Below are 60948 nucleotides of genomic sequence, written 5' to 3' on the forward strand. Positions count from 1 at the left end.
AACAAGTTTAATGAGGAATGTTAGGAAAACCAGTTTTGGGTTGTTATTCGGTTAGCATGTGTTTTAAGAATTTTTTGTTTGGCTCATGAAAACTGAAAAGTGAGTTTAACGCAAAGTTAAACACAGATCATATTTTCACGACTAATTTAATATTCTAGCCTACGATCGCGCTTGCAGCCATTAGCTGTGAGACCATGTAATCAGCTAATCAGCTGCTAAGTTTTGCCTTATTCCTATGAGCTTCATTTGGAGAATTATGGATAGATTTTGTATATATTAAATTAATATGTGTAACTGCACAGCCATAGGATGCCAAGGACATCATGGCACACAATCTTGAAGATCTCTTTGAATTTAATCGATTAATGAATATACGACGATTAATCCAATTTCATGCCCTACTGGCTACTCTGCGCTGGCCGGCCAGGTTTTACTGAAAACTGATGCTAGCTGCTGCCTGCAGTGTACAGTAGCAACTTGCGCCACCACTGCCGTCGCCATCGCCTACTCTGACCTCTCTCCTCTCTCCCAAGTTTTTTTTTTTGAAAAATTCTCTCTCCCAAGTCCAAACCGCCCACCACTGCAGGAGTATTTATTTTCAGCCCACCCCGTTTGATCCGCGTCCGCTTCCTCCACTAGTTCAGAACGCCCGCCGCTTATTAATTGCAGTTGAATCAAATGCACAACTGGTACCGGTGCGCCGCCTACCACGAGAGAGAGGACACGAGAAAGTATGAGAGAGAAACGAGGAGCGAGATGGAAATGGTGGATCCCTGAATAAAGAAAGAGAAGGCAGCAGCAGCAGCAGAGAGAAATGGGGATAAACAAATCCGATCCGCACTGCTGAGCGCATCGGAGTCAAAACCAACCGTCCCTGTCTTTCCTCTGACTTTCCTCCCCCCTCTTGCTCCTGTGCTGTGATGTCCTCGTCCTCTCTCTGCGTCTCTCAAAATCTCGCGATTCAGCGCGGACGAGAGGGCCAAAAGAAATGAGGAAATCTTCCATGCAAAGTTGCCTGCTCTTGCTTCTCTGATTCTGAACCTCTGTCCGGATTTTGCTTAAACGGCAGGCCTTTCCTCTTCCTGTTGGGTTTCTGCAACAATCGCGTGTTCCTCATCGAAGCTGTGGGTGCCTGTTCTTGATGCTGGGATGCATGCGGCGTAGCAAGGTGGTGTGAGTTTCGGCAAGAATTCCTTCCGGTGTCCTTGCAGTCGTTCATGCCCTGCGGGGAAAGCTCCTCCTTTCCGGATCCCGCCGCCGTTTCTCGCCGGAGATGGGGGCCTTCCGCTGGCTGTTCCACTTCTTGCTCGCCGCCGTTCTGCTCCACGTCCATGGGGGGCAGTCCCTGAACCAGACGTGCCACCCCACCGACCGGCAGGCGCTCCTCAACTTCTCCAATGGCTTGGACAGCAAGGCCGCCGGGCTCGTCGGGTGGGGTCCCGACGACGACGCCTGCTGTTCCTGGACCGGCGTCGCCTGCGATCTTGGGCGGGTGGTCGGTCTGGATCTCTCCAACAAGAGCCTCCACGGCGGCATCTCCTCCTCGGTCGCCTCCCTCGACGGCCTCGTCACGCTCAACCTCTCCCGGAACTCGCTCCGCGGCGCGGCGCCGGTGGCGCTCGGCCAGCTGGCGAGGCTGCGGGTGCTCGACCTCAGCGCGAACGGGCTTTCCGGCACGTTCCCGGCCAGCGACGGCGGCTTCCCGGCGATCGAAGTGGTCAACATCTCCTCCAACACCTTCGACGGGCCGCACCCCGCGTTCCCCGCCGCGGCGAACCTGACGGTTCTTGATATCTCCGGCAACAACTTCTCCGGCGGCATCAACTCGTCCGCGCTCTGTATTGCGCCTGTCGAGGTCCTGCGGTTCTCGGGGAATGGCTTCTCCGGCGAGGTCCCCAGCGGCCTGAGCCGATGCAAGGCGCTGGCGGAGCTCTCTCTCGACGGCAATTGCTTAACTGGGAACATCCCCGGCGACCTGTACACGTTGCCCAAGTTGACGAGGCTGAGCTTACAGGAAAACAAGCTCACCGGCAACCTCGGCAATGATCTTGGTAACCTCTCTCAGCTTGTGCAGCTCGACTTGTCCTATAACAGGTTCTCTGGCTCCATTCCTGATGTGTTTGGAGGTATGAGGAGGCTGGAGTGCTTAAACTTGGCCTCCAATATGTTCCATGGTGAATTGCCTGCTTCCCTATCGAGATGTCCAACGCTGAGGGTAATCAGCCTAAGGAATAACTCGCTGTCTGGTGAGATTGCTATTGACTTCAAATTTCTGCCGAAGCTGAACACTTTTGATGTTGGAAGCAACAATCTGATTGGTGCTATACCTTCTGGCATCTCGTCGTGCCCTGAGTTGAGGACTCTGAACCTTGCAAGGAACAAACTTGTGGGGGAGATACCAGAGACTTTTAAGGATTTGAGATCCGTATCCTATCTCTCACTGACAGGAAATGGCTTCACAAACCTGTCATCAGCGTTGCAAGTCTTGCAACACCTGCCCAACCTGACAAGTTTGGTGCTCACCAGGAACTTCCGTGGTGGTGAGACAATGCCAGTGGATGGCATCAATGGGTTCAAGAGCATGGAGGTGCTTGTCCTGGCAAATTGCTTACTCACAGGCACAATCCCGCCTTGGCTTCAGACCTTGGAAAGTCTCAATGTGCTGGACATTTCATGGAACAAGTTAAACGGGAACATCCCACCATGGCTAGGGAAGCTGAACAATCTCTTCTACATCGACCTGTCAAACAATTCTTTCAGTGGGGAGCTTCCTGTGAGCTTCACACAGATGAGGAGTTTGATTTCAAGTAATGGCTCGAGTGAGCAGTCACCAACAGAGGACCTACCATTATTCATCAAGAAGAACTCAACTGGCAAAGGTTTGCAGTACAACCAAGTCAGCAGCTTTCCACCGTCCCTTATACTCTCAAACAACTTGCTTATTGGGCCGATCTGGTCAAGCTTTGGTCATCTTGTGAAGCTTCAGCACATGGACTTGAGCTGGAATAAGTTCTCAGGGCCAATTCCTGATGAGTTGTCAAATATGTCGAGTTTGGAAGTGCTGAATTTGGCCCACAACAATCTCAATGGGACAATACCCTCATCTCTAACGAAGCTGAATTTTCTCTCCAAGTTTGATGTGTCATACAACAATCTGACTGGAGATGTCCCTACTGGTGGGCAATTCTCCACATTCACAAATGAGGATTTTGAAGGTAACTCTGCACTCTGCCTTCTTCGGAATTCTTCGTGCTCAGAGAAGGCTTCACTCGTAGAAGCTGCACGCGGTAAGAAGAGCAAAGGCGCGCTTGTCGGCCTTGGACTGGGAACTGCAGTTGGGGTTGCCGCTTTCTTGTTCTGTGCTTATGTGATTGTGGCAAGGATTGTTCATTCAAGAATGCAGGAGTGTAATCCAAAGGCTGTAGCAAATGCTGAAGACTCAGAGTCTTCTAACTCATGCCTTGTGCTGCTTTTCCAAAACAACAAAGAATTCAGCATTGAGGACATCTTGAAATCCACCAACAACTTTGATCAAGCCTATATAGTTGGATGTGGCGGTTTTGGGCTTGTCTACAAGTCGACACTACCAGATGGGAGGAGAGTTGCAATCAAAAGGCTTTCAGGCGACTACTCTCAGATCGAGCGGGAATTCCAAGCTGAGGTGGAGACACTGTCACGGGCCCAACATGAGAACCTTGTCTTGCTGCAAGGTTATTGCAAGGTCGGTAATGACAGGCTATTGATCTACTCATATATGGAGAACGGCAGCTTGGACTACTGGCTTCATGAGAGGGCTGATAGTGGGATGCTGTTGGATTGGCGGAAGAGACTAAGGATAGCACAGGGTGCAGCAAGGGGGCTGGCATACTTGCATATGTCTTGTGATCCCCACATATTGCACCGAGATATCAAATCAAGCAATATCCTTCTGGATGAGAACTTTGAGGCCCATCTGGCCGATTTTGGTTTAGCAAGACTTATCTGTGCATATGAGACACATGTCACCACAGATGTAGTGGGAACCTTGGGCTACATTCCTCCTGAATATGGACAATCACCTGTAGCAACTTACAAGGGTGATATATACAGCTTTGGTATTGTTCTGCTTGAGCTACTCACTGGTCGAAGGCCAGTGGACATGTGCAGGCCAAAAGGGACCAGGGATGTCGTGTCATGGGTGCTTCAGATGAAAGAGGAGGGCAGGGAAACTGAAGTTTTCCATCCAAGCATACATCACAAGGAGAATGAAAGCCAGTTGATGAGAGTCCTCGAGATAGCATGCCTTTGTGTGACTGCTGCTCCCAAGTCAAGACCAACATCTCAGCAGCTAGTTGCATGGCTCGACAACATCGCAGAAGACGGAGGTTTAATGCAACCTGAAGTTTCCAGTGGTTTCGATTTGCTTGCTTGAGCAGGATCAGCCTTATAGTTTCTTAAGAATGATTAGCTGTGTACATAATATTTACATAGAGTGATATGCCGAGAGTTGCTCTCCTCTCAAGTAATAATATGAGCATCTTTTTTCTTCATAAGGTGGTTGCAAGATCACCAGAGTGTAAAAATGCTTTGCAGGTTTAAACCATCGGTACAATAATCTAGCGGTTATATGAGCAACTTTTTCTACAGAATTGTGGTGTGTCTTGTATTACTCCGTATGGTACAGGTTTCGTAGGTCTTTGTTTCTGCAATTTTCTTCTATTTATCATTTCTTTGTTGATTTCCTTTGCAATCTTGTTCGAAGCTAAGCATGGTCCATGAACATTGCAACAGCAAGTAGTAGCTGCAGACCTGCAATAGGTTCATATAGCAAAGAGCCTGCACTGACAAAGCCAGTATGGTCTGGGTCTTTGGTTGATGCAGGGGAACATTGATCGAATCCAAATATGTTTCTGTCACTCTGCAGCACTGTATTTTTCTTGTAGTCTGATGGTATGATGCTCCCTGACTGTGTTGCTTGACCTCTGGTAGACTAACATTAATTCGTAAATGCTGGCTGAAGGCATCAACAGACATCTTGATTATCCTCTTTCCAAAAGAGATAGAGATAGAGGGGAGAAAAAGTAGCTCGATCATCATGGCATTGACTGGTAGGAGTATCATTCCTCGAATTCATAGGGCAAAAGTCAGGCCTTGTTTCTTTCCCAACGACTCCAGATTTTGAACTTTTGTGTACATGAAGAAAACACAAGAGGTGAAACAAGCTTGTGAGATTCTGGCCTCCGCTGCCGGACGGCCATCCTTCGCCTGCACAATGCGTTGCATTTGCATCGCTTCCCTTCTGCACAATGAGTAAGTTGCCGTATGTGCCGCAGCTGACGGTTCTTCACCCGTTCACCGCTCACCAGGGAAATCGCCCCTCACACGGCCGCCGTTGCTGAACGCGTGTTTCGGCCGCGTGGTTGCGGGGTGTGATGCACCGCAACCGCAAGGAGACGAGGCTGCCAGAGTGCCGGACTGGAGCGAGCACGGAGCAGGAGCACCCTACGCCGGCACGGCCGCACGGCAAAGTCGTGTCGTGTCGTGTCGCGTGAGGCGCGCCGGGGTCCCGGCCTCCCGGGTAAAGGAGTAGTCTCGTCTGGGCCGGCCTCGTGCCCTTGCCTTGGCGTGCGGCCGCGCCAGAGAACGGCGTGTTTCTCTCGGCGGGGGCGTCCTCTGTGCGCGAACGAGAAGACAGGCCGAAACCTGCGGTAAGCCGTGCCCACCAAAAAGGATTGTACGTAGTACTTAAAGCAACATTCGGCCCGAAAGACCGAAAGGTGGAAGGCGCCAGGTACATAAGGCCCACATGCTAAACAGGAAGAGCACGCACGAGGAAGCTATGATATTAAGGTAGAAGGCGCCGGGTACGTAAGGCCGAGCAGATAGTTTGTAGCCCGTACCCCGTACGTATCTTTTGTTTTGCATGGATGCAGGCCTACGTATCTGACGAATGACGATACAGTGGGTAACGCGTTCTGTTTCGTTTTCCCAGTTTTCAGACGCAGAGCTCTGTTGCTCTGGCATGATGGCATCCTCCAGTGAGAGTACCATCTCTTTGTTCGCGCCCGGTGTAGTTTTGCGGCAGCTTTGCTGAACTTTCACTCTCGTCCGTCCGTCCGTCCAATCCTCCAAGGTTTAAACAAGTGAAACCGTAGACAGTTCTCCTCCTCCTCTTCTAAACCCATGCTTTCGGCGCCAATGAAAGTACTCCAGTTACAGATCTCGATCCAGTACGGTGGACCCTGTTGCCAAGACACGCCCATCTCCTGTTCCAGTAAGTACTGGCAGGGTCTTACAGGACTCATTTCGCCGTCTCATCTCCCCTGCCACGCCCAGTCGTATTGCGCACGGATCGAATCTGTCTATATCGCTCAATAATCCATCACAAAAATCAGACGATGCAGTAAAAAAAAAAAGACATTTTCTTTCGTTTTCTCCTTCCCGGGCTTGGAAATATTTCCGTCTCCCATCCAGAAGGCAACGCAGAATGCACAGAAGGCAGAAGCACACGCACTGCAGCGGCGGCAGAGGCGGTGGGGGCGGCAGTACTTGCCGAGTGGGGGCATCGCGTTGTCATCTCATCTCTCATCACCTCACACTCACACATGTCTCACCTCCTCTCACTTCGCTCTTCGGCCACCATTATTACCACCAAGGACTTTGCGAGAGAGGGCCGAAAGATCGCCACACCCGCTGTCAATGTGTGCGCGCTTGTGGGTCGTCCCCACCCACTGCTACTCCGCGCACGAGCAGCGCAATCGCAAAGCCCTTTGCTGCAACCAATCACGCGCATCCAAACCCTCGCCTGCGAGGTGTTTCCGTTGCAACTTTGGCCCTCTTTGGCAGGGGCTCCAGCAACAGCTCCACCAACGGCTTCAGCTGTAGCCGTGCCAAAGAGTCATTTGCAAACCGGCTTCTCATGTGAAGCCCCCACGGAGCCGTTTTGCAAAATGAACTGGGATGGTGAAGCCGAAAATAGCAGCTCCTCCGGCTCCTCCCCGTTCAAGCATCTGCTGTTACTAAATTGCCCCTGAAATTGATGGAAATCACGCCCGCAATCGCCATCCCGACGTCGTCTCTTCTCGTACGTGGAGCCTGCAGGCTTGCCGGCGACTAGGATTGGTACGCCGCCCCCTTAGCTTGCACGGACGCACCGCCCGCCGTCGTCGGTTTGGCCGGAGTCGATGCGAGTGCAGCGCCAGCCGTCCATGCCTCGGTCGTAGGGGCGGCTAGACCAGCTGAGGAGCGATACAGGGGCGGAGCAACGCAGCAGGGAGGAAGCAGGCAGCGGGGGAGCGGCGCGACGCGGCGGACAACCGGACAGGAGCGAAGCTACGGGATGGTGCCTTGCGGGGCTGAGCGGATAAGGATGTCGGGGAAGAAAGAGCTTTGACGGGGAAAGGATGAGACGGGTAAAAATAAAGATACGGTGAAAAAAAAAGTGCGGTGAAAAAACAGAGAGAGAGAAAGATGCGGAGGAAAAAAGGTATCCGAGGTAAATAAAAAGAAATTAAAGAAAAAGATTAATTTATAATATATTCAATCTATCTATTAATATTTTTCATTACATTTGAAATCACATTATAAATTATGGAAAAATTCAAAACTCATTTAACCAAGTCAATAGGTAAGGACAAATTGGACATTTAACCTCCTCCTATCCATTCATAAATTCAGGAGAAGCCGTTCTACCAAACATTTTCTAAAACAGTTTCACCTTCACCGCACAAGCTGGTTCACCAAAGGAGTTAGAACTGGAGCTATTTTTCAAGGAGCCGAAATCCTGCCAAACTAGCCCTTGTAACCTCAAGATCGGTAAGGACATGGTTAGATCGAGGGCTATTTTCAATATAAATGCTCATAACGCGTTCGAGTACGAGGCAAGAAAAGCCATGTTTAATGTTAAGTACATATAACAAACCATCAATTTCATATGTTTAGAATAGTCGCGACTCTTTCTAGATAAACTATTTCTAATGGTTGGTGGTCTTGCTCGCTATATTAATGGTCTGTGAAAAAATTGGGTACCCGGAGCAATTCTGACGATGTGTCAACTTGTGCAATTTAGGAATCCGAGACCACGACTGTCTATCCTACACCACACAATTTTTCTCTATACTAATACATATATAACCCATTCACTCTTTTGTTCTAGACTTATGTTGCACCAGCTATTTGTATTTTTTATGGCTAGTCGACGATCTTTGTACTGCCTGTGTTTAACATGTGTATGTCTAAAATGAATTAAGTTTTGAATTTTGAGGAAGCAACCAAGAACTGCATGTTCTTGTTCATGATTAAACCATGTGGCAATTAGGTTAGGCAAATTGTCGCACACCATAGGAAAAAGTAGCACTGCTGGCAATATTTGGCGAAACACCAAGTCGACGTGGTGGGTATATATACGGGTAACAAAATTTGAAAAACCAAAAATTTGTCATAAAATAAAAACATGCAAAGTCATAGTATGGCAAATATGACAAGGGGCTGAAAATATTTTAGTTTAAGATAAAGCCATGAAGGATGTTTGTAGTCTCCCTTTATTATATCAATATAACAAGCTTCATCAACCATAGCATACGGTTTAATAAATATCTATTAGTGAAAAACCATATGGATATAACCTTCATTGCATAGTATTATGTTATGGTAACTCTCATTCTAACTCGTATAACAACCTACATTAATCTCATTAAGAACGTGTCCCTAAAAAGAGCTGGTAAAAAGAAAGAAGGTTACATAAACCGAGCATATGCGTAAATCTGAGATTTGTAAACAAAATGAAATAAAAATAAAAATAAATGAGATAACCCTGCCAGAGCCGGACAGGTGAGCCAAAGCACCGGAGGGCTCGCACAGAAAGGTGGCGAAGCAGAAGCCGACTGGGTAGATCTTGCGGCAGGGTAGAGTGGGGCGGGGAGAGGAGATAATGGTGGTAGGGGTGAGGGGTGGCTTTTGCTTTTACTGATCCCGAGTCCCCCGACCCCCCACTGGCAGGGGCAGCCGTGCCGTGCGGCGCAGAGCTGAGATAGCTGAGGTGCGTGGGGTGGGGGAGGGGAAGGAGCCCCGTGGCCCATGCGGCTGGCTGCCTGCCCCTGGCAGTGGCCTCGCTTCACACAGTTCACAGTTGCCGCGCGCGCGCGTCCGGCCCGCCCTGCCAGGCGACGCGAACAAAGGCTGCGCACATCCCACTGCCGTGCGCACCTGGCCAAAGCGCATGGCCCCCGTCGCCGCTGTGCCAGTCGTGCATGCATGCACGCTTAGCTCGCGCGTCACGGGGAGCGCCAGTTCCTGTTCCACTTCACGATCTCCTCTTTTCCTTTCCCCTTCCTGCAGCAGTGTTCATCCAGCATCTGCATGCATGCGCACAATTTGAATTGGCAGGGGTATTGTTTAGTCCGTATCACATCAAATCTTCAGAGACTAATTAGGAGGACTAAATATGAGTTAATTATAAAACTAATTACATAGATGGAGGCTAATTCGCGAGACGAATCTATTAAGCCTAATTAATCCATCATTAGCAAATGGTTACTGTAGTAGCACATTGTCAAATCATAGATTAATTAGGCTTAATAGATTCGTCTCGCGAATTAGCCTCCATCTGTGCAATGAGTTTTATAATTAGTCAATATTTAATATTTCTAATTAGTATCTAAATATTAAATATTCGATGTGATAGGACAGAAAATAAGCCAGGAACCAAAGGGCGCCTAAATTTTGTGACGAACCGATAGGAGCGTACTACGTGTGGTTGCATGCATTGCACACGTACGCAGCGGCATTGTTTATGCTACCAGGCAGTAGCTAGGGAGACAGGAAGGGGACAGAAAGAGGGAAGGGAGGAGAGATGGAACGGAGGACAGAGGAGGGAGATGGTAATAGCTAATAAGCCGCCTATATAAAGCATCGCGTCAAAAAAAGAAGAAGATGCTGATCAGGTCGAACGCATAAAAATAGCAGGGCGTGTGGGAAAGCTAGCTTAGCGAGGTTTATGAAATAGTTGCGGCTTTGGATGGATTATGGGACAGCTCCAGTGATTCTCTCTCTCGCCCCCTCTTCTTAGGGGATGCTGACTGGCTTTGGTGATGAGTGAAGAGGACTTTCTGAGATCGCACGTCGTGTTGGGCTCTCCTAAATACACGCCCCGCAATAATTCAGCACGATCGGGATAGCGCCACAGGCCTGCTCGATCGATCTTCTACAGCTAAGCTGTGGATCGATCCACGAATTGGGGCCAGATCAGATCGTGTGTGCTCCCTTAACAATGAGCTCCTAAAAACATCAAGGGCCAAAGTAACACGGAAAAGCTGACAGCAGTAACCATACATGGTTGTTGAGTCCATTTCACGGGACTATTCGGGCAGAAACTTTTAGATGTTTCTCTCTTTTTCCCTGTAGTAGTAGTGGTGGTGGTGGTAGTAGACAAGTGGCAAAAAATGAAAGCATGAATCGGCTAGCTATAGGCTACCATCAGTAGGTGTTTACGCGAGGAAGAGGCCAGACCACTATAGAATGACGGTACATGACCACGGGGGCCAAAGTAGCCTCACTGCTGTGACGTAGTACGCGCGCAAGACACTGTTGGGCAACGTCCTGGCACTAGCATTCCCCCAACACTAGCCTAGTAGCTATACTAGTTACCACCACGGCCACTCTAATGCCAGCACTGCCGGCACAAACAAAACTCAAATCTGCCAAACCAAACGATGCCCATCGTGACGTCGGTCCTGGACTACGATTCACAGAGCTGGGATTCCTGGGAAATCTCGAACCAGGATTAAAGAAAAAGAGACGAGACCGCGGGCGGGTACGCGTGGGAATAGGAAGATTTTGACTGGGCGGCCGGCCGGGGAGGTAACCCTCCCGCTGCCGGCACTTGCCACTACCGGTACACACCTTCCAGAGAAGGCTAGGCAAGGGAGGCAGCTAGCGATGGCGAAAGCAAAGGAAGGAGAGTGAGAGAGAGACCTGGAGACCTGAATTATGGAGGAATGATTTAGCGGAGGATGACGCGGACGCGGGGCGCCTCGCCATGCCTCGATCGGGGGCCGGGGGGCCGTGGATCTCAAGGCTTTGCTCGAGGCTGTTGCGTTCGTGGGTGTTGGCGACTGGACTGCACCGGTAGGGTAGGGCACCCCCGCGATGCGAGCGAGTGCTCGGTGGGGGCCTCGTGGCGCGAGAGACTGCGAGTGGTGGTGCCGATATTTTTCAAGCCAACTTGCTGGTGATCCTCTGTGCCGCCTGCATGCAACCAGCTAGTAGCGTTGCGGTTTCGCTGCATGCGCGCGTGGTCGTGGTCCTGGTCGTGGTGTCCACGTTTGCGCTGCTTCCCCGAATAAGGTCATATAGGTAGCCACTGGTTGGTGTTTTTACGGTCTCACTGCGCCGTAGATAGTGAGCTGGTGACGCGGCGCGCACGAACGCGCAAGAGCCTCGTGGCTGCCATTGGCAGGTCAAAAACATCTCCGGCCAGGCCGCAGATCTGCCAACCAGCCGGCCGTCTACAGTAGATCCCCCCTGCTGCATGCCGGCCGCGCCCGACTGCTGACCGCAACAACAGTGCCGTGGTGCCGGCAGACGCCGCCGCTGCACACGGCACGCATGCACGCGCGCGGTATCAGGCTAGCACTCAGCGCGGCGCGCGTGTCGTCGTCCCTCGTCCGTCCGTCCTCACCCAAGACTGGAAAGGGCGGAGGAGACCCTGAACAATACACGCTCTCGCAGTCGCACATAGGGTCGCAGTCGCGGGCGTGTCACTGCACGGCACGCACCTCGCGGGCGCGCGGGGCCGGAGGGCCCCTCGGCCGCGGCGCAGGCGGGGCCGGCCCCGGCCGCACGGTGGTCGTCGGCAGAGAGGGACGGACACGGGCAGGGCCAGGCCGGGCCAGCCGGCCATGGCAGGGAGCCCCTGCCCCTCCATCTTTTGGGCAGCCGGGCGGGCCCGGTCGCTGTTCCCCCTCCCCGCCGCGCTAGACGCTACCCGTCTGTTCCGCTCGAAAAGCCAAAGGGGGCGGTGTGCTCGCCGTGCCGCGCTGGCGGTGGCGCCCGCCCGCCTGGGCACCCCGGCGCGACGCGCCGTGGACACGCCGCCCACGGCCTCCACCTGATATGATGCGCTAGATCGCAGCACCGCATGAACCCATCCGGACCGGAGCACCAGCTTTCACGTACGGCCACCAGCAACCACACGTACATGCACGTACGACGACGGCGGCGGCGTCGAGGCAATCCAGTAGACGCCGGCCGGCGACCGGCCCATACCTCGGACATCACGAGACGAGACGGACATGCAGTCGTCAGACATATCGTCATGGGCATACGGCGCACCCGGGACGGTTGCATGCATGGCATGGCCGTCAACTGTTCCGCGCACACTGTTTGCATGGGTCCAAACAAATGGCACCAGTGGCCTTCCTTGCAAGTGCAAGCGTAACCTTGCCGACGACGACTAGATGGAACAGCGAGGAACTCGTCAAGCTGTTTCAAACATGTCTCGGCATATTGTCGACGAGACCCTAGCTCACCAAACGGCCGCGCGATAAAAGGCGGTTACATGGTCTGATCTTTCAAGTCCTGGATCCTGTCCGTCGTGTGCGGTCTGCGCGGCAGGGGCCATGGGCGCACGGCGTCGAGGGAACAGGGGCGAGACACACCTTGCTGGATGTGTAGTGCTGGTGAACTCATGATGCTTCCATGCATGTTAGCATGATGCATATGCATGCATGCTCCGTGTCTTAGTAGGATACTTGGCCCAACTTTAATTTGCCCAACACAATAATGACACTTGTTTTTTTTTACTTTGCCCATAAAATATTTACACGGTTAGCTCCTTTTCAATATACTAGTTTTTTTCTTTATCCATAAGACACCAGATTTAACTAGAATTTCAAAGTAGAGGAGCATTTAGGGTTAAGATTTATGGCTTAAATATCGCAGATGCTGGCACCTATAGAGGAATTGTCAAGGAAGTCGGCGCCAGACGGTGGAGTTGCTACTGCCTTCGTACACATATGGTAAAGGATGGCCTAGCGAGTATAAGAAAGTGTCGAGTAGCTTCGATGCTATTGTTCACGTTGCGCGAGATGCGGCGTCGGTCATGCAGCATGGGTACGATAGCCGGAGTTCAAGGGAAAAAAATAGTATCTTACTATTGCTAATTGGAGGTTCCTTTTGAAACCTCCATATGAAGCCACCTAGGATTTCTAGGTGGACACTCTATAAAAAGAGAGAAATTCTAGAAATTCTCACAAAAAAGCAAAACATCCGACCATCAATCGACGAATCAAATCATCATAGCCATTGGATCTATTATATTTTTAAAAAAATTACCCACATATGCCATTATGAAAATAGCCTAAAGTAACCTCCTAAATCTATATATAAATTACCCACCTCTACCATTATATAAAATAAACTAAAGTAACATTTAATCTTCATCAAAATTACCCACTTATGCTATTATAAATAATTTTTAAAATAACCCCCTAATTTGCAACCGAATTGCCTACCACTATTACTTAAAGTAACCCCTTAAATTTGCATCTATATTACCCGCACATGCCATTATTAAAAATAACATGAGGTAACCCTACATTTTAATCAAATAACCTTAATTAAAAATATATAACAATATATGATTTTAAATCGTCTATATCTTACACTATTGGTATATGATATAATAATTAAGGTCTTTACGTATGATGTGTGTCACCATTTATAAAGATATAAAGTGATGAGAATATAAATTTCTATGCTAAAATTGTATCTCAAAATTAGGGTTCATTAGACAAATTCAAGCGCATACCTGCGATGAAAAGTGAAAAGTTAAAGATTATAAATGTGGATGATATTATAGAGTAATTACTAACTAAAATCTATCACAATTGGATGAAGATATTAAGTATATATCTACATAAGTATTGTGTTTGAATATTTAACAAATGAGAGATAGCTTATGGTAGTAGTTTTGTAGCAACGTAGTCTTATTTTTTTTCCATTGGAGACTCCGCATTAATCCCATGAGACAAGCTAGAAAAAAGAGATAAATTTTCATCAAAATAAAAAACATGAAACACCAATCCTGTAAACTCTAATAATCATAGCCATTGATCTATTATATTTTCTAAAAAGTTATCCAGCACTGCCATTGTGAAAATATTCAAAAATGATCTCTAGACCTATATGCTCAGCTATTATAAAAAATAATCTAAAGTAACCCCATAATATTCATCCAATTTACTAATACACAACATTATAAAGCATAACTTAAAATGTCATTCTAATATTTTATCTATGTTATCCACGAATATCGTTATTAAAAATAACCTAAAATAAACACCTAAATTTTAATCTAATTATCTTCATATGCATCATATAGAAATGTCAAAAAGTAAACAAATATATGATTCTAAATTATCTATTTATGTCATTGTTAATATAAAAATATAAAGTTAAAGTATATACACATGATGAGTGCCACCATTTAGACCATTTATACAAGTATGTGAGGAATCGATGAAAAATATCGATTTGCATGCTAAACATAATGTATGGAGGATTGGAGGTGCGATACAAAATGAAAGAAGTATGAATATGGATGAAAAAGCGTATAGAGTAATTGTTAATTAAAAATCAATCACAACTGGACAAAGATAGGTACATATCTATATAAGTATTATCTTGAAGTATTGAAAAATAAGAGAGTAGTAATTAAACAATTTTGATTATTAGCTAGGAGTTTAATTTCTAAATAATTTTTAAATACAATAGTTTCTAAAAATATTAGCCCGTGCAGGAGCACGGGTTGATGGACTAGTTTAGTTAAAAGGACAGGAGGAACGAGATAATTAAGGCGAAAGTAGAAGGACAAGGGGGCCATGCCCCCCTCCCCCTTCATGTTTCATGTACACGTTATTGTGTATACATGTATTTGATATATTAAGTTGGTTTGGATACTATTATTTATCCATGCATTGAAAAAATTACTCTAGTTGGCTTCTCTTTGATTTCTACCTCCGTCAACAAGTCGATGTTAGCAGGCGAAGGTTGAGGTCAGTGTCAGGGAGAAGAAGAAAGAGAGCTCGATGATAAAATGAGATCGAGGCCGAATTTATTGTTGATTGAAAAACAGCACAAAGTTTGAACTTAGATATATCAAAACCTTATTGGGCTGTTAAGACGTCGGACACAATTTTGCACTAATCTTATTCTAGCTTGGCAACAATTGCAGTTCGTCATCAACCATTTTTTCCCAGTTCTTCTTGTGCAAAATATGCCGCTTGCATGAGTGCATTCACATGGATTTTTTGAAGTGTAAAAATAAAAAAATTACAGTACCATATAACTTACCCTGACTTAATTTGTACTTTTCAGCTGGGGCAGCACCTCTTTACTAGGGCAAGTACGAGAGATCGATCTACCCAATAAATTAAACCATGGTAAAATGGAAAGTGCCATGCTCCTGGGCGCCAGAGAGTACACACATCACTCCCCTCCCTCCAGCACCCAACTAAACTGTCTGCCCTACCGATGTGGCGCGGTCAAAAGCAATGCGTACGGATGGCACGGCCACCTCTCGTTTGGGCTTGGGGTCACATGAAGATCCTTTTCCCCTTTGGATTTTTTCCCGGTAAACTATAGCGAGATTACGAGGGGGGGGGGCGGTGTGCCGTGGCCTTTACCAGTTTGGAGCTTCGGCGCAATTATGCAAATGATGAGCCCCACTTGTGCTGAGCTTTTTTTAGGGCACACATTTCCTTTTCAAAGCTAGAAAGGTGCACTCCATTAGCACCGTCACCAAGATCTTGGGATATGTTTGGGAGCTTGCGTTGGAGCCTTAAACTATAACAAACCTTGCATTAGTCTTGGGCATCCAGCTACAGAAATGGAGATGCTGACGCTCTTAATGTGGACGGTATCCGTGATTGTGACACGACACGGGCCGTTTGTTTCACTGCCACTGTTTGGGCACAGTCGTTTTAACAGTGATATAGAGACTACTATAAAGTTAGAGAGCAATGTTTACATCAATGTATAGAGGTAGCTATAAACCCAGAAGGCCAAAAGGTCAAAAAGAAAAAATAAATCTTTCTCTGTGTGGTGGAGTTGTAAGAGTAGATAAGCATTTCCCTTTGCGTTGTGATAATCCAACTTGAGTGTGATTAGTATGTGTTTTTGGGATTTACTCCATTTAGCCATCGCGTTATCTGTTGGAACAGTACGTAGTCTGTTAGGATGGAACAGAGATCTACATCGCCGTCGCTCTCTTCATGAAATGTAAGGGTGCAATCGCACGCAACGACGATGCCGCCTCACGTATAGTTGACCGCTAACCTTTCACGTGGGTGTGGTAGTGATAAGTCTGACTGTCTGAGGACGCACGCACGTACGTACTCCGTATGGGTGGACATGCCACAGGTTTCACAGCGACCAGTTGGAGTAAAAGGTGAAAGCGTGGGCTGGAGAATATCCCTGCTCCCCTCCTTCCTCCGGCACGTCACGTCATGTACAAGTCAAACGTGTTTTCCATGTCGTCCACGCTTGTCACTCCAGACCTCTTTTTTTTTTAAAAAAAAAATTAAGCGGTCGACAAAGCCCGGAGGAGGGGACACATGCAGCGACACACGCACCAAAAAAAATCGGTTCCAGTATTTTCTTTTTTCTTTTGCTTGCATCCCATGCTCGGACTGGTCACGTCACGGTACGATCGGCATGCATGCCGCACACCACCAATAAGTTGATGTGACAAGATTGCTCCGTACCCTCCCTCGTCTCCCTTTTTTCTCCCCGTCCGTTTTTTAATGCCCCGTGCCGTCACGTATAGCTAGCTAGCTAGCGAACCCGGCCGGGGGGCCGTGGCAGCAGGTGCCGTGCCGAGGTGCGCTCGGGTTCGGTGGCGGCAGGTGACACGAGTTAAGGAGGCAGGGCGACCGCGATCATGTGCCTGCGGGGGCGCCGACCGGTCACCAGCCACCTCGTCTTCGCCATCGATCCATCCATCGACCTGACGCAACCCTACGCGTGATGCTCCAAGCGCAAGCATCGCAAAGGCTAATTACCCGGCCCGAGCAGTTAGTTGCTCCCTAGGGTTTCCACGTCGTTGTTGGTATTTCCGGAAAGTCCTGGAATGTGATCCGGGATTGCTTGAGAGGTTGGAGGAGCCGAGTTGGGTAAGGTGCTGGATCACAGGAAAAAAGCAGGGGTAGCCACCAGATATTTTCGCACAGCTAGCGCTGCTAGAAAATACGGTGGGCACCTTGCCGCTTTAGAGCGGCTCGGTGAGTCTTCTTAGGCAAACCACGCAGATTATAGTGTGCCAAGAAAGTTTCACGAGATCCTGCTCCATCGATCGGCGCGCGCGGCAGCATAAGCAGGGGAATCCGGTAGCTCGATCTAGGCAGAATCTATTCCGCGCGCAGTCTCACATGAGAAAAGAGCAAGCTAAATGCCTGCCTAACCGGACCATGCTACGCTAGGGAGCAGGAGGATCGAGTTAAACCTGAAACCCATGCAAATTCCTGACTCTGTTAGGACTTAGAGTCTCGTGACCATTAAGTGCTACATCCATGAGACGTAGGGTGCTAAAGTGGTAAGGGTAATACGAGAAGAGAGGGGAAATAGTTTCATCGTATATGAGAGGAGTTTTATCACCATGAGACATAGAGTGCTGAAGTTTATTGTGACTAAACTTTAGTCTATTTCCCTAAACCTCAAACACCCCTGCTTATTTGACTAAACTTTAGCCCCTAAATTTTAATCCATAAGCCACCAAAGGATTGCTTATGGGGGCTAAAAGGCACCCTAGACACCCCTTGCCCTCATTGAATGCTTGTCTGTTTGCCTTCCCTTGTCGCACCCATCCTCACACCATCCCTACCGCCATCGCCCCCTGCGCCATCCCCGCCTATGCCGTCCCCGGTCCGGGCCACTCCTGCGCCGCCGCGAGCCCCCTTTCTCTGCTTGGTGCTCAGGTGCCCCTCTGCCTCGCTGGCGATGACCCGCCTGGTTTCGTCCTCGTCCGCAACCTCTACCTCTCATACGACCCCTACATGCGGCCTAAGATGTCGCGCTCGCTGCGGGAGTCCTACACGGCCGCCTTCGCCACGGGCTCCGTCATCACGGGGTACAGCGTCACCCGCGTGCTCGACTCCTCCGACCTGCGCCTCGCGCCTGGGGACCAGCTTGGTGCTCAAGCGGTGCTTCCCGGAGGGCATCGACATCTACTTCGAGAACATGGGCGGCGCAGTGCGGCGGCGGGCGCAGGAGGGCGGGCAGGACACGGCGGGTGGACCATTAGTGGCGCGGTGGTGCGTCGGTGGAGCGTGGAGCCAGGTGACGGGCGGCGAGCCAGGAGCGGCGAGGCAGAGCGCGGTGGCGATGGGGCCAAGCGACACGGTGGGCTGTGGTGCGGGGTGCAGGAGGCAGGGTGCGGTGTAGGTTGGGGTTAGGGGACGGGCGAAAGAAGAAAGGAACAGGGAGAAGGATGCGGCGACGCTCGGGAGGAAGGAGCAGCTCCTGGAGGAGGGAAAAAGGGTAGGGGCAATATTGCAAGTTATTTATTACTCTTTAGTTCAAAAGAGGACTAAATTTTAATCCCCGAAAATAAGCAAGTTTTAGTACGTTAAATAAAATAAGAAGGCAAACCAAACAGCCCATTGTACGCACTACGCACGATTATCAAATTTTCAGATTTAATAACTGTACCTCGAAAATTGTGCACAGTGATACGATGGAGTAAATATTTGAATTAGGGGCGCCTAGAATCTAGAGGGCAAAACTGGACAAACACGTAGTAGAAGCTAGCAGATGATCATCGGCCACGAGGCAGGCAAAACCCATGGCACTGGCACTGGCAGGCAACAGAGTTGGCCCACACGGGCGGCAGTGACCAGTCAATCCGTCCATCCATCCATCGAGGAGGGGGCGAGGCGAGTGGTGGTGGTGGATCTCCATTACGGCCGCCGTGCCAGTCCGTGGTTACCCAAACCAAACGGTTGGGTTTGGCAGTGCCAGTGCTGGCCTGCTGCATGCAGCAGCAGCCAGAAACCCCGCCCCCGACAGCCGCTTACATGAGCCCATAAAATACGGCTTTTTTAATGCTACTCCTACGACTCGCTTTCCAGCTTTCTTTTCTATTATTATTATTTCGTTCCTTCTCTCTCCTCCTCGTCCTCCGCTTTATTCAAAACTGCGCAGGGGCAGCGGCGGCAGCCACTCTCCACTCCGCGCTGCACTGTGGCGAACTCGCAGTCTCGCTCGCCGCACTACTGCGCTGCGCACGCGCACACGCTGCCTCCCCCTCTCCTCTCACCCTCTCTCGCTTAAATGCCCCAAACCTAATCATTCCCAGCCCTCTCTCTCTCTCTCTCTCGCCCCCTCTTCCCAGCCCCACCCTTCCCTCTCCCCACACGCACCATGGCGATCTCCGAGCTCGGGTGAGCTGACGAGGTAGGCGTCCCTGCACCCCTCCGTGTCGGCGCGGGCTCGCGTCCGCCGGGCGGCTCCTGACGCCGCGGCTTGGCTTGTTGTAGAATGCGGCCGATTTGAGGAGGGGGTGATGGGGGTTCCGGGAGGATTCGCCAGGGTGTAAATTAGGTTTCGGTTCCGGTGGTGGTGGGAGGATGAGCTCGTCGTCCGCGGCCAGCATCGGGCAGCCGCCGCCGCCCGCGGCGCCGCCGGAGGAAGGTGGGTGCTGCTGCTACCTCCTAGGTTTCGCTTGCTGTTTTCCTCCATGCGCTTTGCCTTCCTGCTGCTCTCGGAATCGATTCGTTTTTTGCTTACTGCTCCTGCGAGCGCGTGTTGTTGTTGGCTGTGTGCAGAGAAGAAGTGCCTCAACTCGGAGCTGTGGCATGCGTGCGCCGGCCCGCTCGTCTGCCTCCCGACCGTCGGCACGCGCGTCATCTACTTCCCGCAGGGCCACAGCGAGCAGGTGAGTGAGTTCCCGTGCCATCTCGGCCCCCTCGCTCGGTGGCGCTGGGTTGCCACCCGCGTTGCCTTGCGTGCAAGGTGTTGGTTGTTTTGCCGCACCGCGTTCGTTGCCGCGTTGGGGCGGTTGCTTTGATCGCCCGCGTGTGTTTCGGGCTAGCTAGCTAATGCGTGTGAACGCCTGTGAACGAAGGTGGCAGCGTCGACGAACAAGGAGGTGGACGGCCACATCCCCAACTACCCCAACCTGCCGCCGCAGCTGATCTGCCAGCTCCATGATGTCACAATGCATGTGCGCGATTTTCTACCTCAAAATTTCTTAGATGTGGCGATTCGTCTGCTTTGTTTCTGTACCTGCGGATGCTAAGCTGAGCTCGAAAACATGCGCAGGCGGATGTGGAGACTGATGAGGTGTACGCGCAGATGACGCTGCAGCCGCTGAACCCAGTAAGGCACCGTGGGCTGATGATTCGCGGTGCTATAGATTTTGTTGAGTTCTTATGGTTTCGGTTGTATTAATTTTGTCCAGCAAGAGCAGAACGATGCATACCTCCCGGCGGAGATGGGGATCATGAGCAAGCAGCCAACGAATTACTTCTGCAAGACGCTGACGGCGAGCGACACCAGCACGCATGGCGGGTTCTCTGTGCCCCGTCGTGCTGCGGAGCGCGTCTTCCCTCCTCTGGTGTGATGAGTGTTTATTTTGGGGCGGTGTTCCTTTTGTTCGGTTGCATGGATTGTTGGGTTTGCTGTTGCCAATAACAGGTGGTATAGTGTGGTTTGTAGGATTTCACACAGCAGCCTCCAGCACAGGAGCTTATCGCACGGGATATTCATGATGTAGAGTGGAAGTTCAGGCATATCTTCCGAGGCAAGTTCAGAAAAAATTCGATGCTTTGCTCCTTAGAAACTTGTTTTTCTCCTTTTTTTTCAGTTGAAACTCTTAATCAGTTATGGTATCAGTTGTTCTTCATTCTATTTTTTATTTATTAAAAACATATTCTCAAAACATTTCCAAGTGTGCTTGCAAAATATACCTTGTTATGTAATCACTTTTAAAGTAAAACCAGCCTATCTGTCTATGCCATTGTTTCGTACAATCAAGGACCTCTACAAGCTACAAAGATGAAAACATTAATTTGGTCAGTACGTTGAAAACCTTTTCAGCTTTATTATGTAAGGATAGTGCAGTACCGGATTAGGTGTAAGATGCCCAAGTTACAAACTTACAATTGACAGGAATATTTCCTCTGATGTTTCTGAGCTATCCGTGGGAGTTAGGTGCTAAAAAATTGCACTTGGGCCTCTGGATGTACTGATGTGCATTTTTTTTTCTAGCTAGTACAAATGTGCCACACGGTTGGTTCTTTTCTTATGTCTTGATAGACTTAAGTTCCACAGTGTTTAGTTTATTCATGGTTGATTCCTCGGTCCAGAGCATACTTCACTTTGTATGCCTGTAAATGCTAAAGTTTGATTAGTAGTGTTAGTGACATTCATGAATGAGGGCCCATCTACTATACTGATTGGAAAATGGGGTCGCCAGCACTAAGATTGTTGATGACAGGTTGAATTATTTAACACCAATGTTGCTATCTTTTGAACTAAATACGCTTCTTTTCACAGGCCAACCCAAGAGACACCTGCTGACTACTGGCTGGAGTGTGTTTGTCAGTGCTAAGAGACTTGTTGCTGGAGATTCCGTGCTATTCATATGGTTTGTTCCATTGTTTCAATCCAGTACTTGTGAAAAATATATAATTAGGACTTACTCTTCGCCCTCTAATTTAGGAACGAGAAGAACCAGCTTTTGCTTGGAATCAGACGTGCCAGCCGGCCACAGACTGTGATGCCCTCTTCTGTTCTTTCGAGTGACAGCATGCACATAGGGCTCCTTGCAGCAGCAGCTCATGCTGCTGCAACAAACAGCCGCTTCACAATTTTCTATAATCCCAGGTAAATTAAACTATTTGATTAGCAAATGAGAACTCTGTTCTGTGTTTCCTATGTTCCACTTGACCAGAAAAATAAATGTGCTTTCAGGGCAAGTCCATCAGAATTTGTTATACCCCTTTCAAAATACATCAAGGCTGTTTTCCACACCCGGATATCGGTTGGGATGCGATTCAGGATGTTGTTTGAGACTGAGGAATCTAGTGTCCGCAGGTGAGGAAGCAGTACCAAAATCTCTTTATGATTCTTGGCAAAAATATTTTTCCATCCAACTAGAGCACTTTCCTTTAGTTTTACTTGGTGGTGGCATGTTTTCAAACTATATGAAATCATGTGTCCATGAGACTGTCAATTTCATGCTCAATGTTTATGAAAGAAACTCATAAAAAAGATACTAAATAATTGCAGGTACATGGGGACGATAACAGAAGTAAGTGATGCAGACCCAGTGCGCTGGCCTAGTTCCTATTGGAGATCGGTAAAGGTAAGAGTTTTTTCTTCTTGATTTTTTCTTGTTAGCTTCTTACTTCTTTTGCTTGCTGGTTCCCTCTGCGATCTGACTCTCTTTTTGCATGCCAGTTTTTTCGTGCTTACTCCATAATCATGTTTGACATTTTGTTCTCATTTTCTTCTTATCCGTTCTTCTAGTTCTCAGCTAATAGCCATGCAGCTGTTGTAACTTTCAGATGTTTTATACTGACCGTTTTTCATTCTTTGAGAGGTTAAATTGCCATAGTGAAATGTTTGTTCCTTCTTTTTTCCATTTCAGAACCTTTGTTCTTCTTCATCTCATAATAACCATCTTACATATTTGGTTACTCCTGTCATTTCATCATACTTGCTTAAAATTATGATACTGCAAAGTATTTCCCTAACCACTATGTACTGATATTGTAACACAGGTTGGTTGGGATGAATCAACAGCAGGAGAAAGGCCACCTAGAGTTTCTCTCTGGGAAATTGAGCCATTGACAACCTTTCCAATGTATCCATCCCTGTTCCCACTGCGAGTTAAGCATCCTTGGTATTCTGGAGTTGCTGCTCTTCATGGTACGCTTCAGATACTCATGCTTGTTTCTTGAAGGAATACTCATGCTTGTTACTATGACTCTGAATCCAGCATCTCTTTTGTTGGAATTATTTTCCTGCATTTTTGCTATTAGTGTCACTGTCACACCAGTAGCATTGCAGGAGTTGGCATTCTTAGCATTTACCTTCTAATGGGTTTTGCCCAGTATGAATGCAAGTTAGTTATTCGTAATTGGAGCTGTTAGATCAAACCATTGATGGAAACTAGCAGTAAAACTATAATACAACTGAGAGGTGGATATATTCTAAGCATATATACCAAATTCCCAGCATTGAAGCACCATGACATGATAGACCAACGTTATTTCACTTATTTGCTGAAGCCCTTCATTTATATTTTATACAAATTGTGTCATTACGGTCCTTGCTATTCCTTCTCATTATGGTTTTATTGATTGTCATATTACACTTAAGATGACAGCAATGCTTTGATGTGGCTGAGAGGAGTTGCTGGTGAAGGAGGCTTCCAGTCTTTCAACTTCCAGTCACCTGGTATAGGTTCCTGGGGACAACAGCGACTCCATCCATCCTTACTTAGCAATGACCACGATCAGTATCAAGCAGTGGTTGCTGCTGCAGCTGCTTCCCAGTCCGGTGGTTATCTGAAGCAGCAATTCCTACACCTTCAACAGCCTATGCAGTCCCCTCAGGAACAGTGCAACCTCAACCCGCTGCTGCAGCAACAGATTATGCAGCAAGCGAGCCAACAGCAACTTGTTAGTCCTGATTCTCAAAATATTCAGTCTGTGCTCAGCCCAAGTGCTATCCAGCAGCAGCTCCACCAACTCCAGCAAATGCAGCATGCTCATAATGACCAGAAGCAGAAGATTCAACCAGATCAACCTTATCAAGTTCCTACCAGTGCGGTTCTCCCTAGCCCAACGTCATTACCAAGCCATTTGCGTGAAAAATTTGGCTTCTCTGATCCCAATGTGAACTCTTCCAGCTTCATTAGCTCTAGCAGCAACGAAAACATGTTGGAATCGAACTTCCTTCAGGGAAGCTCGAAATGTGTGGACCTGTCTAGATTCAACCAACCAACAGTTAGTGAGCAGCAGCAGCAGCAACAGGCGTGGAAGCAAAAGTTTATGGGCTCACAATCAATGTCTTTTGGGGGCTCGGTTTCGCTTAACTCACCCACTAGCAAAGATGGTTCTGTTGACAACAAAGTTGGCCGTGATGTGCAGAACCAGTCCCTTTTTAGTCCTCAAGTTGACAATTCCTCCCTACTGTACAATATGGTACCTAATCTGACTTCAAATGTTGTGGATAACAATATATCTACGATTCCCTCTGGATCAACATATCTGCAAAATCCGATGTACGGTTGTCTGGATGACTCTTCTGGTTTGTTGCAAAATACAGGAGAGAATGACCCAACAACCAGAACTTTCGTTAAGGTGAGTGCAATTGTCCCTACTAAAAACAAATTTATGACCCAACAACTAGAACTTTTGTTAAGGTCAGTGTAATTGTCCCTACTAAAAACAAATTTAAGTCCCTTCTCATGTAACCATTTTACTAAATGCAGGTTTACAAGTCAGGATCAGTGGGGAGGTCATTGGACATCACCCGGTTCTCTAACTATGCTGAACTTCGAGAGGAACTGGGTCAGATGTTTGGTATTAAGGGTCAGTTGGACGACCCTGATAGATCAGGCTGGCAGCTTGTATTTGTCGACAGGGAGAACGATGTGCTTCTCCTTGGAGACGACCCGTGGGAGTAAGCAACCATTACTGGAATTCTAGTTTCACTTGTGATTTTTAAGTAGTCTATACATATTTGAATTTTGTCATGATCTCTACAATGTATTAGAAAAACTGCGCGGCATAGTCATCTGAGAGGAGCTACCGTATATCATAAAATAAAAAAATATTAGACCTGATTGTAAGTACGCTAGAGGTAACATCGTAACACTTTAAACATGATTATATGGTTTTAACTGCACAACACAATTTGCTCATATGAACATAAATAGAGTTTTGCAAAGCTATACCACAAAGCGGCACAATGTAACTTTGTTAGTTGGTCTTTCACATTTTTTCAAACTAGAAGTGCAAAATGGCATAGAGCCAAGGTAGCTGTGTCATAGATTTTCTTTCGCTGTTGTTCGTTTCCAGGCCACCAGTTCAAAGCTTATTAAGCCAACAGGACAAGTTATAAATAGGTGTTTTTTCTCGATATACTATCAAACTTGAACGTATAGGACAATATTTGTTATTTTACAGTTTCATGAGTCAACCATAGTGTACACACCATGTTGGGAAATATTGGGCTTCCTATGTATAGGCATTTTTTTGCTCAAGCACCAATCAGCCTTTTCCCAGTGCATATTGATGGTGACAAGTTCCGATCTTGTGTGCATTTCTTTTAGATATTTTAAACTTCTAGAATTCCTATAGCTGGTCTACCTTAAAAGGAGTATGCGGAGTGTCCATATAACGTTCTATCAAGATATACTAGTACTATTGTTTTGCCTGCTCTTTTATTTTACACGCATATAATTCAAAGTATATCCCTAAAAAAATAAAATATGCAATTCAATGTAAGAATTTGAAAACTCCTTACATTTAATCACCTTTTTTTTTGTTCCGAAAGATATAGTTTTCATAGGAACTAACATCTTCAATCACTTCTCATTGATATCTATTGTAGCATGCATTTTGAATGGAGTCAAAGGCTATTTTCAGGCCATTTAATCCATAAAAGATCTTCATTTTACATGTATTTAAGTAGTGCTTAATGCTGCCATACATCTTTCATATGTATTTAACTTACAAAAGAAAGATGACTTCATAGTTCTTGATTTATGCATTATGATACTTCAATAGAAGATCTAATTACTTGTGATATAGATACTTCTGAATTTATGTAAGTGATGAATGTAACTGGAATCGTAGTTAACATCTGCATCACTTAAACATGCCAGTTATAAATAGCCAGAAAACTGAGCTTGCTCACTTGATGCAGGTCATTTGTGAATAGTGTGTGGTACATCAAGATACTTTCACCTGAGGATGTACATAAGATGGGAAAGCAAGGAAACGATCCACGCTACCTATCTTAAATTGATACATGGAGCTGTTTCTGGTAACTTATGCCATCCTGTTACTTTATTAGTCCTTTGCCTCTGCTTCTCAAACTTTGTTGGATGTTTTCTACTACTGCATTATTTTTCCTTGTTTGGTTATAATTGCTGGTCTATTATGTCTGCAAGTTTATATTTGTATATTAGGGATGACAAAATTATCCAAGTAAATGGTATTGTCTGGACTCTGGAGTAGCCTGTTTAGTGTTAGCATAAACGTGGGAACTATAAAACTGACTGAACTCTATAATGACTTTCATGTTGTTTAGCATATAAAATATTTTTCGAGTGGAAGTATATAGGTGCAACAGTTCCCCATCATTAAAGAAAGGACGAGAGTTTCTTGGCAGATTAATAATACCACTGAAAGTGTCCTTAGGTGCTAGTCTTAAACCTTAAGCCTCTGGAGTTGCTATAAAAGTTGTATTTTTTAGCAGATAAAGCCATTATGATGAAGTATATACCTAAAATATCTCTGGATTTTCCTAAAATATTCAAGACACTGGTCGAGTGGTTTCTGGTAGCTAAGTAAATGATTAAACCTAATATTCAGGAAATTTTTTTAGGCTTGAGTGTTCCCAGCTTTGTTGTGAAAAAAACTAACAGGCTAGAAGTCTTTTACAACTAAAACCGAAAGCTGAAATATTCAAGAATAGTGTTCACTTTTGCTGAGGGCTCCAGTCCATATCCCTGAGTAACCTCAGAATCTCAGATAATTGCTGACTTGTGTGTGGGCACGATGACTTTAGATGATCACATAAATTGCAAGTAGGAACGAAGGCAATGTGTTTGGTAACAGTGATGCCATCCATTTCTCTTAATACGACAGCTAGCTCATTATATTTTATTTTGCTTTTTTTAATCCTTGTCTTCGAAGAAGAGATTTGAGTTAGAGTTTTCATCACTTAACTGCAGGACATTTACTAATATCCAGCATTTTGACTTGGGTTACATTTACAGGCTCCCATGACGATTCTGCGGCGCATGGTAGCACTCTTGCTCGTGACAGTCTGCACCGCTGTGCTCGCATGTTCGCCCATGTCCTCTCGAGCATGTACACCATGCACGTCTTCAGAACTCCCCGTTATCTGTATCCGGAGCGGGCCACCGATACTCCGGACTGATATTTTGTAAGTTCCACTTAGGAATCAAGTATCAGTAACTCTATCCTAGTTGGCTTGTAGCTCGCACGGCGCTCGTGTTGCGTCAGATCTTCGGACTAAATTCTTAGTTGAAACTGTATCGTGATTCGTAAGTTATGTATTTGATGATTCCTCGGCATGCGTTCGACGATGAACTGCAATAATTTGAATGCAGGAGGATTGTTTTAAATTTGTAGTGCTTATTTTTTTGTCTGCTGGGGACTGGGGTACAAGATTGCGGTGATACGTCTGGCTGACGATGTTTCAGGTGTTCTCTGAAACTATTTTCACGAATGGTGATCATAGAAACGCAGTTTCTTTTTTACTTTTATATACGTTGCAATGTTGCTATGGTTGAGTCCCCACGGGGACGTGGGCGTGCTTGCATATACAGCTCCTGACAGCAAAATTGTGGCGAACGCAGTTTCTTTTTTACTTTTATATACGTTGCAATGTTGCTATGGTTGAGTCCCCACGGGGACGTGGGCGTGCTTGCATATACAGCTCCTGACAGCAAAATTGTGGCGACAAAATTTGATGGACGTGGCCGTGTTTGGGGATGGTCTTCGTCTGTCGCCTTGGTGGTCTCCTTGCTCCCACGGTCCCATCGCAGCAAAACTAAATGCCTCATTGGCCTGTTCGGGAGTAATGGAATCTTGCGTCAACCCCAGTGGAAAACTTGCGTTTGAAGGGCAGGCCCAACACACCAGCAAGGGCATATCGCCGCAAAACTAAATGCCTCATTGGCCTGTTCGGGAGTAATGGAATCTTGCGTCAACCCCAGTGGCAAACTTGCGTTTGAAGGGCAGGCCCAACACACCAGCAAGGCATGTTTTGTTTGTAAGGCATGTTTGGTAAAGCTCCATCAGATTTTGATTCTATGAGAGAAAGGCATGTTTGGTAAAGCTCCATTGGATTTTGATTCTATGAGAGAAGTGATTTTATGGCTGAAAGTGATTCTCTTTAATTCTCTAGTATAAACTCTTGAAATTTGGAAGTGATTTTGTGGCCGAAAGTGATTCTCTTTAATTCTCTAGTATAAACTCTTAAAATCGGGATGGAAGAATAAGGAGAAATTACTTTTTTCTAACTCACAACCTCTTAGTTCATTTCAGAGAATCACTTCATAGAATCAACAGAGAATCACTTCTCTCTTAAAAACTGTTTGGCAGTGTTCCTGCTGGATTCGGCAGAGAATCAGTTCTGTGAGCTCTGTCAAACGAAACCTAAACTCCACCGATTTCTAGACTCCATGACACGGGCGGTGTTGGTTCTATGGAGGCATAGAGTAGCTTGCAACCTTGCCTGAAGCAGCATCCTATGACTATGAGACTACGAAGGACCATGGCTTTCCTCGTAGTATCTTTTTTGCTTGATGTCACTAATTGAAATTGTTTGAATTCTATGAATCATAAGAGAAAGAGATTGACAATTGTTTGAATTCTCGACAACTAGTATGTTTGAAGAAAACAACTCAATGATGCAAGGCTAAGGAGAGATTTCGATATTTGACATCGAATACGCACGCCTCAATGGACATCACATCGAATTCACATGCCTTTCAAAAATTGACATCGTGCACACGAATCGTTTCGATACGAGGGATTCTCTCCCTTTTCCTATTTTCTTTTATTTTCCTTTTCAGCACTAGCGATCTACCTGTTTTGCCCTTCCCTTATCTGTTCACCTGTTCAAATTCAACATCTCAATTGGATCGATCGTTGGCGCTCTCTCTCTCTCAACTCACTCGTTCTTCTCCGTATTGACAAGAAGCACGACCTTCCCAGGCAAGAAGGCGTTGCGTTTTGCGGGGACACCTCGGCAACCGAGAAGGACGCGGACCTCGTGGTCCTGATGCACGCCCGCGCACACGTCGTGCTTGCATAGGAGAGTGCTAGGGCGGCAGGGCCAGCGCCACGGAGATCGCACTGTCGCGCTCCGCGCGTTCCTCTATGTCGTCTACGCATCGAAGATGATGGCCAGGTCAGGGCAGGGGCACACCGCGGGTGATGTAGTGGGCGGTGGCGCTATTTGCGCTAGCCATGGAGCTGGCTCACACCGCGGCGGCTGACGACAGGAACGGCGACGGCGTCGATGGGATGCTGCGCGTTGAGGGCGGGGATAGGAGCGCTCGACATGGTGCCACCTAAACGGGTGGCGCAGACTCACTAGTGGTGAGCATCGCCGGCGGAGAGGAGACTGACTTTTTCTCTTCCTCATGTTCGATCGATGCAGAAGAAAAGCAGGGGTAAAGTTGTCCATTTACTAGGTATGGGAAATGAAAAGGAAAAGGAAATGAAGTGAAATAGAGAAAAGAGGAGGAAATCCCTCAAATCAAAAGAATCCGCATGTTCAGTGTCATATTTTGAAAGGTATGCGAATCAAGGGTCAAAAGAAGTGAGGTTTGCGAATTGGATGTCAAATATCAAAATTTCTCAATGTTAAGAGGTTGGGCAACATGACCATGGTACATCGATAGTAATATGAGCGAAATCCCGATTACAAAGCTCCAAGGTGAGTTGAGGTTAAATGATTTTTCGAGAGATCCAAGTGGGGTTTCAAGTGCCCCTTATCTATGTGGGGTGGGGTTTCAAGTGCCCCTTATCTATGTGGGGTGCGGCATTACATTTAGGTTGCGTTTGGATGTTCATATTCAGTCCTGGAATTGGGAATTGGTATTGGCTAACTTCAATACCTACTGTTTGGATGGTTTGGAATTCGGAATTAGAATTCAACCCCAATGCCAACCGGTATTTACTACACCTGCAGCTCGTCACCCTCGATACCGAGCACTTCTCCTCGTTTTTGCGCTGAATTTGCCTCCCCCTCGAAAAGAAATAGTCGCCCGCTCCCTTGACGCAGCGCGACGCCCCTTCTCTTCTTCCTCGCTGGTGGCGACGCAACGACCCTTCTATTCTCCTCGCCTGCGACGGCACAGTTGCCCTTCTTTTCTCCCTTGTCGGCAGCTGCGGTGCCCTTCTCTTCTCCTCGCCGCCGGCGGCGGCGCCCCTTCTCTTCTTCCTCACCGGCAGCGGCACCCGCGGCGGCGCCCCCTTCTCTTCTTCCTCCACTTCCTCCTCGGTGGGGGCCCTCCATCCCCCTTCGCCGACGTGCGCCGCGCTGCAGTAGAGTCCCTCCACCGCGGCCCTCCATCTCGCCGACATGTCGGAGCAGTAGGAGGCGGAGGCGCAGGTGAGGACTCGGTGAGGAAGAGGACTCAGTGGAGAGAAGAAGATAGTCAATGCCAAATTCTATTATATGCACATCCAAACAAGAATTGGTATTTGAAGCCTCCTTGAATTCCATCTAGCATACATCTAAACAATTGTTTTGGTATTGTGAACCATTTCCAAGATTAGGCTGAATTACTATTGGACTCAATTCAATACAAATCGACATCCAAACGAAGCCTTAAGTTAGAGGCAGCCAAGTAGAAACAAAATAGGAATAATAATTGTTGACCTCGGTAATAATAATATAAGTGTTGAACACTCAACAATATTTCTATGCATGTGAATAATGGGGCGTTGTGATTCCAGAGCAAACTAGAAAGCTTGGCGCGGCTTTGCCGCGCCCAACTTTTAGGTGCTGGCCAGTGTCACTTCATTGAAATCAAAAGTTTGAGAATCCTAAACTTTCAAAGATAGAGAAATTGAAACAATTCTGAAAGAGTCTATATTCAATTTTGAATTCCACACGTTGTAATAAATCTGTATATATGTAGTAAAAGCTTGGCACTGGTTTGAATGTAATACTCTTTACAATTTCTTCTTCGTGAACAAAGATTATATAATTATTGTATGATAAATTATCTTAAATTAATATATCAAAATAATTACTTAGTATGTATATAGATTGGTTTGAATTAGTACTAATACTCATGGATTTGGGAAAAATAAAAGATAACGGTATCATCTTGATCTTACATAGTAAAACAAACCAGGTACATTTAGATTGTAATTAGCTTACTATTTAACTGAAAATCTCTAATAAGATGTGCGAAGGTGGGATACGATACGGCCAGGCCGCCATGGCATGCCGGTGATAGCTCAGTAGTGCGGCTGCTCGCTCTGCTTCAACGCGATGGAATCAATATCTACCTTTTTTTTCTTCTCCATCAAAACCATAGCATCAAACGTGATGCGCTCTGCGGAGGTCAATTTGGATTTTGAACACGTGTTGGATAGGGATGGCAATCGGGCGGGTCTGGACCCGAGACCCACGGGTTTCAAACCTGATGGGGGCGGGGGCGGGTCCGGAATCCCCCGGCGGGTCTCGGGTTTGGGCCCTGACACTCGGTGGGTGCGGGGGCGGGTTTATGCTCTACCTGTGGGTGACCCATGGGCCCCGATTCGACCCAAAAAAATAGGCAGCCTAGCCTAACAACACAACCCTAGCTATATAACTCCGAGTCTCCGTCCGGCCACTACGGCATCCGCGTCTCCCACTCTCGAACTTATATCCCTCTCCCGTCCCGAGTGTGCCGCACCGGCGTCCCCTTCGCCCTTCGCCCAATCCGCCTCCGCGGCGCCGCCGGGCGCCCGCGCCCCTCGCCCCGCCAGTCGCCCGCGAGGGCTGCCAAGGCCAGGCACTAGCCGCGCCCGTTGCCCCCCTCGCCCTGTCTCCCGCAAGCGGCGAGCGCCGCCGGCCGCCCGCCCCCGTCGCCCCTCGCCCGTGAGTGCCGCCCGCCAGCGCCGTCGGCCGCCCCTCGCCCGCGATTGTTGCCACTATGTCACTGTTGCTCGGGTTTCGAGTGCCCCGCCGGGTTTCGGGTGTTCGCTGATTTCTGGGGTGGGTGGACAATTCCACCCGAAATGGGGTTCGGGTTCAGGGCGGGTTTCATTTTTTGGGTTTTGGGGGCGGATCCGCGGAAGCTCCACCCGACCCCGACCTACCCCGTTGCGATCCCTAGTGTTGGATTAGAGGGAAGGAGAGGAGGACGGTGCCATATCTTTGGCTTAAAACTAAAAAGAGATGTTGTGCTGCCTATCTGCTATGTTTGCAGCTCGCGAGCATAGTCAGTGCCAATGAGGTAGGGGGACGCGGCGCGGCAAGGGACAATATGTCCGTAGGAGGTGTCGAGAGAGATGGGACAAGTTTCATAAAGGGTTTTGAAACCTGAGCTCGTGAGAACCTGATAGGACGGCTCAAATCCAGCCCGTACATGAATTAGACGGTGGTGAAAAAAAACCGTGACGTGGTCTAATAAGGGCCAGAGCTTGTCGCTGATTTCTTCTTATAGAGATACGCCTCTAGGAACCAAGCTTTTTTAAAAAATTGGTAGCAAATCTTTTGGAACTCTCGTGCATTGGCCTGCGCTAAAATAGGGCTTCAGATTTTTTCCCCCTTTCGAGACGAACGGTCGATGCGGAACCATAGACCAGGAAAGGAAAGATGCAGGCGCCACGCCACGCGACGCAAACTCGATTCAAGGAGCAGGCAGCCAGGCACGCAACGCTGCCGCCTCTCTCTCTCTCTCTCTCTCTCTAGTCTTGCCCTTTGGTTGCTTCTTGTCCCCTTCCCGTCATATACCGCGGCCTCGCGCTGTTTCGTTTAACCCGCGGGCAGGCAAATCCGAGGCGGCTCCCTCCAATCCTCCCAGTCCACACGCGCAGGCGCAGCCAAGGGCGCGACCCATCCCCCCGTCGCTTCCCCCTTCCCCCCCAACCCTAGCCTCGGCGGCTGCATAGATCTATCCCCCGCCGCCTCCGCCGCCGCCGCCAGGCTCGCCGATCCCTAGCTTCCCCCTCTTCGCCGATCGGTGCCGCGTCGCGCGGGCCGCGGTAGGGGAGGAGGATCCCGCGGCCCCCCTGTTCGAGACGGGGGCCATGGAGGTGGACGGAGCCGCGGCGGCGGCGGCGGGCGCAGCGAAGCCGCTGACGCCGGAGGAGGAGGCGCTGAGGCGGAGCACCGACTGCGTCTACTTCCTCGCCTCGCCCCTCACCTGCAAGAAGGTACGCCCCCCCCCTCCCCCCCCCCCCCCCCCCCCCCCCCCCCCCCCCGAGACCGGTTTCTCTGCCTCTGATTGCGAGTTTGTTCGGTTCCTCTGTGGTGGTTTGAGCGATTGAAGCCTTTAATTACGAGGCGGGTTTGGTTTGGGAATACAGTTTGGGTAGGGTTTCTGAGCTAGGTACCTGGAAATTTCGCGGTGAAAACATCGAATTTTGTTTTGATTTTGGACTTGTGTTGTTTAGGGGTGATATAGTGGAACCGTATACTATTGTTGTGATTTGAGCGGCATCAGGGAAGTGGGAATTGATGTCCCAGATGATCAAACAACCCTCTACAATCAGATATGTCTCGGGCACAGCACCCTTGTTTTACCAGTACAGCTTCTGGATGTCAGAAAAGGTTGTGAGATAAATTTGTAGTGCCTACAGCCTCACTGGGTTTGCTGGATTGGTACAAGCTACTGTTTTTCCTAGCATTGAGAAAGATTACCCTAACATGATCTGTTATTCGCCTGCTCACATTATTTTACATGGCCAAACATGTTGTACAATACGATATGAAACCAACAACCAAAATCATTATGTGTCAGAAGGCCTTCATGCTTGGTGTCCTCTGTTTCTTGTGTGTAGTTCACGAATTGTTGGCTCATTCAATGATAACATTCGTAGTTGTGCTTGACTAGACTACATTGTTTCCTCATTTGTAATACTACGTACAGTTGAGTTTTTAATTATCAATCATGTTTGCCTGCTATTGTTTCTTATTACCTTCCTGTAAAACCTTAAACTAATCATTCTTTCTTCCTTTTCCCTTCTGTTAGGGTAATGAATGTGATTTTCGTCACAGTGAGGGTGCTCGGATGAACCCTAGAGACTGTTGGTACTGGTTAAATGGCAGTTGTTTGAACCCGAAATGTTCATTTCGCCATCCGGTATGTCTGTTTCCATCTCCTTAATATCCACTATTAGCTTTATGATTGGTTAAAGATTCTTTGCACATTTCATCTGTTAAAATTATTTTTCTGAAGTTTGATTTTCTTGTTTTGCCTTCTCCAGCCAATTGATGGTCTCTTCAGTGGTGCCCCAACTCCTGGAGTACCTCCAGTTTCTTCGCACTATGGTGCTTATAACTCGGGCAAGCAGATGGTCCCATGCTATTACTTCCAGAAAGGGAACTGCCTGAAGGGTGATAGATGCCCTTTTTATCATGGACCTCAAGGGGCTGGTAATAATCCCACAGAGCAGGTGGCGAAGGTTTCTTCCTTCCCTGTGGAACTGCCCCAGGCTAAAAAGAATGAAGAATCTGCAGCTCCTGATAATTCGACGCAGCAAGGTGCTCGAATAATTGATGACAGGACTATGGTCCATGTTGCCAAGAGTGTTATAGGTGCAATACCTACTGAACTATCTTCCAATGCAGTGAAGTCTAGGCCCAACTCAGAGCAGGCACCCAATAATACGCTAGCAGCGAAGAAAAGTTTCACCACTGAGGAGGATCATCCTATGCACTATGAGAATCTGCTCCCTGTTGAAGGTGATTCTGTCCAAGAGTGGAACCAAAGTTTCCAAATGCCCCCGACAGATGACCTGCCACAGAATAGCAGGGAGGCTGATGATTTTTTGGGGGAGTCTTCTCCTGGTTTTGATGTTCTTGTAGACAATGATGCAGAAGGTGCTGCTTATTTACATGACGAGGAAGATTTTGGAAGGGATATGTACCCTGTAGAAGATTATGAATATGCTCCAGCTGATTTTGATATTCGGGCCCAGCATGAAAGTGAGAAGTTCAATGGAATGGGTGAAAATGGGCAGATTGGACAGCTGTGTGATGGCTATGAGAGGAAACGACGCAGATCCTCATCTGAGAGGAGCATGGACAGACCTTTCCATTCTGATAGAAGGTTTCTCCACAGGGGGCCTGATCGTGATGGGATAGATGGATCAGATCTTCGCCATCAGCTCCGAAGGAGACGAATAAGTGGGCCTTCGACAGCCATTAGCCCAGAACGGGCTAATGGGGGCCGGCACTGGAGGGATGAACGCTACAGAGAAAGCGCACATGGTGGTCACCACATGCACAGTGATCGTCGTCAGGGCTCACGAGGAAGCACTCTAAGTTCCCGTCTGCAGGCCAGAATAAAGCTTCCCGGAAGATCACCTGATAGAGTTGATACTCGCTTCGAGGATGAGCGAGACAGGAGACTCCGGGAAAGATTTTCCCCAGCAGCTAGACTTGCAGATTTTCATGGTAGTAGGCATCGGGAGTCAGGTCAGCATCAAGAGAGGAGCCACCGGAGATCAAGTGAGCTTGTCTCAAGTGCCAGGCATGCAGATGGCCTCTCTTTTAAAAGAGATTCGGTTGATTCAGCTCGCTTTGCTGCTCGTAGAAACTTTGGAGAGCCAAGGAAAGCAAATGGAATTGTGGAATCCGAAGCTTCTCTTGATTTTGAGGGTCCAAAACCCCTCAGTGTCATCTTGCAGAGGAAAAGAGAGGCAGCAGGGGGCAATAACTTAGCTTCCAGCTACGACAAATCTGCTGAGGCTGCGGTCATGCAGGCTGGTTCTCTGGTTGAATCTGAGAAGAAAGGATGCGACAACATTATTATCTCTGAAAATTGCAAGAGTGGATCAGGTGATGAAGAGTACAAAGAGGAATATCATGTCCCTGTGGAGGGTCATGGACAGTCTTCATCACATGGTGATAAATTTGAGGTTGAAGATGCTGCTGAAGTCGATCCAGAAAGAAATCAAGAGGCAGATAACTATGACCAGAGAGAGGGTGAGTCCGATGACTACGAGACAATGGAAGGTCATGACTACAAATCTGAAGATGAAAATGCATACCAAGACGATGAAGAGTTCGATGATGATGATGACTTCGCTCGGAAAGTAGGGGTTGTTTTCTCTTGAGCTTGACGGTGTCATTGGTTCTGTTGCTTGAGGCAGAGCGCTCTAGGTTTTGTCACTGGTTCTGTTGCTTGAGGCAGAGCGCTCTAGGTTTTGTCCACTGGTTCTGTTACTTGAGGCAGAGCGCTCTAGGTTCTGTCGTTGCTTCTGTTGCTTGAAGCATGCTGGAATGCCTGCATTGCTTAGGGCATCTTTTGGATGATTTCATCTGGCGCTTTATGTTTCCTTTTCACTTTGATAGTGCTGAAGCCTATTATTTTTCTGAGGCTCGTAACTGATAAGTATAGGTCAGATATGAAGCGAGGTAGCATTCATAAACGATTGAGGCATGTAAACAGCTGTGCTTTGTTCAGCATATCTGACCTATCCTCAAACTTTGTATTGTATTAGTTTCCTTACTAACAGCAGGATATTCCTTGGATCAATTTATGCCCGAAATGAAAAATATTTTGGGGGGCTTTTGTTCACAAAAAAAGCTTGTGGTGACCTCTGGGAGGTTCTTGAGTTCTTCAATATTTGTTTTGAGATACCACGGTGATTGGTTTGAATGGTTGCAAATTATGATTTGCTTAAAGTTTTGTGGCAGTGAGCACTAGTTTTCACCACAAAATCACATCGCGTTTGCGTTGATGTTGCTTCTTGGATATGACATTCTGTGCTGGGTTGGTGATCAGCAACCAGAGCTGAAGGAATATCGACATGTATCGCTTGTTCAACATCTGTATCCCACGTTCAGTTACATGTGGATCGCTTTCTGTTAGGAGTCAACTGTGTGTATCTGATGACTTTCTCATTCATATTGGCCTAAGTAGATCTGGCTCCCATTCTTGTTCTCCTGTGACACTGTGAGGTTACCAGTAGTGATCCTGTCGAACGTACTCAAATCCTGCTACAAAAAAAAAACCAAATATGTGTGCTGCCCGCAACCGCTTGGGGACATCATGGCCGGCAAAAAGTTCAAACACAACGTACTTTCTCCAAATCACATGGTGCCGCACTGTCTGATATCTCCTTAATCATCTGCCGGCAAGTTTAGTATTATGTACTACTACGGAGTGCAGATCTGGGAATCATACCAACTTGTAGTCTCTTCATTATTCAATGCCAATGATCAGGCATTGAAGTATAAACTTCTGATCTCTCAACGATTCTGTATGAAGTAAACGATTTGCAGAATCTGTTCATCATCACGAATGGAAGAAAGATCGAGAATTCTTCCAGCGCCTAACAGAATAATTGGAGAGTAAAATGTTTAACACCATGAAAATATTTCCAGAAAAATAAAACGAAACGTCAAAAAAAAGACAAGCAAACAGGCCACTAGAAACAAAGGAGAGCCAGGTGTTCTCCGGATGACTCTCCAGTGGCATATTATAAACATACTCCCAGTCCCAGAAACTAGAGAGGAGAGAGGCTTCTAGGCTCCGAGCTCGACGACGACACAAGCCGAAGCGTCTCGCCTGTGCGGTTGCGAGCGTGCGAGGGGCATTAGAGATGGCGGCGAAGAAGGTGCTCCTGCTCTGCGGCGACTACATGGAGGACTACGAGGTCTCCTCTTTCTCACTGGGCTAGACTATCCTCCTGCTGAATTAGTTGTTGTTTGGATCAAGAATCAGCTCTGGATCGGTGTGTACTGAGACCAAATCGGTTCTTGAATTGATGGGTTAGGTCATGGTCCCGTTCCAAGCGCTGCAAGCGTATGGCGTCTCCGTGGATGGCGTCTGCCCCGGCAAGAAGGCCGGCGACGTCTGCCGCACCGCCGTCCATCAGGGGATCGGCCACCAGGTACCTTGGATTGATCTCCCCATGTTCCTTACTTTTTTGCGTGGACCCGTTCCATTGGGTAGGGTTAGTTATGTCGATCTGGCTTCCTGTGAGATGGATTGAAGGAAATAGGGTTGTTTTCAGTGAAGAGTGGACTGTTCCGTATTTATTAGATTGACTGTGATTCAGTGAAGAGTGGAGGCTTGCACAAACTAGATTGGTGAAGCTGCATCTAATTTGTTGCCTACTCCTTGATATTCAAATTGCAGGAAAAATCATGTTCCTCTAGTCAGATTATGTGAAAATAATTTAACCTTTCGACTTTTGAGAAGAGGCTGCTTCTGAACGTCATTTCTAGGATGAACTAGTTTGAGAATACACAGCTGCTGGAGACCTGAATTTTAAAATGTAGATGGCACATTGTCTCTTAATTTAATCTGAACATCTGATGGTCGATGTAAAATGTAAAAGTTTATCGAGCTTGTTTGTGTATTGCTGATTTCCAAATACCATTGTTATGTAAGATTCCACATAGTATTTGGCAACTGCAGTGAAGATTTACCGCATATTTGAGTTTTAGTTGTTGAAAATTGAAATTTATTTACGATCAGATATTAGGAGATTTGTCTAGCAGATGGTTGTCTGGCTGATATCCCTGTCTGCTCCTAAAAGGTGTCGCTTCTGTATAATACAATGGTCCTTGAGGCCCTGTATTGTACTCACTGACACTGCTGCCATGCTTCTCTTGTTTACTTCCTCTCACATCTACACTGATTTGTGTTAGATTATCAGCTGTAATAATGAAATCATAGTGTTACTCCTTTTGTCTGTTTCATGTTACCTTACCTCTTTATTGTTGCTGTGGCAAGCCTGCATTCATTCTATCATTTGTATTTTTCATGCAGACATACTCTGAGACAAGAGGTCATAATTTTGCACTGAATGCTTCATTTGATGAAATTGGTGCTAATGGATATGATGGATTGGTAATCCCTGGAGGCCGTGCACCAGAATACCTTGCAATGGATGACAAGGTGCTTGACTTGGTCAGAAAATTCTCTGATGCTAAGAAGCCTATCGCATCAGTTTGCCATGGACAGTTGATTTTGGCAGCAGCAGGAGTAGTTCAGAACCGCACCTGCACAGCATATCCAGCTGTTAAACCAGTTTTGGTTGCTGCTGGTGCTAAGTGGGACGAACCTGATACCATGGCAAAATGTTCTGTTGATGGCAATCTCATCACTGCAGCGACTTATGATTCTCATCCTGAATTCATCAGCCTATTTGTCAAAGCACTTGGAGGCTCTGTTGCAGGCTCAGACAAGAAAATTCTGTTCCTCTGTGGGGTATGTATTGGAAAAAATCCATGTTCTCCAAGTCTTTCCACGCTCATACCGTATACCTTTTTACCATCTTTGTTTTTATATTTCATACTCTGCATAAATGGGATGAAGCCAAACAGAAACAGGCCTTCTCACTTCTCAGACAATCTTTCATATTCTGGATCTTTAAATATCTTTGCTGAACATTTTTGCTTAATTGTATGATTAATAGGACTACATGGAGGATTATGAGGTTATGGTCCCATTCCAATCCCTTCAAGCTCTTGGCTGCCATGTCGATGCTGTTTGCCCTGACAAGGGTGCTGGGGAGAAGTGCCCAACAGCCATTCATGACTTTGAAGGTGATCAAACTTACAGTGAGAAGCCTGGTCATGATTTTACTTTGACAGCATCATTTGAAAGTATGGATGCTTCAAGCTATGATGCACTTGTGATTCCTGGGGGAAGGGCTCCTGAGTATCTGGCTCTGAATGATAAGGTCATTAGCTTGGTCAAGGGCTTCTCAGATAAAGGAAAGCCAATTGCATCGATCTGCCATGGACAGCAGATTTTATCCGCTGCTGGAGTCCTTAAGGTACATCTTAATCTTTATATTATCGTTGTGCTCTATTAACTCAGTTTCCTTCTATATGCCTTGTAGTCTGTAGCTTGAGAGCGGAGAGAGAGCTTTTGATGTTTCTTTTGGTACAAAGGCTTTGCACTTTCTGGCCTGGTAAATTTTGCTTTGAACAACAGAGAACTGTGATTTTGTGTCTTGCAAGTATCTGACTTTTGAAAGCATTTTTGGGCCTGGTTTCCCTCGTGGTCAAGTCTCTTCTTCTATAGGAAATCTTTCAAAGTTTCTTTGGGAGGAAAAAAAAGGACATCAGGAAGGGTGATAGTTAAACACCAGAAAAATGATTTGACCCTTTGCGTTGTTCACCAGTTCACCGTCTTATTCTCCCTAGTCCTTAGCTTTAGCTTATGAATGTGCTCTAGTATATTCAAGGAGCATTCTTCAGAAATTTTGATGGGGCATATGAACGGACACGCTTCCTTGCTGGGTGATTGATACGCAGGGGAAGAAATGCACGGCGTACCCGGCCGTGAAGCTGAACGTGGTGCTCGGGGGCGGAACCTGGCTGGAGCCTGACCCGATCGACCGCTGCTTCACCGACGGCAACCTCGTGACGGGCGCAGCTTGGCCTGGGCACCCGGAGTTCGTCGCCCAGCTCATGGCTTTGCTGGGCATCAAGGTCTCCTTCTGAACTGAAGGATGAGAGAGCTCCGAGCGCTCCTGGGCGCAGCTGGGCAAGATGGTGTAGCTTCGGGCCTCCACACAGAACTAGATGATATACTCGATACTATACCCTGGTACTGTTGTATTGTCGTCGTTTCACTCGTTTGGGCTTGACAATAAAGGCCTTTTCTGTCCTAATATAATGTCTCGGACTAGCTGGGCTTTCGTTGATTCGTCTGCTACTTACTAACCCACCAGCCCGGCCGCCGCCGGTTCTCCCAACAAACCAGCTCCTGCCAGCCGGCCGGCCTCGTGCCGTGGCCGGCCCATCACTCATCCGCGGAGAGCGGCCCATCATTCAAGCCAAGCGTGTTCGTCTCTGCCTCCGCTAGTCTGCTTGCCTGCCACGCGCGGGCAGACCCGGATAGCTGCCTTGAGACAGTTCGCCGGACCGCGTCTGATCTCAGAGGGCTGCTTTGCTTGCTCCAAGACTACACTGCACAGCAACTCAGCAAGCTGGCTGAAACGGCGTGGCGTGCGCGCACTGGCACTGCTACCTTTGCCGGCACTCACTCGCTGCTGCCATGAGCGTGCCGACTGCGAACGCTGCACACCGCCGACAGCCCCGGCGTCACACATATGATCCTAGAGAAAAGGCTCACTGCTGCCTGCGCTTCCAATTCGGATCTCACACGACAGACAGCACAGGAAGCTTCAAACAAAACAAGGAAGCTGACGCAATCGCCCGCCCAAGAGAAAAGACTGCACCTCGGATCGATCCGTCCATGTTTGCCACGTCAAAGATTGGGATTGGAACACCAAGCGGCCAAGCCAAAGTGCGAGGTTTAGGTCGACGGCAGGTAAAGCGCAGCCACATGCAGATCCCAAACTAAAAAGGAGGAAGAGTAGCACGAGGAGTCGAGGAGACAAGACAAAGCAGGGCCGGGGCAGGCGGCGGGGAGCAGGGCACTACGGTACGCTAGTGCCGCGCTGCTTTCCGGTCACGCACGCCATAGTTTGTTTGTTTTTTTTTTTGAAAGCTATACGCACGCCATAGTATCAGACGGCAAGCCCATGATGATTGATGAGGCAGCCACTCACTCACTCAGCGGCTGGCGTGCAAGCTACCAGCTCCTAATCCCTTATAGCTTGTTGCATTGCATTAGCAGGGAAAGGAAGTTTAAAGCAAACAAAACGCCACCTACAACCTGCTAATCCCGTTGGGCCACTCGCCTTTAATTTGCCGCCCCCGGGAAACCAAAAGGGTCTTATCCGCTCGTCGATCTCGGCGGATGTCGGGGGTGTTTGGAAGGAGGGCTAAACTTTAGCATTCCATTTTTAGTCAAACTTTAGCCCCTTGACTCCTAACAGGGCCGGCTCTATAATTCTAAGGGTTCTTGGGCAAGCATAAAGATAAGGACCCATTGAACTAATTTTTAATATTAAAACTAAAGTATAAACTTTGCAGTATGCTCATAAAATATAACAATAGTGTAAAAAAATAAAAATAATAACCATTATGATTACCTTAAATAAAAATATAATGCTTCAGTGCTTTATAAAAAACTGTCTTCGGGCATTTCTTGATGCAAAATCTTCAAAAACAATATCAAGATTAATATCGTCCAAAACATCCTTCTCAATGTTGCACATAGCCAAGCCATTCAATCTTTCTTGTGACATAGTTGATCTTAAATAATTTTTCAATAGTTTCAATTTGGAGAAACTTCTTTCGGCTAATGCTACTGTCACTAGAATAGTTAAGAGAATTCGATATGCAATTGACGAAGGATGGAATTGCCAAGATTCTCCCTCAAGGCCGTAAGGCACCGCTCCTTCTATGCAATTGATGAAGGATGGAAATACTACATGAAGAAATAATATTAATTAGATGATTGCTTTTTGACAAAATTGACGAAAAAGAAAACGAAGCTTGAACTTCAAATAAGGGCTCACCTCTGACCCTGACTGCACTCGCGGCTCGCCTCTGTCCTCTTACGCCCTTTGACGCGCTCCTGAATCCCTGACGCACTCCAGACGCGGCGCTCAGCGCTCACCTCCTGCACCCGCGTGACGATGGCTCTGATCGCCTGATCGGGTCGGCGGTGGCACGGCCACGGAGTCAGGAGCGTATACGTATACGGAGTCAGGGATGGCACAGGCACGAAGCAATTTGGCAGGCCTAGTACAAGCACGGAGCAATTTGGCAGGCCTGATTTGGCACGGACGGGAGGCAGGCCGCAGTTGTTACGCGGGGTATTTAGAAAAGCTAAAAAAAGTCCACCAACCAAACTATATGTACTAATTACCTATATGGTCTTGGGCCCCCCAGCTTCGTGGGCCCCGGGTGATCGCACGGCCTGCCCCTCCCCTAGAGCCGGCCCTGGCTCCCAAACAGGAGGGCTAATGAAGGGTGCTAAAGTTTACCCCCCCCAGTTTCCTTTAGCCCCTCCAAGGGATGCTAAAGAGAGCCAAAAGAGCTAAAAGTGGTCCCGAGTCCCTCATTTCCTCCCGTTGGCCCTATCGCAAAATTCTGCAGCACCGCCGTCTTCTCCCCACTCTTGTTTCCCATCCCGCATCGCCTGGATCTCACACCCGTACCCCGCCATTCTGCACCACGCCCCAACCACCACCGCCGTCCTTCCTTTCCCTACCCCGCTGCCGCCAGCGTTCCCCGAAGTGCGTCGTCGGGCTACACCTCCACGCGGTGCTCATGGACGGCCACGGCGACGATGGCTTGAAGGACGCCCTCTCGCAGCCGGATCCGTCTTTTCTCACTGGCGGCTTTGACTTCTTCTCGCAGGCATCCTCCTCCCAAGGTCCCCGAGCCAGCATGCAGGCCCTGGACCTCAACTCGCAGGCGGACGAGTTCCCCAACATCAACTCCTACTCCGAGTTCCTCCGGGGAGATGGCGACGAAGTACCCCGAGGACATGGCGGTCTTACTCTTGGCCTACGTGTGCCCTGCAATAGCGGCGCTGGCAGCAGAGGAGGCGACGGCACGAGAGGTGCCGGGGGCAGCAGAAGCGCTGACAACAGCAGAGGTGGCGGTGCCAGCAGAGGTAGCGGCGCCGGCTCCAGTAGAGGTGTTGGGCGTGCGGCGAGGTCCCAGTATGAGGGTGGTGCCGGCGACGGAGGACGCGGTGGAGGACTTGTCGGTGGGCGTGGAGGTCGTCGAGGTGGAGGCAGTGTGGGTCATGCACATGATCTGGATGAAGAACCTTTCTTCGATCTTGAGGAAGGAAACCCTGACGATGGTGCTAGTGCTGTGGAAGTGATTTTTCCCGACTCTAAGGTATTGAACTGAAGTTATGTTCTTGACATGCAAAGTTGATGTGTATGCAATGTTCATGTTAACTCTATATGAATTGTTAATCTGATGCTTAAATTGTACTGTTACTTTTAATGGCTTGTATTACTTTCAGTGTCTTGTATGAGTAGCAAAGGTTTTTAATTGTTTGAATTGTATGAGTAGCATGATTTCTATGTCTTGTGTGACTTGTATGATTTGTTTATATTCTTGTGTGTATGCACTAGATAAAAGGTGACAAGGCATCTTAGTCAGAACCAAATACGATTTGTCCTGTAATTTGTGCGTTGAGCAAATTAGAGCAGGAAATTGTCACAAAGGTATAATGTCCGCAAGAGGGTACAAGGCAATTGCAGAAAAATATTACCTAGCAACACGATTGAAGCATGATAGGAGGCAGTTGAGGAAAAGGATTTGGCAATTGAAAACTTTGTACAGTTTCTGGATGGACTTGCAGAAGAATAGTGAGTTGGGTAGGACTGCAAATGGTATTGTCATTGCCCTAGAATGGTGGTGGGATGAAAATACAAAGGTAAGATGTATTCTGATCATTTACTGTCAATTTGTTGCTGCCTTCTTTTGAGGAGATGTAATCTAAACATTTACTGTCATTGTTGTTGCCTTCTTTTGCAAGGCAAAACAGAATGTAAAAAACTAATGCATGATCCTCCAGACTACCTTGATCAACTAGAGGAGATGTTCCATGATGTTGTAGTAGATGGGTCTACCTCCTACATGCCTGGAGCAGAAGATGAGGAAGAGGAAGAAGGAGATGAAGAACAGGGGTTACCTTTTGATTTTGATGGCAGCCCAATGAGCACTAATAGCAGGAAGAGGGCAAGTAGTACTAGCACTATCCACTACTACAAGTCCTGGAAAGAAGTTCAAGAGCCCATTGATTAAGATTATGGATACTATAGTAAATAAATGGGCTGAATCTGAAGAAAAAAAATCATAAGGTCTTGAGGAAATCTGTGAATAAGAAATGTGAAAAGAAGAACAAGGAGAGAGCAGATATGAAGAGGTGTCAAGATTTGGGTTTAGAATATGGTGCAGCTCCTGAGAGTGTTGAATACTATGCTTGTGCTACAATTTTTTAAAAAGAATTGATGAGAGAATTCTTCTGCAACATACCAACTCCTGAAAACTAGGCTAATTTTTTTGCAGAGATGGTGCAAGAACCACAACATGTATTAGTTAGGAGTTTGTGTGGTACTGTAGGATGAATAAAGTGACTATTATGTGCTGCCTTAATGTTGGTGCTACTGTTAGGAGTTTGATGTTGAACTGAGTTGTTTGCTAAGAACACTATGTTGGTAGTTGAATGGAATTATTATTTAAATGGAAGTGATATATCAGTTATCTTTCTGCATGCTCTAACCTTTCTAACCTTTGCTTTTATTTATGGTTTAGGATGGTAATTCTTCAACTGAGTGTTCAAGTGATTCGGAGGGTAATCATACAACTGATTCCTCAAGTGATGATGATACTGTGGAGATGATAATGCATTCTTGTAAGAGGAGTCGGAAGTTTGTCAGTACGGTGTTTATGTTAGGTATATACTATGAAACTTACATACACAAAGCTCCAAGGAGGGTTGCAATTGTGAAGGGCATCAAATGGGTAGATGAAACACTGTCAAATAGGACCTCTTGCTACAACATGTTTAGGATGAGTTGCCCATTATTTCATCAACTGCATGATTTGTTGGTCGACTCCTATGGTTTGAGGGCAAGTAGAGAAGTGTCAACAATGGAGGCTTTAGGAATGTTCCTGTGGATAATTGGTGCACCTCAGTCACTTAGGCAAGTTGAGGATCGGTTTGTGAGATCATTCGAAACAATAAGCCATACATTTGACAACATTTTGTGTAGTGTTCTTAAGCTAGCAGTACATAATATTAGGCTATTGGACCCTGAATTTACGACAGTGCACCAAAGATTACAAAACCCTCGGTTTGCTCCATACTTCGACAACTGTATAGGAGCTATAGATGGCATACATGTACTAGTTGTGGTGCTAAGTAATAAGGTGGATCAGCATACGGGGAGATATGGATATACCACACAGAATGTGTTGGCTATTTGTGACTTCGACATAAGGTTTACATTTGTTGTTAGTGGATAACCTAGATCGGTACATGACATGAGAGTGTTCAATGATGCCATAAAAAAATATGGTGACAAGTTTCCACATCCTCCTCCAGGTACACTAGTTTATATAGGATATTCTCTACATTTGTACAAATATGGTGTCAATTTCATCTACCTCACAAAATTATCTTCATTTGTAGGCAAGTTTTACCTAGTTGACTCGGACTATACTAACCGTCCTAATTACCTTAACCTTGCACCATACAAGGGTACGAAGTACCATCTACCGGAGTTTTGAAGTGACCCAATGTCAAAAGGTATGAAAGAGACCTTTAATTACTTACATTCATCCCTTAGAAATGTTATCAAGAGGTCCTTTGGAGTTTTGAAGATGAAGTAGAGGATTTTGTTGGGTATACCAAGTTTCCCAATGCACAAGCAAAGCAAAATAGTTGTAGCATGCATGGCAATTCACAATTTCATTCAAGAGAATGGTATTGCCGATAGGGCATTTGATTTGTGCGATCGTGATGAAAATTTGGCCGAACCATCAAACAATGAAGGACATGCGACGAATACCCAAGCAGGAGATGAAGACCGTAGCATGAATGCATTCCGTGATGAAATAGCTCATACTTTGTACAGTAGATCGTAGTTAATGATTTGTGTGTAGTAAGGACAATGTATTCTTTCTCCAATTTCGTGGTTATTGGATAATGAAATAAACTTTGAATCATTTTCTAATCTGTTTGCAAACCGCCGACGAGCATGAGAGAAAAAAGAGAGATGCGGCTGAGGGGCAGCGCAAGGGAAAAAAACGACCGCCACCAGCGCCAGAAAAGAAACACGGGAGGGCAGCGTGCGCTTCTTTTGTGTGGGAGGGGAAGAGCGGGAGTGCGCAGGAATCAGGGAAAGGAGGGTACTGTGGTCATTTTGCACACAAGTGCTAAAGTTTAGCCCCCCACCCAAACATCCCAAGGTGCTAAAGTTTAGCCCTCCATTTGAGGGGCTAAACTTTAGCCCTCCATTTGAGGGGGCTAAACTTTAGCTCTGGGCAAAACTTTAGCCTATGCTTCCCAAACAAGACCGAAGCCATTGCCTCTACACCTTAGGGTGCGATTGGTTGCCTGCTTCCGCTTGGGCCAGGCTCGTCGGATGCAGGATCTTTTTGATTGATTGCTTACATCGATGCTCGGGTTTGGCTCTTCGGATGTAAAATGCATCACCCAGCCTGCGCCGGAGAAACGAGGATGGTGGCCGTTTCTCCAGGCCAGACTCGTTGGATGCAGGCAATTAATTAGTTAATGACTTTATTAGTTTATGATTAGCATATTTTAAATGATATTAACCTATTATAAATAATATTAAGAAGTAATAAGATGGATCATAGACTATAAGAGAATAGTTACACATATTAAATATCATAGTGATAGTTGTTTGTCTATTTTTATCTCACGCAACATGTTTCCATGCAACCAACCAAACATTATCTCATCTCAACCAGGTCGAGGACATACAAGCAAGCAAACATCGCAGTGTTGCATACGCTCAGCCGAGCCTGATTTCAAGATACGCAAACCAATCACGGCATGCTCATGTAATCATGTGCCCCTCTGCTAACATCCACCGATAGAATTGTACAAGGGAACTGCCGGAAGAAGAATCGATTCCGTCCAGTCCAGATGCAGATGGCCTCCACACTCAGGCTGCATATCTCCATTCCTGCTAGGTGACTGTACGTAACGATGGCCTATTTCTAGCTAGTATATGGAATGGAATAACCGAATAACCTACTAGTTGGCATGCTAGCGCGATCAGTGCCACTGCCAGCGGGTGACTGCGAGTACCACGACGGAGATGCAGATGCACGCATGGTGCAGAGTCTACACGGATCGTATCTCTCCCATATATCCCATCTCAATCAGAGCGGTTCACGGGCTCTCGGGCTTATTATGAAGCCACCAAGAAACGTCTAATCATGCACTCACTATTGCCCAAGGACCACAAAATTCTACTAAAACTTATAGACGGTGCCAATATCCAACACGCAAATCGGTGCTATCTGTAAGTACCTAGCTCTCTGCAAAAACCTTTTACGCGTTAGCTATCTATAAGATGGGCGGATCAAGCATAATACTCCCTCCTCCGTTTAAAATTGTAGGTCCGTTGAAATTGTAGGTCGTTTTACCTTTTTCTAAATTCATAAATATTATTATATATCTAGATATATATAATATGTAGGTGCATAAAAAAATAACGAAGGGAGTAGAAGGTTAGAGTTGTTCTTCCTTCTTTTTTTTCCCCTTCCTCTCCCTTTACTTGATTACTTCATCTTTCTCTCCTCCTCCTTCCTTCCTTCTCCCAAAAATTGGAGGAAGGCTAGGGGGTAAAACACTTTGATATTTGATAGGCGTTTATATGCCACTACACACCTTAAAATCATGATATTGTCAAACTGTAGTTTTTTGGGAGTTCTATAAACTCCACTATGGATTGTTTTTTTTAAAAAACATGATTTTGCATTTAGCTTATAAAAAACTCCAGTTTTCTTTAATACCATAGTTTTAAAAAACTTGTGCAAGCAGACAAAACATCGCCAAGCGTGAAGATACGCTCACGTCCATAGATGGCCAAGAAAGGGCGTTGCTCCACGATAGACTAGGCTCGGCACCTAACCTATGAGTAGGATGGAATTCGGTCAGTAAAGAGAGCTTTTAAAAATCTGCATCTTCCTTCCTTCACAACCTCTTCCAATGATGCTTATGCAGTTATGCATATACTAATCTCAACTAAGTACGTTGCTGACTCGTTACTCCAGGAGATATTTTGCTCCAGTAGTTGGTTGCGTTTTGTCCACAATTTAAAATGACAATTACGAATTTTACAGAAATTCACCTGATGAACACTAATATGAAACCAAAATCAGCAATGTAGCTAGACAAGTGGCCTAATGTTGTTTCTTTTGTTTTTAAGATTCGGAATTATGTCTGGCATATATTAATAAGAACTAAGAAGAGTGGCCTAATAACATTGTGGTAAAGCATGAAAAGCTGAAACAGATCCGGATATCATGATCGTCATCCTCAGCATGTAAAGGCAATGGAAAGAAATCCTCTCACCCACAAAAAAGCAAGGGAAAGAAACCCTCACAATGGAAAGGGAAACAATGCAAAATGGAAAGAGAAAAGGTGCCCTTTAATGTTACTGTATCGTTGCCATCAGCCTCAGCTGACAATTCAGAACAGTGAGTCAGGTACTCACCATCAACTGGGCCTGATGAAAATTCACATATCCGGTTCCGACCCTTTTTCAGTTTTTCCTTTTGAGAAAAGTGAATCGGTGACATTTACCGGACCTTTGCATTCATTCACAAAAGCCAAGGCCTGGACGGGACGGCCACTGGCAGACTTTCGCAAAGCCGAAAAGGATTCTGCCAATACGCTGAATCTAATTAACCGGCCGAACAAAATCTGCACCGCGATTCTAAAAGTTCACTTCTCTGAATTCTCAAGTACCCTATTCCTGAATTCCTTCCTGATCAGGGGGATTCAGGGCATCAGGCAACATGCGTAATTTGGGAACATGATCAGGCATACGGTATCCTGAACTCGGTAGCACGGTTTGCTCTAAAAGAATGTTCAATCTGAATTCTGAACCATAAGTTTTCCCTGTAAAACATCAGTTCTTGAACGAAGCACAGGCACGGCATCTCGTGTCGATAGCATCAAAACCTTCTGTGAACTCAAGCACTGAACGTGCGAGTGCGACAGCTAAACTAGGCGGCTATCGGAAGTCAGTGTGATATTTCTGGTGACAAACAAGGCGGGAGGGAATCCAGGGCGGCGGCGAGTGGGGGCCTCTGCCTTCCCTTATCATTGTGCCTGCCTGCGTCGCCTTTGGTTTGGTCCAACATGGCCTAACATCTGTCTGGATCTTAATCCCATCACGGCATTGCAAATTTCTCAATCACCATTTGGAAAATGAGAAGTTGCCAAATGCCAAGTTTTAAGCTTTGCAAGTTTCAGGCTTCTTCAGATTTCAGAAAACAAGGCTGCACAACGCCTGGAGGTTGCTGTCTCTTGTTTAGCATCGTTCGCTGTCACTATTTAGGAGATGTTTGTTTCTTTAGTCGTTCCTAAAATTCCTATCACATCGAATGTTTAGATACTAATTAGGATCATTAAACATAGACTAATTACAAAACCAATTGCACAAATGGAGACTAATTTGTGAGACAAATCTATTAAACCTAATTAGTCCATGATTTGACAATGTGATGCTACAGTAAACATGTGCTAATGATGAATTAATTGGGCTTAATAGATTCGACTCGTGAATTAGCCTCCATCTGTGTAATTAGTTTTATAATTAGCTCATGTTTAGTCCTTGTAATTAATCTCCGAATATTCGATGTGACATGAATTTTAATCCGGAAAAATATCCAAACGGGTAGCTAGCATGATCCGTGACCGTAGCAAGGCCACCCTATGACGCGGTACCCAAAAGATCATCCTGCGGGCCAAGCAAATCCAATAATTCCATGCCTTTTGGGACCTAGGGCTTTTGCACTTTTCTTCATGGATGCAGTCCCCCACCAACATATCGGGGCATCCACATCCATCTATCAATCAAGGGGCAGGATGATCACAAAATTCAGCGATCTTTTTCTTTTTCGAGGAACTTTTTGCTCGCTGTTGAGCTTTATCAATCGTCGCTGATTGTATGGGCAATGGAGCTTCATTACGTTAGCATTGTAGTTTTCATACCACTGGACCCCCGCAATATTTTTTTTGGGGGGGGGGGGGGGGGGGGGGGAGTGGGGATGACTGAACCTAAAGCTCTCGTGAGTGTAACCGTGTCATGTTTGTAATATCTGGTCGCAGGTGTTTATAGATCTGATCATGAACCACCCGACGTGGCAAGCCAAATTCGGTCCGCGCGATCAGTGCACCAAGCGGGCTCGGGTTGTGATTTTCAGACTGCTGGACCCCCTCAATATTTGTGAAACCCCCAACTCAACCTAACGGCCGTAATGGGCCCAGCCTTGGGCTCCAGCCAACAAATTTTCCATCAGTTTTTTTTTTCAAAACCCCGACCTCCTGATCCTTGATTAGGTCTCCATCTAAATCAAGGTAGTGCTATATATAACCAGCTACCTCCTAGCCCAGACAAACCAGATAAACAGAAGCATGTATGGTCATGAAAGTTGTGAAGAAACGTGCCAGATGAAGGCGCCACGCCCATTGTAGAATCCAGTAATCAGCAACCAACCATCTAGCATGTACTACCTTGATGGAAGCTAGAAGAGGTAACATGCCGCCGCTGAATGTATATATGATGGGGTGGGTGCACATCATGGCAAAGGGTGTGGTAGGGCCACTCTTTTCTGGCACGGAATACACCTCCAGCTCATGCACTTTGCCAAGAACAGCACGTCGGAATATACCCTACTACGGCCTGAGACCGTCTCCGGCCGCTCCGGGTCTTTTGGCAAGTTGGAGGGCCATCCGCACTTTGTTTGAGGATTTAACGTGGCAAGCCGGGACAGATCAGCATTATTGGTGTGGTGTTGATGCTAATCGAGGCACAACCACATGGGTTGGGCTAGACACGTTGCTCTGTTGTCACGACCCGTTCACGTGCAGAAACAAGTGCAGATCGCTGATGTGCATGTCCGTGTGTTGGTAATGGCGGAGTTGGAGTGATCTTTGTCCCTTTTGGTGCAGAGTCTATCCGATTCAGACTGAACGAAGAAGCAAAATCGGGGATAGGGATCATCCCTTCGCCGTGCAGAGTCTATCAGCTGTTTCAGACCAAAAACAAAAAACAACCCCAGCCGGCCCAGCGTCATGCGATGATCCCGAAGCTAAGCACGGGGCTTTCCCACCTGCAGAAACGCTAGCGGGGACGTCACTGTACGTTCTGAAGCAGAGGCAAGGGGCGCTGCCGCAAATCTGCCATGAACGCGTCGAGAGCTGGCCCTAATGACAGGATAACACGGAAACGAACACGAGCTAGCAAGCTACGCCACGGCCGAGAGCCTATAAAGCCCGAATCGGCTCAGGCGCCGGCCAACGGAGGAAAACGGAAGCTTAGCGGCCGGAGTCTCTTTGATCAGGCAGCTGTTGTTGGACGGAAGCTGTTGCGGGACTCGTCAGGTCGATCCTAGGTGCCGTGGCAGCGGATGGACACTCTCACCAAATTCTCACCAGCTGGTAATATACTATAATTCACTCTCGCATTGCAAAGATTCTGCTTCCATTGTTCGCAAAGACCAATGCAAAGAACGAAGGCCAAGACAAGATCGTTGCTTTCGTACACACAGGCACACAGCTCACCAGATTCGAATGGGCCCAAATTCAATTTCACTTTCCAAATTTCGCGCGGCCACGAATTGTGCATGTCGCGCCATGGACCCACCCGGAAAAGTTCTCAGGAAACCTCGCCGTGGTCGCGGTGGATGGATCAATGGATCGGCCGGTAGCGCAAGCGCACGCAGCCTCAGCCCGAGCTGGCCCTGGCCGCCCGCTCCGGCAAATGGCAAAGCCCGGGACCGAGTCTATAAAAGCCACGCCTCCGCCGCGGCACCCCCGCACCGCACCGGGCGAGAGCCGTAACAACCACCCGCTACCAGTGTCCTGTCCCGCCCGCCTGTCCGTGTGTCCCTCCCGTCTTCTCTCTCCACCGCTCGGCTCGCGCGCGCAAGCGGCGGGGCGGCGTGGCTACGGAGGCGGGAAGCGCCGGTTTGGGGACGTCGGCGGCGGCGGCGGGCCTCGCCGGCGGCGAGCTGGTTTGGGTATGAGAGGGGTTATCCATGCGGCGCCGACCACCAGCGTCCCCTGCGGATTCATGGACGGCCTCCTCATCTTCGTCTTCTACCTCTCGCTTCCTATACGTGGCGGCCGCAACCACTCGTTAACCGCCTCTAATTGTTAGCCGCCGCCGGCCCCGATCGGTCGGTCGGCCCACGTCGATCTCCCTCGCCGCACGCGCTCTCGTCACCCACGGTCCACGACGCCGTCGGGCGCAGCTCGGATCGGGTCCGCAGAGGATGGACCAGCCACCGAATGGCTTCGCCGCTGGAGGTGCGTGTGTTTTTCTCTCTCTCCCTTTTCGTTCTGATGAATGCTTCTACTTATGTCCAGTTGTGCGATTTGATTTCATATGTGCTGACGCATTAGGAGAAATGAGTTTGACGTCCCGCGACGATTGACATCTAGTGCGCAATTTAAAATTGTTTCCAGTGGCATTGCGGAGAAGAAATACCAGTACAAGTAACCTGATTGAGTTACGCCAAACGTCCCTGTCATGGACTGCCGTCCTAATCCTTATTGACTGTATGATAGCTTAGTGGCCCCTCCAGTGCTAAAAGGGTAAAATGATGATTATGGGAGGAAAACTTTGATTTGGTTTCTTTTAATATTGGTGGGGGCCTCTTTCATGCCCAGGAACACGATAATTGGGCAAAAGGCTTTCTAATTTGATTGATCAACCGTCCTAAAAAAATATTGATTGATCACCCGATAAATTCATTCTGGTGGCCTCACCTGAATAATTATAGGGTATATACCTAAAAGTTATGTTGATCTCAAGGATCTAGAATGAAGAATATTTTTTTTTCGAAAGACAGAATGAAGAATATTACAAGGAACCTCTAGGAGGAAAAACAGAGATACTCTTATGAGCAGGTGATGACGAGGAAATTGGCAAGTGAAAGGGATGTAGCCATGTAGGAGTAGGTTCCAAACTAGAGGTCACTAAGCTGTAAAAGAAGATAAACATGCCTCTTTGCTCCTTGAAGAGATATTGAGGAGAAGCATCCCATGCCAGCTGGCTTCCTTGTTCTTGTTTGCATTTTTGTAGAATATCTTCTCTTTTGTTTTCTGAATGGAACAGAATATCATCTCCATCGGTACATCCAAATTGGTACACATCAAATATTTCTTCAGGCCATTCATTTTTATCTGAGTCCAACATCACTCTTTTTGTCTCTAATCAACCAGAAAGAATACCTGACATATATTCCTAAGGTTATCCTCACCACAGAAGACAAGACAGTCCCCTTCAGCCAGCCACTGCATGCTAAGACAGCCAAACTAGGCAATCCCCTTCAGCTAGACACTGGTTGTTAAGATAACAAACTTTTCTAGCTCATAAATTAACTATTAATTGACAGATGAAAACATTACAGATAATTGTCCTGAATGGAGCGTTTGCTATATACTTATTCAGGTAGATGGGTGAGAAACATGTGATACTAGTTACAGTTTTAATGCTTTATTGGCTTTAATATGTGAAGTTTCTATAAACTTGATGGCTCTCATTCACTGGATACCTTTCATTTTTGCCATCAGGTTTTTTCAAGCACATCGATGGGCAAAACTCTTCTCCCCCTTCTGTAATTGTAATAGGGGGCGGGATTTCAGGCATTGCAGCCGCTCGTGCTTTGTCAAATGCTTCATTTAAGGTAAATTTCTAGATTACAGACCAGAAGAAGGTCAAAATGTTTGATACTTACATAAAGTTAGATAATAACAGGTCACGCTCTTAGAGTCGAGGGACCGACTTGGTGGCCGTGTGCACACTGACTATTCTTTTGGATGTCCAATTGACATGGGTGCATCTTGGTTAGTTGCATCTCAGAGCTAATATGTAGTTGCTTTTATCGACCTTATTTTGAGTTTGATGCAGTGTGACATTATGCTTATATCTTGTGATTTAGGTTGCATGGTGTATGCAATGAGAATTCTTTGGCGCCATTGATTAGGATGCTTGGGCTTAGATTATATCGCACAAGTGGTGATAACTCTGTATTGTATGACCATGATTTAGAGAGGTATACATAATCCATAATGAACATTGTGTCTAGTCTCTCATAAGTTGATGGGCAAACTTCTCTTACATTTCTGGGGGTTTTTTTTCAGCTATGCCCTATTTGATAAAAATGGTCAGCAAGTTCCCCAGGAGATAGTTATGAAAGTTGGGGAAATATTTGAGAAAATTCTTAAGGAGGTACTGCAATCACTGGCACTTATATATTATCTGTCCAATGCTTTTGTGGAACTACGAGTCTATGATAAGCTCACTTCTTGTTAATATCTCAGACGGTCAAAGTAAGAGATGAACATGCAAACGACATGGCTCTTATTCAAGCCATGGCAATTGTGCTTGACAGGAATCCACATCTGAAGTAAGTGGGATTTATGATTCACCTAAATATGTTACGGTGATGAGTTCAGGTCTTTGATGTTGTGCACTTACACTTGCAGGCTGGAGGGCCTGGAATATGAAGTGCTGCAGTGGTGTATATGTAGACTGGAGGCATGGTTTGCCACAGACACGGACAATATATCTCTGAAAAACTGGGATCAGGTATGCCGTGTCAGAATATGCTTTATTCTTTCATCATATATTCCAGATCAGCACAAGAACACAGTTGCATGACAACCGTGCTGAGTGATTTTTTTTGTTTTTTTTTGGGCAAACTTGCAGGAACATGTGCTTACTGGTGGACATGGTCTCATGGTGAATGGCTATGATCCTGTCATCAAAGCTCTCGCTCGAGATCTTGATGTTCACCTCAACCACAGGTGTGCAGAAGAACCATGTGATACTCTGATTGTCAGATCGAACCCCAATTAATTAGCTTATAATATCTATTTTATGTGTTGCCCAGGGTCACAAAGATCATTCAGCGTTATAATAAGGTTATTGTTTGTGTGGAAGATGGAGCAAGTTTTGTTGCAGATGCTGCCATAATAACTGTCCCTCTCGGTGTACTTAAGGCAAATATCATCAAGTTTGAACCTGAGCTACCAAGAGAGAAACTTTCAGCAATCGCTGATCTTGGCGTTGGCATTGAGAACAAGATAGCTCTCAAGTTCAACACTGTATTTTGGCCTAATGTAGAAGTACTAGGCAGGGTTGCCCCAACGTCAAATGCATGTGGTTACTTTCTCAACCTTCACAAAGCCACAGGAAATCCAGTCCTGGTATGCATGGTAGCTGGAAGTTTTGCATACGAAATCGAGAAGCTATCAGATGAAGAATCTGTGAACTTTGTTATGTCCCAGCTCAGGAAAATGCTACCACAGGCAACTGAACCGGTAAAGCAGCAGCGAAGACACTGAAACTTGTTAACTTTGTCTCTGCAATCTGCACAATGTTTGCAAATCCTAACACATGTGCCTCTCTTTCCCAGGTTCAGTATCTGGTTTCACGGTGGGGCAGTGACCCAAACTCACTCGGTTCCTACTCGTGCGATCTAGTTGGGAAACCAGCTGACTTGTATGAAAGATTCTGCGCTCCCGTGGGCAACCTGTTTTTCGCTGGGGAGGCCGCCTGCATCGATCACTCTGGGTCAGTGCATGGAGCTTATTCTTCAGGCATTGCCGCCGCAGAAGACTGCCGAAGGCGTCTCTCGACGCAGCTAGGCATCTCTGACCTGTTCCAGGTCGGGAAGATTGTTGTGAGGGAGGAGATGAATGAAGTCATGGTTCCCTTCCAGATATCCAGGCTGTGAGGAAAGGAAGTTGTCTATTTGAACACCGTGTTATCCTGAAGCAGCAGAGAAGGTTAACACTTAACAATGTTAGCTGCTTCGCAGTATGTATTGCGCCTTCAAAACTGTTGTACTATCGCAGTTTGATGTTTGATGTAACTTCAATAATATAGACCTTGTTGGAATTTATGGATGTTACCGTACTCTTCTGTTATATTCAGTTGCCAATGCTTGATTCGGGAAGCTGGTGGTCAGCTGTTCAACCATCTCGTTCTGAATTTTATTGATGAATTGGCGATTGTGTGGTGATGGGTTTATGTGTTCATCTGGGGGATTGGGGCTGAATGTGTTGGATCATTCTACAGCTGGAATTTTAAAAAATAACGGATAGAGAAGCTTATGATTCTCTGCCGACAAATTTGGCGTGCAAGTTGCAAAGGATGTCACATCAACAAGGGGGTCTGCGTGCTCCACAACCTAGGCAAATACTGCTGCAGCTAGCTGCTGACGAGCTGGCACGACCATTTGATGCTCGATGAGTCGATGGTGGAGCCCTTTTCCTGTCGGAGTTGAACATCCGCGTCAAAAACCCAATATATGTTGCAGATTTGCAACGCTGCGCACCCGCGAACAATTCCAGGATCGAGTGACCGAAACCAACGCATCCAATTCGCTGTTACATCTTACGCTGCAACATGCAGTCAATTGCTATTCTATTCTGTATCGCCATCTCGCAGATTAACCACACGACACTCTTTTGAGTTCTCGAGCAAAGGCTGCGATAGAGGTAAGATAATCGCAAAAAAAAAAAAGAAGAGAGAAACAGAGAGGTAAAAGAAAAACACGAAAGGCGTGGGCGAAAACGAAATACCCGTCGCCTTGTCGACCCGGACTCGGAAGGCCCCTACGCGGCTACGCAGAAGCAACGCGCCAGCCGTGTCGTCGCCGACTTCGTCTCCTCCCCACACACGTCTATTTAAGGCTACCTCCCCACCCATCCTCGCCTTTAACTTCAAACCAAACCAAGAGCAAAGCGTAGCCGCAAACACTCCATCCCGTAAAACACACACGCGCCATCCAGCTCAATCAAAGCCACCGCCCACCGACCGGAGAAGGGAGGAAAAAAATATCTTCTCTTCTCTCCATCGGATCGGGATCCTTGACTCCTCGTGCTGCCGATCGATTGATCGAGAGGGGGAGATCGTGGTGTGTGGGGGGTGACGAGATTTTGCCGGTTTGGAGCCAGTTAGGGGTATGAGCTGTTTTGCGCACCGCCGCTGCTCCGACGCCGCCCGCCGCCAGGACGGCCTCCTCGTCTTCGTCTTCTTCCTCTCGATTCCCATACGTAGTATTAGTAATAGCAGTAATTCTAATTTAAGTAGTAGTAATCTCTTGTAAACTGCGATCCTGTTCGCGGTTTCGTGTACGGGCGCGGAGGGACTTTCTGTTGTTGCTTGTTCCTCTTTCCCCACTCCTCCTTCCTCCTCCTTGGCGGCAGCGGCAGCGGCGGTTATGGATCCCAATGGCCTCAAAACTGGAGGTATTGAAATATTTCTCTTATCACCCTGTTTGTTTTTGTTAATTTTTTATATCTCTCGATCTCCCTATTTTATCTGAATTTTATTTGTTTTGTACTAGTACAAGTAATCTTGTTGTTGTATAGGACGAAAGGAGATATTTTTGTTGTTTTCATGGGAAATCTAGAGCAGAAATTTTTATTGTTGAGATGATGTCGGATTGACGATTACTAGAGTGAACATTTGTAAGGTAGTTGTTATGCAGGGAGTTGTAGAAGCTTGTAGATATTTTGTTATCATCTGATTCCCTATGAATTGAACTCTGATTATACAAAAAAATGGAAATTCAGGCCTTTTGCTCCCAACTATTGAGAGGCGGTGCACGACGCCTCCATCCGTCATCGTGATCGGCGGTGGCATCTCGGGCGTTGCAGCTGCTCGTGCTCTCTCCAACTCTTCATTTAAGGTAACTGATGATGAGTGATGGATTTTCATCTACAGTGATGTTGATGTGGCGTGTAGCATCAGGTTGATGCTCATATGTGGTGTGTCTTACTGTCACTGACTCCTATTCTGCATCATCAGGTGACTGTTCTGGAGTCCAGAGATCGTATTGGTGGACGTGTTCATACTGATTACTCATTTGGATGCCCAATTGATATGGGAGCATCATGGTTAGTTGCCTTCACACTCGAATTTGCTCAACATGTCCACTGAAGATTTTGTCAGTGTGATCTCTTGCTTACCTTTTTCGTTGGTGTTTGACAAATTCAGGCTGCACGGTGTGTGCAATGAGAATTCACTGGCTCCATTGATCGGATATCTTGGGCTGAGGTTATACCGCACCAGCGATGACAACTCTGTTCTGTATGATCATGATTTAGAAAGGTACCTATTGTTCATATACTCAAATTCATTTTCCACTATCATCTTGATCTTCCGTCTCATTGTGCTCATCGATTCCTCTGCAGCTATGCTCTCTTTGATAAGGATGGCAATCAGGTCCCAAAGGAGACAGTTGATAAAGTAGGAGAAACATTTGAAAGAATTCTTGAAGAGGTAGAGTGAACCCAATTCATTTGTAGTATTTTTGGTGCTTCTTTGGGAGCATTTTTAGCTCACTCTATCTATGATGTGTTGTGTTACAGACGGTGAAAGTGCGTGATGAGCAGGAACATGACATGCCCCTTCTACAAGCAATTTCCATTGTGTTTGAGAGGTTCCCCGAGTTAAAGTAATTTTTCTTGTGCCACACTCATTGTTGTTGTTAAAATTGAATAGATCACGAAATCTGCTTTGGATAGTACTTGACTGACATGGTTGCCACTTCTGTAGGCTAGAAGGGCTAGAAGATCAGGTCTTGCAATGGTGTGTCTGCCGGCTTGAGGCATGGTTTGCTGCAGATGCAGATGAAATATCCCTGAAAAACTGGGATCAGGTTAGTGCAATGCCCTGGAGCAAAGTTTTAGTCAACCATTTAGCTGATTGTAGAAATCTATTCTGTACTCTAGATGTCTCAGTCTGACTAACCTTTCCTTCCTTTTTCGGTCTGCAGGAGCGTGTTCTTACTGGTGGGCATGGACTGATGGTAAATGGATACTATCCTGTTATTGAGGCTCTTGCTCAAGGTCTTGACATCAGGCTTAATCAAAGGTTTGTTTTTCCACCGATCTTTTATTGTTGGACTGTACTCTTGCCAAACATGGCGCCAGGGTAATTATGGTTGATCAGCAGAATACTACTAGCAATTACAGTGTTGTGTAGAAATCATGATGATGTAGTGTTCTAATATAAATGCACCGAATAAGCATTTGATCTTTATTCTGTATGTCTGAAAGGAATGACCCAATTTTAAATAAATTCGCTCACTGTAATTGAATGATGATCTTCCAGGGTCACCAAAATTACCCGGCAATACAATGGAGTTAAGGTCACTACTGAAGACGGTACGAACTACTTCGCCGACGCTTGCATAATCACAGTGCCACTCGGTGTGCTCAAGGCGAACATAATCAAGTTCGAGCCTGAACTGCCCCCATGGAAGAGCTCTGCCATCGCGGACCTCGGTGTTGGCATTGAGAACAAGATCGCCATGCACTTCGACAGAGTCTTCTGGCCCAACGTCGAGGTGCTGGGAATAAGTGGTCCGACGCCTAAAGCATGTGGATACTTCCTGAACCTCCACAAGGCCACCGGCAATCCGGTCCTCGTGTACATGGCTGCTGGAAGGTTCGCCCAGGAAGTGGAGAAACTGTCCGACAAGGAAGCCGTCGATCTGGTCGTTTCTCACCTGAAGAAGATGCTTCCAGATGCTACTGAACCTGTAAGTTGTCGCTGCACATGGCGGTTTCAGCACTTGCTGTTTCTGAATGTTTGTTCATGTGCTGACGCATTTGCATTTGGTGATGCTTCGCCGTTGCAGACGCAGTACTTGGTGTCACGCTGGGGCTCTGACCCGAACTCTCTGGGGTCCTATTCGTGCGACCTGGTCGGGAAGCCGGCCGACGTCTGCGTGAGGTTCTCCGCTCCCGTGGAGAACCTGTACTTCGCCGGTGAGGCGGCCAGTGCCGACCACTCGGGGTCCGTGCACGGCGCGTACTCGTCGGGCCTCGCCGCCGCAGAAGATTGTAGGAAGCGCCTCCTGACGCTGAAGGGCGTCCCGGACCTAGTACAGGTCGCGGCGTGGGAGGAGGTGGCCGGAGCTGTGGCTCCCCTGCAGATTTGCAGGACCTGAGCTTGGAACATCTGCGTCTGCGCCCGCTATGCTGTGAAAGAATGCGGCGAAGAAGCCGTAAACTTTTTCCTAGTCGGCGCGTGCAGATGATTGCCGAGTCTTATATTATTATTATGTCGTAATAAAAATTGTATTATCGTAAACGTGTTACTGTCTTGATTGGAATAAGTTGAGCACTCGGACACTGAAACTCTATATCAAAATCGAGTCCTATGTTATATTCACCGTTTGCTGAGATGTGTGCTTGATTAAGATTGGCTAGAGCGAGATGTGATATTACTGATGCTCGATAGCTGCTAAAATCGCCGTAACATTGCTGGCTGAATCGTTTGCCTTTCTCTAACAATTTAAGAGGATCTGGATCCCGAGTTCAAATCTTGATTAGTATATTGCCACAATTAGTCTCGATTGCATGGTACATTCGAAAATAAA

The 60948-nt window shown here is 46.9% G+C and overlaps 6 protein-coding genes across 6 annotated transcripts; all 6 read left to right on the forward strand.

The window, feature by feature from the left end:
- The first annotated feature begins 617 nt into the window (after positions 1-617).
- On the forward strand, positions 618-4628 carry LOC117848768 (phytosulfokine receptor 1). Its single transcript, XM_034730303.2, has one exon. The coding sequence runs from the start codon at positions 1274-1276 to the stop codon at positions 4409-4411; it is 3138 nt and encodes a 1045-aa protein (XP_034586194.1). The 5' UTR covers positions 618-1273; the 3' UTR covers positions 4412-4628.
- A 14570-nt stretch (positions 4629-19198) lies between these two features.
- Positions 19199-27367, forward strand: LOC117848344 (auxin response factor 12). Its single transcript, XM_034729704.2, has 16 exons — positions 19199-19428; positions 19512-19665; positions 19800-19909; positions 20099-20197; positions 20296-20352; positions 20435-20590; positions 20692-20776; positions 21532-21622; positions 21697-21861; positions 21949-22071; positions 22267-22342; positions 22761-22908; positions 23362-24347; positions 24479-24669; positions 25918-26037; positions 26996-27367. The coding sequence occupies exons 2-15, from the start codon at positions 19602-19604 to the stop codon at positions 26012-26014; spliced, it is 2448 nt and encodes an 815-aa protein (XP_034585595.1). The 5' UTR covers positions 19199-19428; positions 19512-19601; the 3' UTR covers positions 26015-26037; positions 26996-27367.
- Positions 27368-32722: 5355 nt separating this feature from the next.
- LOC117847939 (zinc finger CCCH domain-containing protein 32) lies at positions 32723-36460 on the forward strand. The gene is made up of 3 exons (XM_034729242.2): positions 32723-33131; positions 33950-34060; positions 34185-36460. The coding sequence occupies exons 1-3, from the start codon at positions 33006-33008 to the stop codon at positions 36036-36038; spliced, it is 2091 nt and encodes a 696-aa protein (XP_034585133.1). The 5' UTR covers positions 32723-33005; the 3' UTR covers positions 36039-36460.
- Positions 36461-37402: 942 nt separating this feature from the next.
- Positions 37403-40592, forward strand: LOC117847941 (protein DJ-1 homolog D). Its single transcript, XM_034729244.2, has 5 exons — positions 37403-37583; positions 37704-37820; positions 38705-39145; positions 39354-39716; positions 40201-40592. The coding sequence occupies exons 1-5, from the start codon at positions 37530-37532 to the stop codon at positions 40387-40389; spliced, it is 1164 nt and encodes a 387-aa protein (XP_034585135.1). The 5' UTR covers positions 37403-37529; the 3' UTR covers positions 40390-40592.
- An 11766-nt stretch (positions 40593-52358) lies between these two features.
- On the forward strand, positions 52359-56479 carry LOC117850298 (polyamine oxidase 5). Its single transcript, XM_034732123.2, has 10 exons — positions 52359-52849; positions 54119-54231; positions 54303-54391; positions 54487-54600; positions 54689-54776; positions 54869-54954; positions 55034-55136; positions 55257-55354; positions 55441-55870; positions 55966-56479. The coding sequence occupies exons 1-10, from the start codon at positions 52816-52818 to the stop codon at positions 56284-56286; spliced, it is 1476 nt and encodes a 491-aa protein (XP_034588014.1). The 5' UTR covers positions 52359-52815; the 3' UTR covers positions 56287-56479.
- Positions 56480-57267: 788 nt separating this feature from the next.
- On the forward strand, positions 57268-60740 carry LOC117850301 (polyamine oxidase 4). The gene is made up of 10 exons (XM_034732126.2): positions 57268-57805; positions 58133-58248; positions 58368-58456; positions 58557-58670; positions 58754-58841; positions 58931-59016; positions 59118-59220; positions 59338-59435; positions 59676-60105; positions 60205-60740. Exons 1-10 carry the CDS (start codon positions 57778-57780, stop codon positions 60514-60516), a joined length of 1464 nt encoding a protein of 487 aa, XP_034588017.1. The 5' UTR covers positions 57268-57777; the 3' UTR covers positions 60517-60740.
- The last annotated feature ends 208 nt before the right edge of the window (positions 60741-60948 follow it).

This window comes from Setaria viridis, chromosome 3 (genome assembly GCF_005286985.2).
Source record: "Setaria viridis chromosome 3, Setaria_viridis_v4.0, whole genome shotgun sequence".
In the NCBI taxonomy this organism is placed as follows: Eukaryota; Viridiplantae; Streptophyta; class Magnoliopsida; order Poales; family Poaceae; genus Setaria; species Setaria viridis.

What these genes read in the sequence shown, in the direction of transcription:
- LOC117850298 (XM_034732123.2), top strand. Translation starts at nt 52,816, where the DNA reads ATGGACCAGCCACCGAATGGCTTCGCCGCTGGAG. An exon ending in TTGAGAAAATTCTTAAGGAG is followed by an intron (nt 54,777 to 54,868) that starts GTACTGCAATCA and finishes TTAATATCTCAG; the next exon opens with ACGGTCAAAGTAAGAGATGA. An exon ending in GATGTTCACCTCAACCACAG is followed by an intron (nt 55,355 to 55,440) that starts GTGTGCAGAAGA and finishes TGTGTTGCCCAG; the next exon opens with GGTCACAAAGATCATTCAGC.
- LOC117850301 (XM_034732126.2), top strand. Translation starts at nt 57,778, where the DNA reads ATGGATCCCAATGGCCTCAAAACTGGAG. An exon ending in TATGATCATGATTTAGAAAG is followed by an intron (nt 58,671 to 58,753) that starts GTACCTATTGTT and finishes ATTCCTCTGCAG; the next exon opens with CTATGCTCTCTTTGATAAGG. An exon ending in GACATCAGGCTTAATCAAAG is followed by an intron (nt 59,436 to 59,675) that starts GTTTGTTTTTCC and finishes ATGATCTTCCAG; the next exon opens with GGTCACCAAAATTACCCGGC.
- LOC117847939 (XM_034729242.2), top strand. Translation starts at nt 33,006, where the DNA reads ATGGAGGTGGACGGAGCCGCGGCGGCGGCGGCGGGCGCAGCGAAGCCG. An exon ending in CGCCCCTCACCTGCAAGAAG is followed by an intron (nt 33,132 to 33,949) that starts GTACGCCCCCCC and finishes CCCTTCTGTTAG; the next exon opens with GGTAATGAATGTGATTTTCG. An exon ending in AATGTTCATTTCGCCATCCG is followed by an intron (nt 34,061 to 34,184) that starts GTATGTCTGTTT and finishes TGCCTTCTCCAG; the next exon opens with CCAATTGATGGTCTCTTCAG.
- LOC117848768 (XM_034730303.2), top strand. Translation starts at nt 1,274, where the DNA reads ATGGGGGCCTTCCGCTGGCTGTTCCACTTCTTGCTCGCCGCCGTTCTG.
- LOC117847941 (XM_034729244.2), top strand. Translation starts at nt 37,530, where the DNA reads ATGGCGGCGAAGAAGGTGCTCCTGCTCTGCGGCGACTACATGGAGGAC. An exon ending in ATCAGGGGATCGGCCACCAG is followed by an intron (nt 37,821 to 38,704) that starts GTACCTTGGATT and finishes TTTTTCATGCAG; the next exon opens with ACATACTCTGAGACAAGAGG. An exon ending in AAATTCTGTTCCTCTGTGGG is followed by an intron (nt 39,146 to 39,353) that starts GTATGTATTGGA and finishes TATGATTAATAG; the next exon opens with GACTACATGGAGGATTATGA.
- LOC117848344 (XM_034729704.2), top strand. Translation starts at nt 19,602, where the DNA reads ATGAGCTCGTCGTCCGCGGCCAGCATCGGGCAGCCGCCGCCGCCCGCG. An exon ending in ACAATTTTCTATAATCCCAG is followed by an intron (nt 21,862 to 21,948) that starts GTAAATTAAACT and finishes ATGTGCTTTCAG; the next exon opens with GGCAAGTCCATCAGAATTTG. An exon ending in CTTGGAGACGACCCGTGGGA is followed by an intron (nt 24,670 to 25,917) that starts GTAAGCAACCAT and finishes CACTTGATGCAG; the next exon opens with GTCATTTGTGAATAGTGTGT.